At 42.4% G+C, this 54,456-nt stretch overlaps 3 protein-coding genes across 15 annotated transcripts; 1 reads left to right on the top strand and 2 right to left on the bottom strand.

Annotated features, from left to right (window-relative positions):
• Positions 1-4,120: 4,120 nt before the first annotated feature.
• Positions 4,121-21,221, bottom strand: LOC143015783 (uncharacterized). Of its 13 annotated transcripts, none has more exons than XM_076169850.1 (25): positions 20,849-21,220; positions 19,921-20,211; positions 19,445-19,717; positions 17,694-17,984; positions 13,263-13,535; positions 12,756-12,869; positions 12,442-12,489; positions 12,294-12,359; positions 11,572-11,865; positions 11,318-11,380; positions 10,750-11,043; positions 10,569-10,673; positions 9,986-10,042; positions 9,837-9,899; positions 9,260-9,553; positions 9,006-9,068; positions 8,438-8,731; positions 8,257-8,361; positions 7,674-7,730; positions 7,525-7,587; positions 6,948-7,241; positions 6,365-6,421; positions 6,216-6,278; positions 5,639-5,932; positions 4,121-4,934 (listed from the first exon to the last, which is right to left on the bottom strand). In XM_076169850.1, the coding sequence occupies exons 1-25, from the start codon at positions 20,898-20,900 to the stop codon at positions 4,522-4,524; spliced, it is 4,281 nt and encodes a 1,426-aa protein (XP_076025965.1). In that variant the 5' UTR covers positions 20,901-21,220; the 3' UTR covers positions 4,121-4,521. The 13 variants fall into 13 exon arrangements, with proteins under 13 accessions (XP_076025965.1, XP_076025966.1, XP_076025967.1 ...); XM_076169851.1 differs by having other exon boundaries at positions 8,257-8,358; XM_076169852.1 differs by having other exon boundaries at positions 10,569-10,670.
• A 9,998-nt stretch (positions 21,222-31,219) lies between these two features.
• klhl6 (kelch-like family member 6) lies at positions 31,220-36,851 on the bottom strand. The gene is made up of 7 exons (XM_076169792.1): positions 36,452-36,851; positions 36,203-36,368; positions 33,881-34,330; positions 33,467-33,698; positions 33,110-33,312; positions 32,783-32,996; positions 31,220-32,682 (listed from the first exon to the last, which is right to left on the bottom strand). Exons 1-7 carry the CDS (start codon positions 36,694-36,696, stop codon positions 32,381-32,383), a joined length of 1,812 nt encoding a protein of 603 aa, XP_076025907.1. The 5' UTR covers positions 36,697-36,851; the 3' UTR covers positions 31,220-32,380.
• Positions 36,852-37,528: 677 nt separating this feature from the next.
• LOC143015788 (immunoglobulin superfamily member 3-like) lies at positions 37,529-44,258 on the top strand. The gene is made up of 10 exons (XM_076169872.1): positions 37,529-38,142; positions 38,631-39,011; positions 39,150-39,566; positions 39,719-40,123; positions 40,210-40,599; positions 41,373-41,747; positions 41,837-42,229; positions 42,309-42,722; positions 43,034-43,426; positions 43,521-44,258. Exons 1-10 carry the CDS (start codon positions 38,076-38,078, stop codon positions 43,724-43,726), a joined length of 3,441 nt encoding a protein of 1,146 aa, XP_076025987.1. The 5' UTR covers positions 37,529-38,075; the 3' UTR covers positions 43,727-44,258.
• Positions 44,259-54,456: the final 10,198 nt, after the last annotated feature.

Raw genomic sequence — 54,456 nt, 5'->3', positions numbered from 1 at the left:
TTTAATTTATGCAGCTGGTGCGAACAGTCTCTCTTGATGTAAATAAAGACGCATCGGTGGGACCGAGTGACTGTGGCAGCACGCCACAGCATCTTCTAAGTGTGAAGACACAGCAGCCATAAATACACACACTGGTGACAATTACTGGGGCACCGCAAACTCATTTTTCCTGCAATTATCACAGCCTGTTAAATATTAGAGCCAAGAAAGGGCGATGGGTTGTTAGTCACAGTCCTGTTGTGCTATTAGGGATTTAATAAGTACGGCTCAGTAGCTATTACAGCCACCAAGAAGTCTTATTGATGAGATGGAAGGGAAAGAAATGAAATGAAAAGCACAGTGCAGAATCAGGAAGGCAATGACGGAGAGAGGAGGACACAGATCAATGATAATGTGATCTGATGACTGATCGGTGAGTGAGCTGTTCCCCTTGGCAGTCTCACCGTCCACAAAGTCAAAGTTGAAGAGAGTGAATTTAGTTTGGCTTTGGCTTTAATCTTCCCATCAGACAATATGAAGCAAGCGGGAAGCTGCGAGCGTTTTTCCATTTTGCCGCAAGAGAATTGTGTCAGGGTCTGTGTGAGTGCAGCAGTGCAGAGACTCCAGCATGGCACACTGGCAGGCAGCTTGTTCAAATAAAGAACTGACAAGGCTCCGAAGTGAGCAAGTTAGCTATTGAGAAATGTATTTACAGGAACACATGACAACAGCGAACCGAGTCACTCTGCACGCCGCGCTCAAAGATTACATTTCCAATTGTCGAAAAGCACAAAACAGGCTTTTCCCACTTCAATGTTAATTAGATAAAAGTTACGGCGTGGTTTAAAAATGTGAGTAAATTGAAAACACAAGGTTTTTCTGACAGCTCAGCCTGATCCATCACATAGTCAGAGTCCACTATAATCAACATGGCGTACTTATCTATGGCAAATACATCATATGGTGGATGTTATTTTAAGCAAAACAGTGTGAAACCAAACGATGATTGGTGCTGATCACAGGGGAATATGTGAGTCCAAAGCATGTCTGCAACATCATACTTCATATTTGGGGAGTATGGTTATGGTTATGTTTTCTTATGGCTCAAAACCATCAAACAAAGCTGTGACAAAAAAGGACTGTGCCTCATTTACACCGAGCGGAGTTTGGCTCCGACTCATGTTAAGCTGTTACTGTAGGGATGAAATGGTTCTGTGTCCCTCACACCCTCCCAACTGATCACAGAGATAGACACAAAGATGGAAAGCATCTGCCGAGCAAATGCCTGCGAGAAACCATAATGAAAACACGCAAACAGTCCAAGATTTTCTCTGGTTGCACAGAAGAAAACATTTACTCCTTATATTGTATTTCCAATAGTATATATAGTATACAGTATATATCAGAGGGAAACAGCTGCCAGGAGGTAGGATGACAGAGAGAGTGTATAGCACAAAAAGGGTGACCGACCGCTTCAGAGTCCAGCCAGACCACAGAGGGATGTTTGAGACTGTAATAAGGTCTAAGATGTCTTGACGTTAAGGGATCTACCAGGAGTCTCACGCTAAGCAGCTGCCGCCACCACCAGCACACCTTTACTCAGAGCCCAGAGCTCCAGCGTGCAGTGTTTACGCTGCGGTCATCAAATAGGAACACCGTCCCGCCGCTGCATCCCACTTTGCATCCTGATTACCAGGGGAGCGGTGGGAACGCTTTAACACAGCACCAAAAGGTCCAACGCTGGGTCTGCAGCCTCGTGCAGCGGTTTAACCTAACACACACGGGGCTTTACTCCATGGTGGTGGAAACAGGAGTGCACGGAGGAAACCCACAAAAACACAGGGGACGACGTGGAAACTCCACAAATGGAAAATGAATGTATCACAGCGTTATGATATCATTCTCAAATTCCTGTCTGAGCCTGAATCATGAGCTGCATCAGAATTAAAAGAAAGACAAAGAGTGAGAATCGGTTCAATTAGGTCAACACCCACATACATACAGTGCTTGTACTTAATTGGAATATGTGTAAGTACTAAGATCATGTTTGGTTCATGGAGTCAAACCCCCTGCGGTCCTGTTTGCTGCTTTATGTCCTTCCCGTTTGTAGCATGTCTGCAATTATACAAGTGTTATAATAACAGGCCTTTCCGCTGCGGGTGTAATAATGCCTCTGCCTTGGGCTCACTTGGTTTTTTACATGATGACTAAGAAAATAAGGCCTGGAGCTTGGTATGGATCCAAATGTACAATAATAAATGTCAATATCCAATAATAGAGTGCAGTAACAATGACAAACAAGGCTTTCTCAGTCAGTGGTGCGCTCATAAAAACCAGGTCGGAAGACAAATCAGGCGTTAATAGAGATAGAATAGGAGAGGGGACTTGTTTATTATTCCATTATGTTGTCTCGACCCAACTTAACGATTTATCCGCATATCGGTCACCAGGTTGCGCTGTCACGGTAACTTCTGCGACAAAGCGCCGGTCTAGCAAAAACTTTAATCGAGCTGGAATTAATTGATTTGTCCTGACCTACCCGGATCCGGGCCTCCCCGGGCTCGGCTTCCTCCGTGGAGCCGTGCCAAGGCTCCGTCCGGACTCTGCATAAAAATAAATGAGAAGCTATGGGGGCAAGTCTCTAAAGCCAGGGGATATTGTTCGATTTCACGTCAGCCCTCCAGGAGGCACTTTAAACAACCCAGCATGCTAATCAACCTGGTATAAAAGGCAGTCCTGGAGGGCGGCCCACTCTCACTCCCTCCATTCTCCTCTTTCTCCCTCTCCTATTGCAGCCAGGCCAAAGCGGACCAAAACAAGCTGGGGAGGAAAGTGTAATTGGGTCTCTGTTTGAAGGAACATTGCACTCCTGTGTCACATAACCGTACGACGCGGAGGAGGAAGCAGCCATTCTTATATTAAAGGGCAGGTCACATTTTGTTTTAGAATTCTGGAAACCGGCAAATTCCCTTTTGTCGTAACAGTTTTAAAGACGATACGTGATGTAGAAACAAAGCAGGACACCGGGAGCTCCACTGCTGCCGCAAACACACCAACAGTGTCTGGACGGAACCACGTCTTGAACCCTCGTCTGAGGAGGCAGAGCCACAATCCCCAGAAATAATTCAATACTCTAATATCCCCCTGGTATTTGTTGGGACCAGAGAAACATGATAGTCTTCATTCTCCACTTGTGCCCTGAACCCGCAGGTCAGGTGGTAGCAGATCACAGGCTTCTCTGTGACTCGGGGGTTAAACTAATCATGCATGACTTTCTCACACAGGTCCCTTTAGAAATCTACACCAGCTTGTCATCCACCTACGGGTGAACCTGCTCTCTGCCTCTGCGTCACCCGGGGACTCGGCTGATTTCAGTCCTGCGTCCTCGGCCGTCCATAGGCAGAATGTGACGTGCTCGCGTTTTGTGTCAATACACCGCTGAAGGAGGATTATCATGGACACCCTGAACCCACACACACTTGTACTTACATTCATACAACCCACAGCCAGTAAAGAATATAATCACAAAGGTCTAACATTTATCATTGCATTACTATTTATCTGCAACAATTCCATCAAAACCTCCTCTTAATGCAGTATTTAATAAGCTTTCCTTTATAGTTAATCATGTCCTTCACCCAGGAAAAACCAGACCATGCTTATAGAGAAGTGCTGATAAACACTGCCCCCTACTGACAGAAGAAGGATCTCACAGCTCCTACACATAAAAACAAATAATGCAATGCAGCAAATATATACATTTGTAACACACACACACACACACACACAGTTTTAAAGAGGTCCATTTATGTAATCATAAGTACATATAGAGCATCAATTCAATGCTAAAGCTCCAATGCTCAACATACATGTCAACACTACTGAAACATATCATCATCGTCATCATCGAAAGCTCTGTTTGTAGTTGTTTTGTGTACATTGCTATAAAAACAGGACAAAAAATATAAATACAGAATAAAAAAATGTTGGACATGCTCCCAAACTTAATGTCTAACTTGTTCTCAGTACATTATGAATTAAAAAAATAAGAAATCCTGTTCATTTCATTACAATCTAACACTTGGCCTCCCTCTCTGAGTGTTAAATGAAGAGTATATTTTGCTTATTTTTCATTCACACCTTTGCTCTGCGCGTTGTTTGTCTCACTCAGGCCGTTGCCATCTGCGTCTTTCCCTCCATCATTACTTACTTCACCCTGATCTTCAACTTTCTCTGCCTTGGCCGAACACAGATCTGCTTGTGAAGGCCCCCCAGACTCATCAAAGTCCTCCTCTCTCGTCGTCTTTACTTCCTTCTGGTCCACCCGACTTGTTTGGGTCGACGCCGTCTTTACGGGAGGCTTCTCCAGTGCTTGTATCTAGCAGCGGGTCTTAGTTGGTATTAGCTGTTAGATTTGTCTGATAGTGTTACAAATGAAAGACCAGACAAAATGCCACTTATATCTGAGTCACCTTCAGGTTCAGAACCCTCTTTTTGATCTTTCCGGGTGTTGGATTCCATCGTGTTCTGGCCTTTTGGTTCTTACTGTGATGGGTTTGATTCTGGCTCAGCTGGAGTGATTTGTGGCTCTGACTGTTCAGGGGCGGCTGAAAGCTGCAATTCCTCACCTGGCTCCGGTTCATTTGTCACCGAAATCCCTGATGAGTCAGATTCTGGGTGGCTTTCTTCTGGAAGCCTTGTGGCGACCTGGTCTGAGTCTGGATCTTCTTTGTGTTGTTTTGCATCAGCGTTGGGCGATTTATCATCCGATTCAGATTCAGATTCATCCTTCTTACCCGAGTCTGCTGAGCCAGATTCTGGGAGCTTTACCTCTGTAGGTTTTCCACCGAGCTGTTCCGGTTCGACACCTTCATTGGGTTCACTGGAGGTTTCTGCAGGCTCTGTGTACGGAGTGGAATGTGGCCGACCATCATCACCTGCCTTCTCCTCCGAGCCTAAAAGTTAAAAGGAAGGAAACAGTTCCCACAAATCAATGGCGCAATCACTCAGTGGAAGCCTTGGTGTAAAACTAGTACCTGCGAGGAATGTGCACCGTCAATATTGAGCCAATGGGCAATTTCAGACAATAAATCAAACTTTCAACACACGCGACTTGCAAATATAGTCCAAAACTCAAAACTCAAAACTGAGAGCCATTATCAGCTTTTTCCTGTGCAGGGCTTTGTTGGTACTTGTGGAGCCTGGTTCCATCTTATCAGCTGCATTCCGTAGAAGAGTAAACAGTCTGAGCAATATGAAACTGCTGCCACCTTTGTGCTGCCTAACAGGTATTGTAAATAAAACAGGCGTAATCCATATTTCATGTTTCATCGACTGCCACCGAACCTTCAATTTTATACATATTGAAAAAAAAGATAGTATATTAGAGTGGGATGATCTATTGTTCTGAATGCAAAGGTTGCAAATCAGGATTTACATTCCACTGGCAAAGCAGGAATGTTCCTTATCAGGTCTGACTCAGCTTCTTCATTGTGTGTGTTAGCAGGGTCCTCACGGTCTGTGTGAGGAGGACTCTGGTCCAGACCGCTGAGTGACTGAAGGCTGGGGAGTATGTTTATGAATATTCAAACTAAAACCCTTATAAATATGTAATATGTTGCCACGGCTTGTAGAAGAAATGATAGTGAAGTTTCCATACCTGGTTGTTCAGGAGTGGCAGGTGACTCTGGATCTGACTGTTGGTCCTTCACCTCTTCATCTGAGTCTGGTTCATTTCTCTCTCCTGCCTCAGACTCTGGGAGCTCTGGATCTGCAGGTGTTATGGTGTCCAGGTCTGACTCAGCTTCTTCATTGTGTGTGTTAGCAGGGTCCTCAGGGTGTGTGTGAGGAGGACTCTGGTCCAGACCGCTGAGCGACTGAAGGCTGGGGAGTGTGTTAGATCTGTCGAGAGGAGGCCGTTTTTCCTCACGCTGAGGAGTTTTCTTCTCAGGATCTGAAATATGTAACACCCCCAAAAAACAAAACAATCAGTATTTCAATGAAGTGGGCGTGACTTATTCTTTAACTATTACCCTGCTGTATATCATTAATGAATGAGTGAACTGTAACCAAACATGGTGGACATGTGCACTCAAGTGTTTTACATAGACCGACCTGATGGTGGCGCTATGACATCAACAGTTACATTTAATCAATAACTTTGCAAGCGGACACCTTAGAATCAAAAGTGTTTCATTGTTTTGATCAAATTATGCAGTGAGAAAAGCAATAATCACCTTCCTGTTTGTCAGCGTTTGTCACCATGTCGTCATAACGTTTTGCCTTTCCTTTTACACTCCCTGTAAAGAATGAAGAGCCATGAATTCAACTGCTGCGTCACTTCGATCCACATATCAGTTGTAATAATAAAGTCTGTGCACATAACCTTTATGTGAAACAATGACTGGTGAGTTCGTCTGGTTAGCAACCAATTCAAGAGTTTCTGTAAAGTCAAAGAAAATAAGAAAAAGGTAAAATAGGAAAACAAAAGGTGCTCAGGGTTCAGTGCCTAATAATTCACACACACATTCAGTGTTGTGTTATGATCCATGAGTACGGCCTTTGTTTGAACAAAGCTCCATCAAGCAGTCTGTGAGTGTGAGAAATATAGTGTTCGACCGAAGAGTTGCATAACTGACAGGACGTGCATATCAAATGTATGATAAGCACGTAGTGGATCGACTGTGGGCGTATTGACTTTGCATTGAGACTCAGGCGTGTTATCCAGATACTCAGAGCAGATCACATGACTTGCATGTGACCCTTGGACCAGCATGCGTCCTCCATATCTGGGTGCTGGCAGCATTGCCATTAGATTTCAGACTGCCAAGCAATTTAAGACGATCCCTGCAGATTTGTTCCCTCACCGTTTACTTGCTGTTCTACTTGGAAAATCTTGATGGTTACATTCTGTTGTCTGCTTCACTGTTTCTCCATGTACTGTGGTGCAGATAGTGAAGTTTCCTTACCTGGTTGTTCAGGAGTGGCAGAGGACTGTGGATCTGACTGTTGTTCCTTCACCTCTTCATCTGAGTCTGGTTCATTTCTCTCTCCTGCCTCGGACTCTGGGAGCTCTGGATCTGCAGGTGTTATGGTGTCCAGGTCTGACTCAGCTTCTTCATTGTGTGTGTTAGCAGGGTCCTCAGGGTGTGTGTGAGGAGGACTCTGGTCCAGACCGCTGAGCGACTGAAGGCTGGGGAGTGTGTTAGATCTGTCGAGAGGAGGCCGTTTTTCCTCACGCTGAGGAGTTTTCTTCTCAGGATCTGAAATATGTAACACCCCCAAAAAACAAAACAATCAGTATTTCAATGAAGTGGGCGTGACTTATTCTTTAACTATTACCCTGCTGTATATCATTAATGAATGAGTGAACTGTAACCAAACATGGTGGACATGTGCACTCAAGTGTTTTACATAGACCGACCTGATGGTGGCGCTATGACATCAACAGTTACATTTAATCAATAACTTTGCAAGCGGACACCTTAGAATCAAAAGTGTTTCATTGTTTTGATCAAATTATGCAGTGAGAAAAGCAATAATCACCTTCCTGTTTGTCAGCGTTTGTCACCATGTCGTCATAACGTTTTGCCTTTCCTTTTACACTCCCTGTAAAGAATGAAGAGCCATGAATTCAACTGCTGCGTCACTTCGATCCACATATCAGTTGTAATAATAAAGTCTGTGCACATAACCTTTATGTGAAACAATGACTGGTGAGTTCGTCTGGTTAGCAACCAATTCAAGAGTTTCTGTAAAGTCAAAGAAAATAAGAAAAAGGTAAAATAGGAGAACAAAAGGTGCTCAGGGTTCAGTGCCTAATAATTCACACACACATTCAGTGTTGTGTTATGATCCATGAGTACGGCCTTTGTTTGAACAAAGCTCCATCAAGCAGTCTGTGAGTGTGAGAAATATAGTGTTCGACCGAAGAGTTGCATAACTGACAGGACGTGCATATCAAATGTATGATAAGCACGTAGTGGATCGACTGTGGGCGTATTGACTTTGCATTGAGACTCAGGCGTGTTATCCAGATACTCAGAGCAGATCACATGACTTGCATGTGACCCTTGGACCAGCATGCGTCCTCCATATCTGGGTGCTGGCAGCATTGCCATTAGATTTCAGACTGCCAAGCAATTTAAGACGATCCCTGCAGATTTGTTCCCTCACCGTTTACTTGCTGTTCTACTTGGAAAATCTTGATGGTTACATTCTGTTGTCTGCTTCACTGTTTCTCCATGTACTGTGGTGCAGATAGTGAAGTTTCCTTACCTGGTTGTTCAGGAGTGGCAGAGGACTGTGGATCTGACTGTTGGTCCTCAGTGATGTCCTCCACATCTGGTTCATTTCTCTCTCCTGCCTCAAATGGAACTACTACTGGAACACGGATTACTTTCCGTTATGATTGATTTAGTTAACGCTTATATTTATGAATATTCAAACTAAAATATACCTGGTTGTTCAGGAGTGGCAGGTGATTTTGGATCTGACTGTTGGTCGTTCACTTCTCCATCTGAGTCTGGCTCATTTCCCTCTCCTGCCTCAGACTCTGGGAGCTCTGGATCTGTAGGGTTCACGGGGACCAGGTCTGACTCAGCTTCTTCATTGTGTGTGTTAGCAGGGTCCTTAGGGCCGGTGTGAGGATGACGCTGGTCCAGGCCGTGGAGCCGCTGAGGGCTGGGGAGTGTGTCAGATGTGTCAAGAAGACACTGTTTTTCCTGACGCAGAGGTGTTTTCTTCTGAGGAACTGAAATGTGTGAAACCCCCAAAAAACAAAACAATCTCTTTATAAATGAAGCCATCCAAGTCCACAATTTTGAGTAAAACACTTAATTCTAAAATCTCACTTTCTAACGCACTGTTTAATACAAATTGTTTTACATCAATCGATCTAATGGTGGCGCTATGACAACAACAGTTTCTGTCAATAGTTTAGCCAATTACTTTGCAGCTGGACATGTTAGAATCCAAATTGTTTCATTCTTGAGATCAAATGATGCAGTGAGAAATGAAATTATCACCTCCATGTTTGTTGGGGTTTGGCGTCAAGCTTTCAAAATGTTGTCTCTTTTCTGTTACATTCACTGTAAAAAAAAACAAAAAACAGACATGACCGGTACTGTGGATCTGACTGTTGGTCCTCAGTGATGTCCTCCACATCTGGTTCATTTCTCTCTCTTGCCTCAAATGGAACTACTACTGGAACATGGATTACTTTCCATTATGATTGATAAAGTTAACAATTATATTTATGAATATTCAAACTAAAACATACCTGGTTGTTCAGGAGTGGCAGGTGACTCTGGATCTGACTGTTGTTCCTTCACCTCTTCATCTGAGTCTGGTTCATTTCTCTCTCCTGCCTCAGACTCTGGGAGCTCTGGATCTGCAGGTGTTATGGTGTCCAGGTCTGACTCAGCTTCTTCATTGTGTGTGTTAGCAGGGTCCTCAGGGTGTGTGTGAGGAGGACTCTGGTCCAGACCGCTGAGCGACTGAAGGCTGGGGAGTGTGTTAGATCTGTCGAGAGGAGGCCGTTTTTCCTCACGCTGAGGAGTTTTCTTCTCAGGATCTGAAATATGTAACACCCCCAAAAAACAAAACAATCAGTATTTCAATGAAGTGGGCGTGACTTATTCTTTAACTATTACCCTGCTGTATATCATTAATGAATGAGTGAACTGTAACCAAACATGGTGGACATGTGCACTCAAGTGTTTTACATAGACCGACCTGATGGTGGCGCTATGACATCAACAGTTACATTTAATCAATAACTTTGCAAGCGGACACCTTAGAATCAAAAGTGTTTCATTGTTTTGATCAAATTATGCAGTGAGAAAAGCAATAATCACCTTCCTGTTTGTCAGCGTTTGTCACCATGTCGTCATAACGTTTTGCCTTTCCTTTTACACTCCCTGTAAAGAATGAAGAGCCATGAATTCAACTGCTGCGTCACTTCGATCCACATATCAGTTGTAATAATAAAGTCTGTGCACATAACCTTTATGTGAAACAATGACTGGTGAGTTCGTCTGGTTAGCAACCAATTCAAGAGTTTCTGTAAAGTCAAAGAAAATAAGAAAAAGGTAAAATAGGAAAACAAAAGGTGCTCAGGGTTCAGTGCCTAATAATTCACACACACATTCAGTGTTGTGTTATGATCCATGAGTACGGCCTTTGTTTGAACAAAGCTCCATCAAGCAGTCTGTGAGTGTGAGAAATATAGTGTTCGACCGAAGAGTTGCATAACTGACAGGACGTGCATATCAAATGTATGATAAGCACGTAGTGGATCGACTGTGGGCGTATTGACTTTGCATTGAGACTCAGGCGTGTTATCCAGATACTCAGAGCAGATCACATGACTTGCATGTGACCCTTGGACCAGCATGCGTCCTCCATATCTGGGTGCTGGCAGCATTGCCATTAGATTTCAGACTGCCAAGCAATTTAAGACGATCCCTGCAGATTTGTTCCCTCACCGTTTACTTGCTGTTCTACTTGGAAAATCTTGATGGTTACATTCTGTTGTCTGCTTCACTGTTTCTCCATGTACTGTGGTGCAGATAGTGAAGTTTCCTTACCTGGTTGTTCAGGAGTGGCAGAGGACTGTGGATCTGACTGTTGGTCCTCAGTGATGTCCTCCACATCTGGTTCATTTCTCTCTCCTGCCTCAAATGGAACTACTACTGGAACACGGATTACTTTCCGTTATGATTGATTTAGTTAACGCTTATATTTATGAATATTCAAACTAAAATATACCTGGTTGTTCAGGAGTGGCAGGTGATTTTGGATCTGACTGTTGGTCGTTCACTTCTCCATCTGAGTCTGGCTCATTTCCCTCTCCTGCCTCAGACTCTGGGAGCTCTGGATCTGTAGGGTTCACGGGGACCAGGTCTGACTCAGCTTCTTCATTGTGTGTGTTAGCAGGGTCCTTAGGGCCGGTGTGAGGATGACGCTGGTCCAGGCCGTGGAGCCGCTGAGGGCTGGGGAGTGTGTCAGATGTGTCAAGAAGACACTGTTTTTCCTGACGCAGAGGTGTTTTCTTCTGAGGAACTGAAATGTGTGAAACCCCCAAAAAACAAAACAATCTCTTTATAAATGAAGCCATCCAAGTCCACAATTTTGAGTAAAACACTTAATTCTAAAATCTCACTTTCTAACGCACTGTTTAATACAAATTGTTTTACATCAATCGATCTAATGGTGGCGCTATGACAACAACAGTTTCTGTCAATAGTTTAGCCAATTACTTTGCAGCTGGACATGTTAGAATCCAAATTGTTTCATTCTTGAGATCAAATGATGCAGTGAGAAATGAAATTATCACCTCCATGTTTGTTGGGGTTTGGCGTCAAGCTTTCAAAATGTTGTCTCTTTTCTGTTACATTCACTGTAAAAAAAAACAAAAAACAGACATGACCGGTACTGTGGATCTGACTGTTGGTCCTCAGTGATGTCCTCCACATCTGGTTCATTTCTCTCTCTTGCCTCAAATGGAACTACTACTGGAACATGGATTACTTTCCATTATGATTGATAAAGTTAACAATTATATTTATGAATATTCAAACTAAAACATACCTGGTTGTTCAGGAGTGGCAGGTGACTCTGGATCTGACTGTTGGTCGTTCACTTCTCCATCTGAGTCTGGCTCATTTCTCTCTCCTGCCTCAGACTCTGGGAGCTCTGGATCTGTAGGTGTCACAGTGATCAGGTCTGACTCAGCTTCTTCATTGTGTGTGTTAGCAGGGTCCTTAGGGTCGGTGTGAGGATGACGCTGGTCCAGGCCGTGGAGCCGCTGAGGGCTGGGGAGTGTGTCAGATCTGTCCAGAAGAGGCTGTTTTTCCTCATGCAGACGTGTTTTGTTCAGAAGAACTGAAATGTGTGAAACCGCCAAAAAACAAAACAATCTGTTTATAAATGAAGCCATCCAAGTCCACAATTTTGAGTGAAACACTTATTTCTTAAATCTCACTTTCTAATGCACTATCTAATACAAATGGTTTGATCGATTTGTTCAATCGATCTGATGGTGGCGCTATGACAACAGTTACTGTCAATAGTTTAGCCAATTACTTTGCAGCTGGACATGTTTAAATCAAAATTCTTTCACTCTTGAGATCAAATGATGCAGTGAGAAAAGATATTATCGTTTATACGTTTGGCGTCAAGCTTTCGTAACGTTCTTTCTTTTCTTTTACATTCCCTGTAAAAAAATGAACAGACATGACCGGTGAAATGAAACTGCTGCATCCTTTGACATTCCACATTTCAGTTGTAATAAATAAGTCAGTGCATGTAACCTTGTGGTATATCTTCAGGTGGCTTTTTTGTGTGGTTATCAACCAATCCTGGAGTTTCTGCAAAGTCTAGGAATAGAAAAGAAATGTTAAAAATTAAAGCTGATTCTGTATTCTTCTGCTTATTCTCTCATCTGACAATCTGTGGTACCTTCTGATCGTGTCTTTCTCCCGTCTCCCCTCTCTATGCATGGAAGACCTAGAGCACCACAAGGCAAAAGGAAATGAAGATAAGAAAATTATGAACTGAGCATGTGAAGGTAAATGTGTGTTCCAAACTACAGCACATCGTGGGTTAAAACAAACAAAACGATGGCAGTTGTGGAAAATTTTTTAAATCTCTGCAGGACCATTATCAATGTCCCGTACAGAGATTGTAGATTTTGTCAACAGATCCAAATGACTATCAAAATACACAAATCACTCACTTACAATTTATTCTGGAAAACAACATTTGAATCATACCTTTCTGGCTTCGTTTGAGGCGGAAGAACCAAAGGGCCGCACAGATGATAATTAAAAGGAGGAGGAGGCCAACGACTAAGCCAGCAATCAGTCCGACAGGTGAACTTTCATCTGCTGAGAACGATAAAAGCTCATTGTAATCCACATTCATATCTCATCTTTATTGGAGCTGCAGCCAGGAGAACTGCTTTGCTCCACCATATCGTTAAGAGACAAATTGCAGTCCTGTTATGTATATTTTACTACCATAAAGCGATTTGTAACTCTGGTCTGGAAAAGCTCTTATAAGTTTATACTATAATCTCTGAGTATGCAAACATCTGCTCTCAATGTACATCAATGCAAATAAATCAAAGGTTTAATGTCTCCAAAAAAAACCCAAAATGGAGACTTGGCTCACAAACATTTATGGGAATATAATATTAATATCCTGTTAGAGTTTATTTACGATCGGATTGTGGATAACACGATCTACAATATACATCAGATCATTCAGTGAAGCATTACCTTGGTAACAGTCCTTTGCGGTGAACGTGGCCGTCTTTGTACTCAGAGGGTTGCTCACCCTACATGTGTACACCGACTCATCCTGTCGTCCCGCCAGAGATATATTCAACTCTGGCCTAGCCTTCGTCGCTCCGTGTGATTCCCACTCAAACTTCATGACGGATGGACGCCGTCCGAGGTCGAAGGAGCACAGAAGCGTGGCGTTAGGTTTGGATCGGTTTGAATGGCTGACATCCATCATCGCACAGGAAATGGTTGGCTTGGAAACCTCATCTGAATAAATGAATAAATGCATTAGATGAGCGATATAGATACTGTACACGGGGGGTTCAAATGCTCCACGAAACGGGAGCATTTCACGAGACACAACCTGAAACTGTATAGATCATCAGGACTTCACTGTTGGTGAGCAGGAAAGTTTAATAGACTTGTCTTGTGATGAAACATTGAAGACTGCTTTCAGGAAGCAGCCACTGTTGGACTTTTGGATCAAGCAACACAGTGAGTACCCTGCACTTTCAGACAAGGCTGTTCGCTTTCTGCTTCCTTTTGTGACCACATATCTGTGAGAAAGGCTTCTCTTCACTTGCCGTCATAAAAACAAAATACAGAAGCAGGATGGATGCTGAGCCCAACCTGAGACTGAAACTTACCTCCATTGACCCAGACATCAAAGGACTGTGTGAACAGAGGCAGAGGCCTACGCTTCTGTATCTTAACATCGGCCATAGTGGTGGTACTTGGAGAGCCAAATATTTTCTGAGGTGGAACGCGATGTAAAAAGTTTGAGAAACACAAAGACAAAGGAATAAAATGCTGAGGCAAAGTAGCTCTGCTGAACCTCCAGGAGTCTGAATCATATTTGTTTGCCTCCCTTTTGTAGTCATTAGGCTGGGCAAACCTACTGGAGATAAGGAGTTGAACCCTGGCAACACTTCCTTTACCGCATGTACATTTTTATGCAATCCTCGACAATATTCCAGAGATAAGCTCAGTGTGACATGTCCTAGTAAGGGAAGGGAAGTAGGGACAGGAAAAGGAGCTTTCCATGCATGTGCACCCTGCTGTGACTCCAGGGTTCCTTTTTAGGGGAAGAGTTCAAGTTCAGTTGGCTTATCTGCTTCTATTCTTAAAGTTACGGGTGTGTCCTCCTGAGGTGACTGAAACCTGCTCAGCAGCTTGTAGAATCTGTCAAAACATGTGGGCCGGTAAATACAAAGCAGAAGCTACAGATAATGATCCTGCTTGTTTGCATCAGATGTATTAAATTCATAACTGTAATTTAATCTGAACAATTGGGTCTATTTAGGTGGTTATTTGTCTGGTCAATACTAAATGAGCCCAACTGTTTTCTTTAGCAATTTATCATAGTTATTCAGGTAATTCAGTTTGAATGTGAGTTTCACTTTTCATTTCATTGTTAATTTAATACATTTTGGGATTTCTATTGGGAATTGAAATAACTAAACAATTTTTAGATGTTGCTTTGGGTCACTTGTCAGATTTTCTACATTTGACACAATATGTAATCAATGAATAAAGCAATGATTGTTAATACATGTACAATAATGGCTGATTTACATTACGTTTAATACCACAGATAATTAAACCTACCTAGGACAACGACTTTGTGCTGCGCAGGAACCAACTTTTTGTTGATGATGGCTTCCAGTTCGTACTCCCCTGTGTCGTCGTGTTGGAGGTCTTTGATGGTGATCTCAGCAGAGTGCCAGTCCAGAGTGATCCTGTTCTTATAGGTGCTGTACACTTTCTCCTCACTGCCATCAAATTCTATCACTTTGTCACCCTCGTGTTTCCATAGAATTTGCTCAGGTGGTCCACTGATGGAGGGAGTCAGGGTGACATTCTGGCCCCGGAGCACGTACTGCGGAGTCAGACCGGCAACTGCAAACAGAGATGATAAACAGATAAGCAACAAGATGATTAAATAATGTGTAACAGAGTGAGTAGTACTTGATAGATGTTTAAGGGTGTGACAACTAGAGGCCAACCCAACAAAAAAAACAACATAACAAACTAATGATCAAAGTTTGATGTTTAGTGTAGTTTTCTCTGTGATCCGTCAATGCTCTTTATGGTTTTGTCCACTTTAATCAATCATCAACTTGAACTTAGAACTCTGACGAATGGCGACTACTGATTCTTGTCCACGGAAATATGTCAAATTAAACAATAAGACCACAAACAACAAAACTCACCGGGCCGGTGGGTGAAAATACAAAGAAAACACAAGAAGTAGCGTTGATCCATGGCAGAGAAAACTTCACATCCACTTTCACTCCGAGTTCCGTGCAGGTGTTGCACAGGTAACCTGCCCTCTGCCCAGGCGAACTGGCAGCTGTGGGAAAAGTAGTTGTTTTCGATTTCACATTTGTACGGAAACTACGGAAACACTCGGCGTGAAAGTGATCCCGAGAAGCTGCGCAGATAAAGACGAGGAAGAGCCTGTAGATACGTTAAGAGGGGAAATCTCCCCAACACGCAATCGCTAGAGAAGGAGTCAAAAAGAGTTCAACAGATTGACCGACCACGTCCGGTTAGTATATTCCCCTTCAAAATAAAAGTGTTCCTCGTCCTATATTTCTACACACAAATTACAACCTTTTGGTGCAACGTGTGTTAGACGCAGTGACGTGCGGTGACGTTCGTGGCTCGGGAGGCACTGACTCTTTCAAAGTAAGATTTACAAATATATGAATTCAGAAGAGTAGCATAAATTCACACCATTCAACTGGCTGCTTGCACATTGACTACTGGTTATGTTTCATATCCCATATCAGCATTCTTTACACACACACACAGGTACACATTTGGCCAGAGAAGAACAAACATTTATAGCTGCTCAGAGAGAGCGCATTTGCTCTGCTGAACCCTCCGTGTTCTTAATTTGCCATCAGAATTCCACAATTCATACTCATTCAAAACAAAAGTATATACAGTCCTCAACAAAAAGACACATTTAGTTTTATTCTTTGAAATAACTTCATTTTTCTGATCTTGTTTTACATAATAAGAGTCGATCAAATGGAAGCTTGTTCACTCTGTTGGCCCGTCTGTCATCACTTGTTCGAGTCTCCAGTAGGATTCTTATCATCTCACTCCAAATTGGAGCTTATTTCATTACACTCTCGCAATGTTTTCACACTGTTGGATGTTAAACGTATCGCATCGTTTCGGGGATCTCACTGTGCCTGAGCTCCATCAGTTCCTTGGGGACGTTTACACGCGCCACGGCAACCCCAAACGGATCGCAGTGCATTCTGGGATGTGTAGTGTGTACCAGTGTGGTGTGCGCGCGATCGAGCGGCGGGGCAGATCTGATAAACTTCAGATACGATCTCGTCAAGCCTCTGCCGTGCATTCTGCACGACGCATGCGCATTTGTGTCTCCGCTGAGGGCGTGTTTACAGTTTGGCGCCGTTGCACCGCTGACGACGATTACCTGTGTGGATTAAACCAAGACAGGTGTGGACTAAACCAAGTTCGGCACATTCACACACAAACATAAACCTCACCCCAGGAGATAAGTGTATGTAAATTGCAACTCTGATTTATGAATAATTTTGTTGTGGTTTGTCAGTATGAGCCCACCTTCGGAAAGAGACAAAACCTCTTCCAATTTACACATGTCCCCCGAACTCAATCAGTCATGGTCAACCCGGCTCAATAGCTTTCCATGCATGTGCACCCTGCTGTGACTCCAGGGTTCCTTTTTAGGGGAAGAGTTCAAGTTCAGTTGGCTTATCTGCTTCTATTCTTAAAGTTACGGGTGTGTCCTCCTGAGGTGACTGAAACCTGCTCAGCAGTAGCTCAGTGGGTAGAGCTTCCGCTTGGGAACCGGAGGGTCGCCGGTTCGAGTCCCTGCCGAGGTGCCCCTGAGCAAGGCGCCGAACCCACAATTGCTCCCCCCTCTGCGAAGGGTGGTAAATGTAATGTAAGTCGCTTTGGATAAAAGCGTCTGCCAAATGAACGTAATGTAATGTAACGTCAAAACATGTGGGCTGGTAAATACAAAGCAGAAGCTACAGATAATGCTCCTGCTTGTTTGCATCAGATGTATTAAATTCATAACTGTAATTTAATCTGAACAATTGGGTCTATTTAGGTGGTTATTTGTGTGGTCAATACTAAATGAGCCCAACTGTTTTCTTTAGCAATTTATCATAGTTATTCAGGTAATTCAGTTTGAATGTGAGTTTCACTTTTCATTTTATTGTTAATTTAATACATTTTGGGATTTCTATTGGGAATTGAGATAACTAAACAATTTTTAGATGTTGCTTTGGGTCACTTGTCAGATTTTCTACATTTGACACAATATGTAATCAATGAATAAAGCAATGATTGTTAATACATGTACAATAATGGCTGATTTACATTACGTTTAATACCACAGCTAATTAAACCTACCTAGGACAACGACTTTGTGCTGCGCATGAACCAACTTTTTGTTGATGATGGCTTCCAGTTCGTACTCCCCTGTGTCGTTGTGTTGGAGGTCTTTGATGATGATCTCAGCAGAGTGCCAGTCCAGAGTGATCCTGTTCTTATAGGTGCTGTACACTTTCTCCTCCCTGCCATCAAATTCTATCACTTTGTCACCCTCGTGTTTCCATAGAATTTGCTCAGGTGGTCCACTGATGGAGGGAGTCAGGGTGACATTCTGGCCCCGGAGCACGTACTGCGGAGTCAGACCGGCAACTGCAAACAGAGATGATGAACAGATAAGCAACAAGATGATTAAATAATGTGTAACAGAGTGAGTAGTACAGTATTGGCCAGATTTATGATGCTGCACATCGCAAACATGATAATGGCTCTGAATAACCCAGCATGAGTCAGACTCCTCGCCTTAGCACCAGGATTAAAAAACCAACATAACAAACTAATGATCAAAGTTTGATGTTTAGTGTAGTTTTCTCTGTGATCCGTCAATGCTCTTTATGGTTTTGTCCACTTTAATCAATCATCAACTTGAACTTAGAACTCTGACGAATGGCGACTACTGATTCTTGTCCACGGAAATATGTCAAATTAAACAATAAGACCACAAACAACAAAACTCACCGGGCCGGTGGGTGAAAATACAAAGAAAACACAAGAAGTAGCGTTGATCCATGGCAGAGAAAACTTCACATCCACTTTCACTCCGAGTTCCGTGTAGGTGTTGCACAGGTTTCCACAATTCATACTCATTCAAAACAAAAGTATATACAGTCCTCAACAAAAAGACACATTTAGTTTTATTCTTTGAAATAACTTCATTTTTCTGATCTTGTTTTACATAAGAGTCGATCAAATGGAAGCTTGTTCACTCTGTTGGCCCGTCTGTCATCACTTGTTCGAGTCTCCAGTAGGATTCTTATCATCTCACTCCAAATTGGAGCTTATTTCATTACACTCTCGCAATGTTTTCACACTGTTGGATGTTAAACGCATCGCATCGTTTCGGGGATCTCACTGTGCCTGAGCTCCATCAGCTCCTTGGGGACGTTTACACGCGCCACGGCAACCCCAAACGGATCGCAGTGCATTCTGGGATGTGTAGTGTGTACCAGTGTGGTGTGCGCGCGATCGAGCGGCGGGGCAGATCTGATAAACTTCAGATACGATCTCGTCAAGCCTCTGCCGTGCATTCTGCACGACGCATGCGCATTTGTGTCTCCGCTGAGGGCGTGTTTACAGTTTGGCGCCGTTGCACCGCTGACGACGATTACCTGTGTGGATTAAACCAAGACAGGTGTGGACTAAACCAAGTTCGGCACATTCACACACAAACATAAACCTCACCCCAGGAGATAAGTGTATGTAAATTGCAACTCTGATTTATGAATAATTTTGTTGTGGTTTGTCAGTATGAGCCCACCTTCGGAAAGAGACAAAACCTCTTCCAATTTACACATGTCCCCCGAACTCAATCAGTCATGGTTTAACCCGGCTCAATAAATTTCACCTGGACTGAGTATGCAAACATCTGCTCTCAATGTACATCAATGCAAATAAATCAAAGGTTTAATGTCTCCAAAAAAAACCCAAAATGGAGACTTGGCTCACAAACATTTAAGGGAATATAATATTAATATCCTGTTTGAGTTTATTTACGATCGGATTGTGGATAACACGATCTACAATATACATCAGATCATTCAGTGAAGCATTACCTTGGTAACAGTCCTTTGCGGTGAACGTGGCCGTCTTTGTACTCAGAGGGTTGCTCACCCTACATGTGTACACCGACTCATCCTGTCGTCCCTCCAGAGATATATTCAACTCTGGCCTAGCCTTCGTCGCTCCGTGTGATTCCCACTCAAACTTCATGACGGATGGACGCCGTCCGGGGTCGAAGGAGCACAGAAGCGTGGCGTCAGGTTTGGATCGGTTTGAATGGCTGACGTCCATCATCGCACAGGAAATGGTTGGCTCGGAAACCTCATCTGAATAAATGAATAAATGCATTAGATGAGCGATATAGATACTGTACACGGGGGGTTCAAATGCTCCACGAAACGGGAGCATTTCACGAGACAGAACCTGAAACTGTATAGATCATCAGGACTTCACTGTTGGTGAGCAGGAAAGTTTAATAGACGTGTCTTGTGATGAAACATTGAAGACTGCTTTCAGGAATTAAACCTACCTAGGACAACGACTTTGTGCTGCGCATGAACCAACTTTTTGTTGATGATGGCTTCCAGTTCGTACTCCCCTGTGTCGTTGTGTTGGAGGTCTTTGATGATGATCTCAGCAGAGTGCCAGTCCAGAGTGATCCTGTTCTTATAGGTGCTGTACACTTTCTCCTCCCTGCCATCAAATTCTATCACTTTGTCACCCTCGTGTTTCCATAGAATTTGCTCAGGTGGTCCACTGATGGAGGGAGTCAGGGTGACATTCTGGCCCCGGAGCACGTACTGCGGAGTCAGACCGGCAACTGCAAACAGAGATGATAAACAGATAAGCAACAAGATGATTAAATAATGTGTAACAGAGTGAGTAGTACTTGATAGATGTTTAAGGGTGTGACAACTAGAGGCCAACCCAAGTACAAACAGTATTGGCCAGATTTATGATGTTGCACATCGCAAACATGCAGAGAAGAAATGATTTACAGCCTACATCATTCCATCTCTCCATGTAGGTTATGTGTTTGTTTAGAATCAGTTTTGTGTTCAGTTATTAAGTCATTCAATTTGTGAATTTTACTTCTACTGGTATTTTTAATCATCACGTCACTCTGAGTTGAGAGATTTGAAAATAAGATTCCCGTTTGTCGCAACTCTCCAAATACTTCATCAGCTGTTTAAAATATTGATAATGGCTCTGAATAACCCAGCATGAGTCAGACTCCTCGCCTTAGCACCAGGATTAAAAAACCAACATAACAAACTAATGATCAAAGTTTGATGTTTAGTGTAGTTTTCTCTGTGATCCGTCAATGCTCTTTATGGTTTTGTCCACTTTAATCAATCATCAACTTGAACTTAGAACTCTGACGAATGGCGACTACTGATTCTTGTCCACGGAAATATGTCAAATTAAACAATAAGACCACAAACAACAAAACTCACCGGGCCGGTGGGTGAAAATACAAAGAAAACACAAGAAGTAGCGTTGATCCATGGCAGAGAAAACTTCACATCCACTTTCACTCCGAGTTCCGTGCAGGTGTTGCACAGGTAACCTGCCCTCTGCCCAGGCGAACTGGCAGCTGTGGGAAAAGTAGTTGTTTTCGATTTCACATTTGTACGGAAACTACGGAAACACTCGGCGTGAAAGTGATCCCGAGAAGCTGCGCAGATAAAGACGAGGAAGAGCCTGTAGATACGTTAAGAGGGGAAATCTCCCCAACACGCAATCGCTAGAGAAGGAGTCAAAAAGAGTTCAACAGATTGACCGACCACGTCCGGTTAGTATATTCCCCTTCAAAATAAAAGTGTTCCTCGTCCTATATTTCTACACACAAATTACAACCTTTTGGTGCAACGTGTGTTAGACGCAGTGACGTGCGGTGACGTTCGTGGCTCGGGAGGCACTGACTCTTTCAAAGTAAGATTTACAAATATATGAATTCAGAAGAGTAGCATAAATTCACACCATTCAACTGGCTGCTTGCACATTGACTACTGGTTATGTTTCATATCCACGTCCGGTTAGTATATTCCCCTTCAAAATAAAAGTGTTCCTCGTCCTATATTTCTACACACAAATTACAACCTTTTGGTGCAACGTGTGTTAGACGCAGTGACGTGCGGTGACGTTCGTGGCTCGGGAGGCACTGACTCTTTCAAAGTAAGATTTACAAATATATGAATTCAGAAGAGTAGCATAAATTCACACCATTCAACTGGCTGCTTGCACATTGACTACTGGTTATGTTTCATATCCCATATCAGCATTCTTTACACACACACACAGGTACACATTTGGCCAGAGAAGAACAAACATTTATAGCTGCTCAGAGAGAGCGCATTTGCTCTGCTGAACCCTCCGTGTTCTTAATTTGCCATCAGAATTCCACAATTCATACTCATTCAAAACAAAAGTATATACAGTCCTCAACAAAAAGACACATTTAGTTTTATTCTTTGAAATAACTTCATTTTTCTGATCTTGTTTTACATAATAAGAGTCGATCAAATGGAAGCTTGTTCACTCTGTTGGCCCGTCTGTCATCACGTGTTCGAGTCTCCAGTAGGATTCTTATCATCTCACTCCAAATTGGAGTTTATTTCATTACACTCTCGCAATGTTTTCACACTGTTGGATGTTAAACGCATCGCATCGTTTCGGGGATCTCACTGTGCCTGAGCTCCATCAGCTCCTTGGGGACGTTTACACGCGCCACGGCAACCCCAAACGGATCGCAGTGCATTCTGGGATGTGTAGTGTGTACCAGTGTGGTGTGCGCGCGATCGAGCGGCGGGGCAGATCTGATAAACTTCAGATACGATCTCGTCAAGCCTCTGCCGTGCATTCTGCACGACGCATGCGCATTTGTGTCTCCGCTGAGGGCGTGTTTACAGTTTGGCGCCGTTGCACCGCTGACGACGATTACCTGTGTGGATTAAACCAAGACAGGTGTGGACTAAACCAAGTTCGGCACATTCACACACAAACATAAACCTCACCCCAGGAGATAAGTGTATGTAAATTGCAACTCTGATTTATGAATAATTTTGTTGTGGTTTGTCAGTATGAGCCCACCTTCGGAAAGAGACAAAACCTCTTCCAATTTACACATGTCCCCCGAACTCAATCAGTCATGGTTTAACCCGGCTCAATAAATTTCACCTGGACTGAGCTGCTTTTGTTTCACTTAACAAGACAACAGCAAGAGACAAGAACAAAATGCTCATGAGCCCCCAACCAGACACAGCAACAGGTGAGTATAAACACTCCTGGTCCCACAACGAGATGACAGCAAAAGGTAAGAACAAACGCTGCTGATGGTGACACTTGGATGTATTTCAGTGTTTGCATATTTCAAGGTTTGCGTATTTCAAGGTTTTAAGGTTAAGGTTTTGCTGTTCAAGGTTTAAAGGTTGTGGTTTAAAAAGGTTGTGGTTTAAAAAAGGTTGGTTTTACAGGTTGTAGTTTAAAGAGGTTGGTTTTACAGGTTGTGGTTTAAAAAGGTCTTCCAGGTTGTGGCTTAAAAAGGTTGGTTTTACAGGTTGCGGTTTAAAAAGGTTGGTTTTACAGGTTGCGGTTTAAAAAGGTTGGTTTTACAGGTTGTGGTTTAAAAAGGTTTAAAAGGTTGTGGTTAAACAAGGTTTAAAAGTTTGTGGTTTAACAAGGTTTAAAAGGTTGTGGTTTAAAAAGGTTGTGGTTTAAAAAGGTTGTGGTTTAAAAAGGTTGTGGTTTAAAGAGGTTGTGGTTTAAAGAGGTTGGTTTTCCAGGTTGTGGTTTAAAAAGGTTTTCCAGGTTGTGGCTTAAAAAGGTTGCGATTCAAAAAGGTTTTACAGGTTGCGGTTTAAAAAGGTTTTACAGGTTGCGGTTTAAAAAGGTTGGTTTTACAGGTTGCGGTTTAAAAAGGTTTTACAGGTTGCGGTTTAAAAAGGTTGGTTTTACAGGTTGCGGTTTAAAAAGGTTGGTTTTACAGGTTGCGGTTTAAAAAGGTTGGTTTTACAGGTTGCGGTTTAAAAAGGTTGGTTTTACAGGTTGTGGTTTAAAAAAGTTTAAAAGGTTGTGGTTTATAAAGGTTGTGGTTTAAAAAGGTGTAAAGGTTGTGGTTTGAAAAGGTTGTGGTTTAAAAAGGTTGTGGTTTTACAGGTTGTGGTTTAAAGAGGTTGGTTTTCCAGGTTGCGGTTTAAAAAGGTTTTACAGGTTGCGCTTTAAAAAGGTTTTACAGGTTGCGGTTTAAAAAGGTTGGTTTTACAGGTTGCGGTTTAAAAAGGTTGGTTTTACAGGTTGCGGTTTAAAAAGGTTGGTTTTACAGGTTGCGGTTTAAAAAGGTTGGTTTTACAGGTTGCGGTTTAAAAAGGTTGGTTTTACAGGTTGCGGTTTAAAAAGGGTTTACAGGTTGCGGTTTAACAAGGTTTAAAAGGTTGCGGTTTAACAAGGTTTAAAAGGTTGTGGTTTAACAAGGTTTAAAAGGCTGTGGTTTAAAAATGTTTAAAAGGTTGTGGTTTACAAAGGTTTAAAAGGTTGTGGTTTAAAAGGTTGGTTTAAAAAGGGTTTACAGGTCGGTTTAAAAGGGTTTACAGATTTTGGTTTAAAAGGTTGTGGTTTTAAAAGGTTGTGGTTTAAAAAGGTTTAAAAGGTTGTGGTTTAAAAGGTTGTGGTTTTAAAAGGTTGTGGTTTAAAAAGGTTTGAAGGGTGTGGTTTAAATGTTGTGGTTAAAAGGGTTGTGGTTTTAAAAGGTTGTGGTTTAAAAAGGTTTAAAAGGTTGTGGTTTAAAAAGGTTTAAAAGGTTGTGGTATAAAAAGGTTGTGGTATAAAAAGGTTGTGGTTTAAAAAGGGTTTACAGGTTGGTTTAAAGGTTGTGGTTTAACAAGGTTCAAAAGGTTGTGGTTTAAAAAGGTTTGAAGGGTGTGGTATAAAAAGGGTGTGGTTTAAAAAGGGTTTACAGGTTGGTTTAAAGGTTGTGGTTTAACTAGGTTTAAAAGGTTGTGGTTTAAAAGGTGGTGGTTTAAAAAGGTTTAAAAGGTTGTGGTATAAAAACGTGTAAAAGGTTGTGGTTTAAAAATGGTTTACCGGTTGGTTTAAAAAGGGTTTACAGATTTAAAGGTTGTGGTTTAAAAAGGTTGTGGTTTAAAAAGGTTTAAAAGGTTGTGGTTTAAAAGGTTGTGGTTTAAAAGGGTTTGAAGGGTGTGGTTTTAAAAGGTTGTGGTTTAAAAAGGTTGTAGTTTTAAAAGGTTGTGGTTTTAAAAGGTTGTGGTTTAAACAGGTTGTGGTTAAAAGGTTGTGGTTTGAAAAGGTTGTGGTTTAAAAAGGTTTTCCAGGTTGTGGTTTTACAGGTTGTGGTTTAAAAAGGTTGGTTTTACAGGTTGCGGTTTAAAAAGGTTGGTTTTACAGGTTGTGGTTTAAAATGGTTGGTTTTACAGGTTGTGGTTTAAAATGGTTGGTTTTACAGGTTGTGGTTTAACAAGGTTTAAAAGGCTGTGGTTTAAAAAGGTTGTGGTTTAAAGAGGTTGGTTTTCAAAAGGTTTTCCAGGTTGTGGCTTAAAAAGGTTGCGATTCAAAAAGGTTTTACAGGTTGCGGTTTAAAAAGGTTTTACAGGTTGCGGTTTAAAAAGGTTGGTTTTACAGGTTGTGGTTTAAAAAGGTTGGTTTTACAGGTTGTGGTTTAAATGTTGTGGTTAAAAGGGTTGTGGTTTAAATGTTGTGGTTAAAAGGGTTGTGGTTTAAAAAGGTTTAAAGGTTGTGGTATAAAGTTTTAAAAGGTTGTGGTTTAAAGGTTGTGGTATAAAAAGGTTTAAAAGGTTGTGGTTTAAAAAGGGTTTACAGGTTGGTTTAAAGGTTGTGGTTTAACAAGGTTCAAAAGGTTGTGGTTTAAAAAGGTGGTGGTTTAAAAGGTGGTGGTTTTAAAAGGTTGTGGTTTAAAAGGTTGTGGTTTAAAGGTTTAAAAGGTTGTGGTTTAAAAGGTTGTGGTTTAAAAAGGTTTAAAAGGTTGTGGTTTAAAAAGGTTTGAAGGGTGTGGTATAAAAAGGTTGTGGTTTAAAAAGGTTGTGGTTTAAAAAGGGTTTAAAGGTTGTGGTTTAACAAGGTTCAAAAGGTTGTGGTTTAACAAGGTTTAAAAGGTTGTGGTTTAAAAAGGTTTGAAGGGTGTGGTATAAAAAGGTTGTGGTTTAAAAAGGTTTAAAAGGTTGTGGTTTAAAAAGGTTTAAAAGGTTGTGGTTTAAAAAGGTTTACAGGTTGGTTTAAAAAGGGTTTGCAGGTTGGTTTAAAGGTTGTGGTTTAACAAGGTTTAAAAGGTTGTGGTTTAAAAAGGTTTAAAGGTTGTGGTTTAAAAATGGTTGGTTTTACAGGTTGTGGTTTAAAATGGTTGGTTTTACAGGTTGTGGTTTAAATGTTGTGGTTAAAAGGATTGTGGTTTAAATGTTGTGGTTAAAAGGGTTGTGGTTTAAAAAGGTTTAAAGGTTGTGGTATAAAGTTTTAAAAGGTTGTGGTTTAAAGGTTGTGGTATAAAAAGGTTTAAAAGGTTGTGGTTTAAAAAGGGTTTACAGGTTGGTTTAAAGGTTGTGGTTTAACAAGGTTCAAAAGGTTGTGGTTTAAAAAGGTGGTGGTTTTAAAAGGTTGTGGTTTAAAAGGTTGTGGTTTAAAGGTTTAAAAGGTTGTGGTTTTAAAAGGTTGTGGTTTAAAAAGGGTTTACAGGTTGGTTTAAAGGTTGTGGTTTAACAAGGTTCAAAAGGTTGTGGTTTAAAAGGTTGTGGTTTAAAAAGGTTTGAAGGGTGTGGTATAAAAAGGTTGTGGTTTAAAAAGGTTGTGGTTTAAAAAGGGTTTAAAGGTTGTGGTTTAACAAGGTTCAAAAGGTTGTGGTTTAACAAGGTTTAAAAGGTTGTGGTTTAAAAAGGTTTGAAGGGTGTGGTATAAAAAGGTTGTGGTTTAAAAAGGTTTAAAAGGTTGTGGTTTAAAAAGGTTTACAGGTTGGTTTAAAAAGGGTTTGCAGGTTGGTTTAAAGGTTGTGGTTTAACAAGGTTTAAAAGGTTGTGGTTTAAAAGGTGTGGTTTAAAAAGGTTTAAAGGTTGTGGTTTAAAAAGGTTTAAAGGTTGTGGTTTAAAAAGGTTTAAAGGTTGTGGTTTAAAAATGGTTTACAGATTTAAAGGTTGTGGTTTAACAAGGTTTAAAAGGTTGTGGTTTAAAAAGGTTGTGGTATAAAAAGGTTGTGGTTTAAAAATGGTTTACAGATTTAAAGGTTGTGGTTTAACAAGGTTTAAAAAGGTTGTGGTTTAAAAAGGTTGTGGTATAAAAAGGTTGTGGTTTAAAAATGGTTTACCGGTTGGTTTAAAAAGGGTTTACAGATTTAAAGGTTGTGGTTTTAAAAGGTTGTGGTTTTAAAAGGTTGTGGTTTAAAAGGTTGTGGTTTAAAAGGGTTTGAAGGTTGTGGTTTTAAAAGGTTGTGGTTTTAAAGGTTGTGGTTAAAAGGTTGTGGTTTAAAAAGGTTTTCCAGGTTGTGGTTTTACAGGTTGTGGTTTAAAAAGGTTTTTACAGGTTGCGGTTTAAAAAGGTTGGTTTTACAGGTTGCGGTTTAAAAAGGTTGGTTTTACAGGTTGCGGTTTAAAATGGTTGGTTTTACAGGTTGTGGTTTAAAATGGTTGGTTTTACAGGTTGTGGTTTAAAATGGTTGGTTTACAGGTTGTGGTTTAAAAAGGTTTAAAGGTTGTGGTTTAAAAAAGTTTAAAAGGTTGTGGTTTAAAAAGGTTGTGGTTTAAAGGTTGTGGTTTAAAAAGGTGTAAAGGTGGTTTAAAAAGGTTGGTTTTACAGGTTGTGGTTTAAAGAGGTTGGTTTTCCAGGTTGCGGTTTAAAAAGGTTTTACAGGTTGCGGTTTAAAAAGGTTGGTTTTACAGGTTGTGGTTTAAAAAGGTTGGTTTTACAGGTTGTGGTTTAACAAGGTTTTACAGGTTGTGGTTTAACAAGGTTTAAAAAGGTTGTGGTTTAAAAAGGTTTGAAGGGTGTGGTTAAAAAGGTTGTGATTTAACAAGGTTGTGGTTTAAAAAGGTTGTGGTTTACAAAGGTTTAAAAGGTTGTGGTTTAAAAGGTTGGTTTAAAAAGGGTTTACAGGTCGGTTTAAAAAGGGTTTACAGATTTTGGTTTAAAAGGTTGTGGTTTAAAAAGGTTTTGGTTTTAAAAGGTTGTGGTTTAAAAAGGTGGTGGTTTAAAAGGTGGTGGTTTAAAAAGGTTTGAAGGGTGTGGTTTAAATGTTGTGGTTAAAGGTTGTGGTTTAAAAAGGTTTAAAAGGATGTGGTTTAAAAAGGTTGTGGTTTAAAGGTTTAAAAGGTTGTGGTTTAAAAAGGTTGTGGCTTAAAAGGGTTTAAAAGGTTGTGGTTTAAAGGTTGTGGTTTAAAAAGGTTTAAAGGTTGTGGTTTAAAAAGGTTTAAAGGCTGTGGTTTAAAGGTTGTGGTTAAAAGGGTTGTGGTTTAAAAAGGTTTAAAAGGTTGTGGTTTAAAAAGGTTTAAAAGGTTGTGGTTTAAAAAGGTTGTGGTTTAAAAGGGTTTGAAGGGTGTGGTTTAAAAAGGTTGTGGTTTAAAAAGGTTGTGGTATAAAAAGGTTGTGGTTTAAAAATGGTTTACCGGTTGGTTTAAAAAGGGTTTACAGATTTAAAGGTTGTGGTTTTAAAAGGTTGTGGTTTAAAAGGTTATGGTTTAAAAGGGTTTGAAGGTTGTGGTTTTAAAAGGTTGTGGTTTTAAAGGTTGTGGTTAAAAGGTTGTGGTTTAAAAAGGTTTTCCAGGTTGTGGTTTTACAGGTTGTGGTTTAAAAAGGTTTTTACAGGTTGCGGTTTAAAAAGGTTGGTTTTACAGGTTGCGGTTTAAAAAGGTTGGTTTTACAGGTTGCGGTTTAAAATGGTTGGTTTTACAGGTTGTGGTTTAAAATGGTTGGTTTTACAGGTTGTGGTTTAAAATGGTTGGTTTTACAGGTTGTGGTTTAAAATGGTTGGTTTTACAGGTTGTGGTTTAAAAAGGTTTAAAGGTTGTGGTTTAAAAAAGTTTAAAAGGTTGTGGTTTAAAAAGGTTGTGGTTTAAAGGTTGTGGTTTAAAAAGGTGTAAAGGTTGTGGTTTAAAAAGGTGTAAAGGTGGTTTAAAAAGGTTGGTTTTACAGGTTGTGGTTTAAAGAGGTTGGTTTTCCAGGTTGCGGTTTAAAAAGGTTTTACAGGTTGCGGTTTAAAAAGGTTGGTTTTACAGGTTGTGGTTTAAAAAGGTTGGTTTTACAGGTTGTGGTTTAACAAGGTTTTACAGGTTGTGGTTTAACAAGGTTTAAAAAGGTTGTGGTTTAAAAAGGTTTGAAGGGTGTGGTTAAAAAGGTTGTGATTTAACAAGGTTGTGGTTTAAAAAGGTTGTGGTTTACAAAGGTTTAAAAGGTTGTGGTTTAAAAGGTTGGTTTAAAAAGGGTTTACAGGTCGGTTTAAAAAGGGTTTACAGATTTTGGTTTAAAAGGTTGTGGTTTAAAAAGGTTTTGGTTTTAAAAGGTTGTGGTTTAAAAAGGGTTTAAAGGTTGTGGTTTAACAAGGTTCAAAAGGTTGTGGTTTAAAAAGGTGGTGGTTTAAAAGGTGGTGGTTTAAAAAGGTTTGAAGGGTGTGGTTTAAATGTTGTGGTTAAAGGTTGTGGTTTAAAAAGGTTTAAAAGGATGTGGTTTAAAAAGGTTGTGGTTTAAAGGTTTAAAAGGTTGTGGTTTAAAGGTTGTGGTTTAAAAAGGTTGTGGCTTAAAAGGGTTTAAAAGGTTGTGGTTTAAAGGTTGTGGTTTAAAAAGGTTTAAAGGTTGTGGTTTAAAAAGGTTTAAAGGCTGTGGTTTAAAGGTTGTGGTTAAAAGGGTTGTGGTTTAAAAAGGTTTAAAAGGTTGTGGTTTAAAAGGTTGTGGTTTAAAAAGGTTTAAAAGGTTGTGGTTTAAAAAGGTTGTGGTTTAAAAGGGTTTGAAGGGTGTGGTTTAAAAAGGTTGTGGTTTATAAAGGTTGGTTTTACAGGTTGTGGTTTGAAAAGGTTGGATTTACAGGTTGTGGTTTGAAAAGGTTGTGGTTTGAAAAGGTTGTGGTTTGAAAATGTTTTACAGGTTGTGGTTTAAAAAGGTTGGTTTAAAAAGGTTGGTTTGAAAAGGTTTAACGGTTGTGGTTTGAAAAGGTTTAACGGTTGTGGTTTGAAAAGGTTGGTTGAAAAAGGTTGGTTTTACAGGCTGTGGTTTGAAAAAGGTTGGTTTTACAGGCTGTGGTTTAAAAAGGTTGCAAAAAAAAAATGCAAGATTTTACATGGAACATGTACACTTGCTGGTCACTTAAAGGGGTAAAATTAGCATAGGTGCCTCCCAAAAATCCCAACCCCTCGTCCTCGCCGTGGGAGGTGGAAACAGGTCGAGTCCAGGTTTGAGTCCAGACAGGCTGTGTTTGCATAATGCTGGGTCGCTTTGCTGCATGGTTAAGAATCTGGACTCAAACCTGGAAACCTCCTGGCTAACGGGGCTCTGGTCAAAATGGTTACTATTGCACTTTTTAATGAGCATTGAAATTGCAACACTTTTGTGCACTGAACTGTTTGAGTGAACATTTAGAGTGGGTAGGCTCATCTTTAGCATTGACGCCTGCTGTAACAACCGCACAAACTCCTGTGGTGTATCACATTTTATATTTGCAAAACTTGTGTGTGTGACAGAACTGTGACCCACCCTCCCTCCATCTGGGCTCTCAGAGGGACCAGTTGGACGTCAGGTAAGGATCATGTTAACTTCATTACTTCCAAGAACTCCATGACACAGCAGTAACTTATTTTGATTTTACACTTAACTATATTTTTACATTAGTTAAGTGGTAATTGTCACAAGATTACAAATTATTTTTGACCATCAATGCTTCATATATAGTCATAGGTCAAAATGTTAAATATAAAATTTGGTGTCATAAATTGTAGATCTACTCTGCCTTGGTGTAGGTATGCGCTCTGTGCCCTCTGATTCTGTCCAGAACTCTTCTCTAGTGCAGCGAGCCCACAGCTCCCTCTGCATCTCGGCATCATCTCATCTCTCACCAGGCCTACAGCTCATTTCCTTGCAGCCTGTCATGTCTCCACTGCAGGGCGCTGTAGCAGCCTCTCAAACTCCTATGGTGTCATGTGGTAACACGTCCATCTCCCCAGATGGAAGTACCAGGTTCAACTCCTGGTGGGAGTAAAATGGTTTCTACTACAGCGTCTAGCAAACTCTCTGCGAGACTCAACAGGGACCAGCACAAGGCCCAAACTAATGTCATCTTCCTAGATGAAGTTATCTCTTGCCTTTTAAGGCTGCATGAGTCCTCCCTGTGAGTCACAGCCTCACTTTGAAACAGATTTCTGTCTTAAATTTTCAAATGCAACAATGTTTGTTCAAAATGTGTTTGTGAAATATAAAAATATTATAAGCTTCCTTTGCCCTTCGGAATCTCATTTTACATCTGTAAAACCTATGATTATGTGAATTCTAAGATTTGTCTCAAACTGAGTGCTTTCAGCTCAGCTCCATGGAGGTTTATGTCAACAACCACATTGATGCTTCAAGCAGCAAGAACTTATTTAGACTGTACACTTTAGGTTAAAGATTCAGGTGAAGTGTTCATGTCATTTGCTCACACACATGAATACATGCAGTTTGACATTACATGGAATGTAAAAAAGTATGAGATTACACATTTCTTCAAATGGAGTTCCATTTAACCCTGAACTCTTACAGTGAAAGTTGAAAAAACGGAAGACAATTTAGATGGTTAAGAGAATGTTTGTTTTGAAGTGCAGCTGTTCATAAAAAAAAAAGTCATTCCCACAGTTCTCTGGGCCTTAAGGCTGCATGAGTCCCCAAACACATTTGTATTTAGTAAAAGCTACAGAATTGTTTGTTCAAAATGTGGTATATGGTAAATTTCAAGCTTGCTTCACACATTTATAAGGCACATTTTATACTTGCCAAACTTATGTTTATTTGAATAATAGATTAACCCCCATGGTAAAATGTGTCTCACACTGAGTCTGACTGCTTTCAGCTCGGCTCCATGGCGGTTTAGGTCGAGACGGAGTGTATGATACATAACAGACGCTTAACACATGTCTATGCTCTTTAAATCTAGACTAGTCATGTAATCAGTCTAGATTTGCAATAAAGGCAATATATAGTTAAGTCATTTTATTTTTTAAATTTTAGATTTATTGCAGATATACTTTGCCCAGTCATCAATTGTAGATAATGCTTTTTGAATAGTGGCATTCAGGATTCAATTTCGAGTTGAACTTGAATTATATTTTCCACATAGTTTTAAGGGACATAGTTTCATACTTTCCTTTTCTCTAAAGTCGTCTATTACACAAATATGTTGAGTCTTAGTTTGAAGAATAGGCTGTGTACTGAAATCCCAAATAGTCTTAACAGAACAGCAATGAACCAAAGTTAAATTTATCACCTGACAGCAGTGTTTACAGGAAGATTAAGTTCTACTTGTGTGTAGATCTCTGCAGGGAATACAATTGTGTGCATGGGTGTAAATGTGTGAATCAAATGTTCCTGTTTTCTAACTAAGGCTCCAGCTGTCAGATCTTGTTTGGCTCTATATGTAAATACGTACAAATACAAACCCACACCTACTCTGCGTACCCATTTAAGGATGTGGTGTTTGATTTGATTCAAATATGACTCTATTCTGTCAGAAAGAAAAGATTACCTCCCTGTGCGATGTGATTCATTTTCTGCAGTATTTTGAGAAGTAGTAAAAAGAAATTGTAATGTATCACTAAAAACTTTTCATGTGAAATCAAGTTTCAATAATGGCTGAAACTGCAACAATCATGAAAGCAACAATTTAGTGAATGTGTTGGCTGACACAAGCAAAGACACACGTATCAAAAAGCATACAATCATATTTATTGCTCACTCTCTTCATGCGTCGTTTCACCTCTGCACTCTGGAGAACAATAACATCCAGGAGGCACATGCCTGTGTCATTCATGGGCTGAAGAAGACGTTTGGCTACTCTGCGTGTTTGTGTAGGACTTCATGAGTGTCACGCTACCATGATGCGACACACCCGATGACAAAACACACTCCTCCGTCAGCACCGCCTGAGCCACATCCCAGCACAACACCGTATCAACCACCTGGTGTTGAGCATTCCTACCCCCACTTATGAAGAGTTTGTTGTTACAGGCAGCGATAGCACAGCTCGCTCTCTCGCCCAGGCGGGTCACACACGTCCAGGAGTCTGACAGAGGCGAGTAGCAGTACATAGCATTCATGCAGCCACCTGGGGAAAGACAACATTAGAGAGAAACGGTTGTATGTGAGTTTGTTCTATCCACTGAGTTTTTTTAAATCAAATGAAAACCAAAAATCCACTAACTCACCAACTACATAGATGCTGTTTTTGAATGTGACTGCGTTGGTGCATTTGGACTTGATGGGAATGGGTGCTCGTAGATTCCAGCACTGCGTTCCAGGTTCCCAGCATTGAACCTTATTGGTGGCCAGTGTTTCATTGGGCCCACCCCCAATCACGTAGATCCACCTGTCAAAGGTTGCAGCAGCAAAGGAGCTCACGCCTATTGCAAGAGGTGTCACCTGTAATAAGCACAACAGGAATAGAAATAAAGATATGAAAGATGTACTGTTGAATTATCATTGTTATGGAATGATCTCATGCCATAAATGTAGATTTTATGTACAATATTTACCTGTGTCCAGTGATTATGAAAGGGATCGTAGGCCTCTACACTAGTTAATTTCGTAACACCATCAAATCCCCCAAGAGCGTAGACCTTCCCTCCATGAGCTGCCATCTTATGCCTCCAGCGGCCCGTTGACATGGGCTCCACCTGGATCCACTTGTTCAGGGCCCCGTCATACTTCCAAACCTCATGCCTCGTCTCTCTACCTCCTACAGAAACCAAAATATAAGAACCATCTGTCACAAAATCATCATTTGACAGACTTCTAATCCGCAAATGGCGAATGCTGGGAATGTGAATCACCACTGACTCATAACAGACTTATGTATGTAAATATGATGATGCATTGGGTCGCGTTCTCACCAGATATGTACACTTCATTGCGGAAGGTGATGCAAGCAAACTCAATCCATTTCTTGTTTTTGGACTGCAGCTCTGTCAGCGGCATCTTTGCGACCTCCAGCCTGTTGCGTCTAAGGGGGTCCAAACAGGCGACAGTGGGAGTGAAGTGTACATCTTTAGTGCAGCCGCCGATAATGAGAAACACCTCAGACATTAAGTGCAGCAGGCGTGGTTTGGTTCGTTCAGACACCACCTAAGAACACGGCAACATACCTGATACATGTTATGAACAAATCAGAGCCATTATTTAACAGAGCAGGTGTATATTTATAGCTTTTGCCACTGTTACACCTTCATATTTGCCTCTTTGTACGTCTGAAATATTATCTTACAGACAGTATTTCAGAGAACTATTTGCGTCCTCCCCTGACTGACCTCAATTCCAGACAGGTGATAGATGCGAGCCTCCTGTAACAGAGGAAAAACCTCGCTGCATCGGCGAATCAGTTCATCAGATTCCACTTTCTCAACAAAGTAGGCTGGCTCCAACAATGGCAGTCGCACGTGTGAGAGCAGTCTGGGCAGTAAGGGGAATCGCTCAGCCTCTTGGGCTCTGACCCATCGCATCAGCGCCTCAAAAGCCTGCTCCTCGCACGTCACATCGAGGTCATCCCGCTTCAGGAGACTCTCCAGAGCCTCGGCTGGTAACTCCACAAACTCCTGCAGTTGAAGGACCTGGGAGAACTGGGACTTGATGTAGTCTTCAGCCCGAGACCTTAGAGCTGGCAGGGCGTGGCATTCCGTCAGGTTCAGAATCCCAATGCAATTATCTAGATCCAGACACTTGGCCAGAAAGCCGGTGCACGCATCCACCACACGCAGGAACTACACAGGATGATGTCAGCACAGCCATTAGTATAATAACATTAGTATAAGGAATTAAACTGAATTCTAAGCATATGAAACAGCAAGTGAAACATCAAACACAAAGTCACACTTGTGCTATCATGAGAACGCTCCACACCAAGGACACACTCTCAAGAGGAATCACTTCACAGACATGGTTGTGGGATATTTGTAAGACTGATACACTCATATTTCTTAGTTATTAAAGTATTTAAAATATATTTTAAATCTACAATAACCTCTACATAATTGATCACATATTTACGTAATTGACATGACAACAGGGAATCTCTTTAAGCGGCAAACCTGACCTACATCCAACTGAGCCTAAACTTAGCCCGATCCTAACAATGACCGAAAATCTAAATCTGTGCGTGTCTTCACTTTGCAATTTAACACTAAGGTCAAATTGATCCTCACAAAAACACAAGTACAGAGACACACATACACACACACAAACACCTTGACTTCCCCCCCCACCCCTAACCGCTTTGTGGCCCAGCTGCACAGTTAATTTGAGCCTGTATGGAAAACTGATCCTTATTGTAAACAACTGGGCAACTTTCAGTTCCCTCTTACAGAACCTCAGCTCTGACCCCGTGAGATGTTTGCGCCTCTGTTTAGGGGGAAACAGAAGGTCTGAATGTGGTTCTTGTCTCAGCACAGCACAGCAGCGATATACTAATTTAATTTATTTATAATTTAAGGGCATTCAATGAAAATACAACAAATAAGATTGACGATATATAAACAACACCATGCTTCTGCTTGGTAATATTATCACTGCGATGCCGATGACACACAGCTCTACATTCCAGCCTCTCCGCACACTGTTTGCATGTTTGATGCAGCAGAAACGTAAACATGCTTTTATTCTGGCCTTGAGTCACTCTTTACCAACCTGCCTACGAACACTTTAACTCAAAACCTCATCTCATCCTAAGATAAGATCTGATCGCCCTACTGCTCTCTACTCTACTCTGCACTGGTTATCTGTGTCTTATAGAATTGATTCTCAAGTCCTTTTACTTACTTATAAAGCCTTAAATCACCTCACTATGTTAAACATCAAAGGTGACCTTTCTCTTTATACTCCTGCCACAGCAGCACGGCCTCGGACTGATTTTCTCTTAGATGTCCCGCATGTTCTACAGAAGAACACTCATGAGGCCGCCTTCTGTTTCTATGCCCCCAAAGTGCCACTGGACATTAGAGCTGCAGCCGCCAGTGCCATTTTTGCAAAGAAGTTAAAGACCCATATACTTTTAATCTTGCTTTTAATTTGGAATAATTGGCTTTATATTGTTCAAGCATTCTTAATATTATATATTATGTACATATATATAAATTGTTATTGTGGCTCTCTCACTGCTATATTGTCTCTGTAATTGAATATGTATGTGTGTGTGTATAAATGTGTGGGTGTGTGTATGTATCTATTTAAAATGATCTCTCTGATTTAATGTTTATTGTTTGAGTTAGCCAGTGTGTTATATGTTCTCTTTGTAAACTCATGCACTTTTATTGTTCTTTGCGTTTGTTGCATTTGCTTATTCAGAAGTCTTTTCATGTCTAGTGACTGGTGGTGCTATAAAGATAAAGGTCATTATTAATATCAACATAGAGTTCTTGGTAGGTTTGAGTCACTAGAGACACCAGAAAATCCCATTTGGGGATTTTTGTGTTTCTATTTCAACGGAATAAACCTTCATGTGATCGCACCTTGACAGGATGAGGACATTTTACAAAACACGAAAAACCGTTTCAGAACCAACTGGTGAAGTTGTAAAGTCATAAAAGGACAGACAACAAGCAGCATGTGATGTTTGTGAGTATTTTAGTCTACTTCACCTGGAATTGACGAGCGGCCTGTAGTATCTTCTGGACGTTTGAGTGTGTGAGGAGAACTCTACTGGTGTAGGTATAGTCCAGAAGAACGCGCATAGTCTCACTGTCTACTCCCTTTATTTTGACACACTCTTCATAACTCTCCTTCATGCCGCTGCAGAACATGGCCCTGGACAGAGGACAGCCATTCAGTAGCACCAACAACCACCCGAAAGAGGTCTAGAGTGTGTGACAGTGCTGAATTATTCTTACCTGAAGTAGTGACTGGCAGCAGCAAGTATGGCTCTGTGGCAAGGGAAGTCCTGTCCTTGAACACACAGGATCACATCAGTCAGTTCTCCATTCACTCGTAGGAGCTCCATCCCTCTCTGGAGCTCCACTGGGAGAGACGCATCTTCCCAAAGTAGCTCACTCGCACCACCCAGGCTCCCGTTCTCCTCCTCTGGGTTGGAGTCAGGCAAAGGACAGTCTGTGGCTCTCTCCAACAACTCGCACATCTTTACTATCTAAAATGTGTCACTCTCCACAGATAAACACGTGCAGCATTCAGTTACTCCAGGTGAACTCGCAGTAGTGACAAAGAAAGAGAAAATACTCCCACGTCATGTTCATATGCAGATCTATGGCTTTGTGCTGTGTCCCTCTCACGTCATATTCTCGATCTGTGAGGAGTTTACGTAGTTTCTAGCCACTTCCTCTTCTTATGCAATGTGAATGTCCCTTAAGCAATTCAGTGGCAACGTTATAATGCAAGTATGAATAGTACCAAGTGAACCACAACAAATATTGAACACTACAAGAAAAACTTAATGTCCAGATTACAATATCAGTAGGTTTGTTTTTTAAATCTCAGTTTGGATCTGTGATAGTTTTCTTACATGGCAAACTCCATTCTGACTCTTGAACATACGTTACCAATCAATGCATGTATTCAAATGATCATCTTCTTGCTTTGTTTAATCAATAATAACATTTAATCATCAACATTGTCCTCATTGGTATTTATCCTGAAACAAGTTTTCATTGTTTATCACACTCAGCGTCTCAGTTACTACAGAAACAAAGCAGCAGCAAATGTTGTTTTCACTTTTGACCACTGCGGGGCGCTGTTGTCTCATTTATCAAACACAAAAGACATAAGGGAAGTCAGCCCTCTTTCCTCTTCCAAGTCTTTGCTCTTCTGGCATTAATGTTTCAAAACTACATGTTTGTGTCTGTTAGGAGTGATTACGACAGCTGCTGAGTAGAATAGATTTCGATAACATCTACTCTTCCTCCTCTTCCTCATTTTGGCAAACGCATGCGCACTCTATCTTGACAGCCTGCAGTGACGCCCCGTACACCGCAGTGACAATGGAATAAACAATAGATTAAGTTTCCTTATTATTATTATTATTATTATTATCATTATTATTATTATTATTATCATTACTTCTTAATATCATTATAGCGATCCTAATGGATTGTTTTTTTTATTGGGAGATTAGTGTTTCGATTGTGTGTGATGCTCGGAAAACTATTCTTACTTTTACAACGATTGTAGTTGGCGTGTACTTAGTTATGACACTGCTGTAAAATGTCATAATAATGTCAACTGTTATTATTGGATATCTGTGCAAGTACTTGAAATGCAATAACCGGCAGTTTTAGTACAATAGACTCAAGTGATGGTGGCTTTAAAATCAAAAGAAGTGTAGTGTCGTGATGTTATTTGTTCTCTGGGAGGAAACCTTTCAAACAGGCGTGTTAAACCCTCCAGGATAAAGATATTTATCAGCACATTGGACAGACGCGGAATGACGTTAGTCAGTCACAAGTGTGTGCGTGTTGAGGTGTGAGCGTGTGTGTAGACTGTGTGAGTGAAAGAGTTGAGAGGATGGGGAGTTCACTGAAGTCACGGGGGGGCACTGCGCTCCTCTTCCTCAGTCTTCTTCTTCACTGCGGTAAGTAGCCAGTTGGCACATTAAATTAACTTTCTAATTTGAACGCGTCTTGGTGTTCATGCTGAGTGATACTATACTACATCAAATGTGTCAAATATGTGTTGTCGGGGAAAAATCTTTGCCTTTCTAACCAGTAAACAGAAGGAGATGATGAAGAGGAGCAGAGGTTTGCTCCTTCTGTCTTCAGCCTTTTAAGTGTAACATAATTATTGTTCCCTTTCACTTTTGCTTCTTGCTTTTCTCTTGGCAGAATTCTTCATTCTTATATTGTCACATAATTGCATTTCCCTACCTTAAAGGCTTTGATGTATAACATTTGAATGCAGCTGTCATAAATAAGTTACAGTGAATAATTAAATGCTGTTAGAATCTAAGCGTTGTTGTCGCGGATAAATGCGTCTGACAAGGTATCTCTGTCAAACACAACACCTTCAGTTCCAATACATTAAGCCGACGTGACTAACATCTGGATTGTGTGTGTGCCTCAGGATGGGCGTATAATGGAGTGTATACAGAGGTGCAGTCTGGCCCTCTGTATCGTGTGATGGACTCCACGCTCTACCTCTCCTGCACTGTGGGTGGCTTCAAAGATGTCAACGCCACAAAGGAATTTCAGTTCCGTATGTTCAGGCCTGAGAAGCCTTCCAGTGAAATCAACATTATCAGCACTCGCGACGAACTCTTTACATATGCTATGTACAGTCGCCGTGTAATGAAGAAGGAAATCACCCTGGAACACGTGACGCCAAACTCCGTCCTCTTTACCATACGGAAACTACAGAAAGACGATGAAGGGGACTACGAGTGCTCGGTGGTGAACTCAGAAGTTGATTATCTAGGAGACTATTCTGCTAAGACCACAGTCAGAGGTCGGCTCAATCAATCATCTCTGGAGTTCTAAGCTCTCCTTTAACATCTCGTTATGCATATATAGTAAATATACAGTAAAAGCTAAATAATGCACATATTAATGATGTCGTCTCTTTTTCCAACATGGTGCCGTACAGTCATCGACAACTCCCTCAGCATTTCATCTCCCGTCTCCTCCTCCCTGAGCCATTACCAAGGCGACTCTCTCAGTATAACATGCCAAGCTTCCAGCAACACCGTCCAGCACACCCATCTGTCTTTCGCCTGGTATCACTACGAAAGCGACCCGGCCAGCGCCAAGCCTATCATATCCCTGGACAGGGATTTCACACTGAACGCCGGGAAGGGGTTTGAGGCGCGTTACCAAGCTGGCCTCATCGGGTTAGATAAGATGGGAGAGGCCACGTACAAGCTAAAGATGGATCTGCTGGAGCTTTCCGATCAAGGCAAGATCTACTGTGAGGCTCAGGAATGGATCCAGGACCCTGACCGCTCCTGGTACTCTATCTCACAGAAAGAAGCGGAGGCATCTATGCTGAATGTCCGAGCCAAAGGTCAGCAGCAGCCCGTCGTTTGCTTTCCTTTGACTGTTGCATTTTATTCTCCACGGTGGTTTTTGTGCTTCTGCTTAACAGGATGTGTGCAAGTGTGTGGTGTGTTTTTTTCTTCTCAACTCGCTGTGCTTTTTGTATTTTGCCTTGGGTAGAAGTGGCGCCAGATAAGTCATCTCTGGCGGCGAGAATCTCTGTACAAGAAACGACTCTGCAGGAGGGCCAGGAGCTGAGTGTAACCTGCTCTGTAGACGCACACAACCTCGTGGAAAAGTTCTTCTCCGTTGCTTGGCTCCGGGAAAATGTAGAACTGGCACGAATGGGCCCTACAGGGGTTCTGAGTGTGGGCCCGCAGTACAGCAGCCGAGAGAAGCAAGGAGAACTCAGGGCGGCGCGGACCGGGGACAGAGATTACCATCTCGTCTTGCAGCCGGTCAGGACCCAGGATGGAGGGCAGTATGTCTGCAGGGCGTGGCCTCAGGACAGAGCCACAGACGGGTCCTTCACTCAGGGGGCAGCACAGGACTCTCCCTCCCAGCTGGTCACCATTTCAGCTACAGGTCAGTCAGCACCTCAGCTCATGTTCAATACACTCACAGTTATGACTTCAGTGCACTGAAGCTTCCCTTGTCTTGTCTCATTACAGAAAGTGGGCTCTCGGTGGAAATGGAACAGAGCCTTGTTAAGGTTGACGAAGGTAAGAAGCTGCAGCTCACCTGTAAAGTGCAGGGGATCAAAGGTCAGCTGTCCGTCATCTGGCAACGCAAAACCTCATCTACATCAGTGAGCGCTGTCACCGACGTGGTCAGTGTAAACCAGGGGGGAGTAATGGAGATGGGAGGAGAGTTTACAGAGCGCAACGTAAAGGCAACACGCCCGGCAGCTGACACCTTCACCCTGGAGATGGATGAGGTCACGCCTTCTGATTCGGGTGTGTACCAGTGTGACGTGTCGGAGTGGACCATCAAAAGCAAGACTGACATTCAGAAGACCAGCAGCCAATCACAGACGGCCTCTGTGACAGTTACTCCACTCGGTAAGACATGGCTCCACACAAAACTCTATACTAACACTGCAGGATGGAGAAAAGGATGACGTTGGTGATGACCTGATGTGTATTTTGGTCTTTAGTGCCAAATCAGCTCAGACTTCCCTCTAAACTAATGTCTTGGCATGATTGATGCTCTGATTTCCATGAAATCTGGCATGCACGTATCCCACAGGATGATTCCAAAAGTTTGAAGTGATTCCTTTCCCCCCGTACTGCCTGTCAACACGAGCTCCCCAGAGGATGCACCCTCTGCATTAGGAGCGTCCCGTGAGCTTTCCTCTTCTGTCTCCTCAGGCCAGAATTTAAACATTGCACAAAATATCTTTCATCATTTATTTGGCAGATTGTCATGAAAATTGCCAACCACATTCACACTCCCAGGGGGATGAACCATTTTGTTCACACACACACAAATATCTTGCTGTAAAGTAGCGGTTAAACGGACAAAAAGTTAAAATAAATATGCAGGCATGGATCTGCATATTAATGTGAAGTCATAAACCCTGTAACCCTTTTATCTTTATATCATAATGTTTATTAGGCATTAGGCAGATTGATTGGTTGAGGAACAATGATGCAGATAGAGTTTGTGTAAGTGCGAGACAGACGCAATAAAGCAGACGCTACAAACCCACATCTCCTTTTTTTTTTCCACTTTGCTCATGTCTCGCTCACGTCTACACAGTAAGACGATTGTATGATCATCAGCTTCTCCTTTTTTGGTCATAGCTGCTGACTTTATTATTTCTATGTCCCAGAGTCCTTTGTGACAGTGAAACTATGGAGCCGCACCACACAAGTGACTGTGGGCCAAAACGTGGCGCTGATGTGCTCGCTCAAAGGGTCCGACCTGCCGATGACGGTGACGTGGAGCCTGCAGCGTGAGAATACCTCATCCCTGGATAACATCTTGACATGGTACGCTAATGGTGACATCAGTTGGTCTGGAGAACACCGGCGCTACCAGTTGGAAAGAAAGAGCGGGCAGAATGGAGTCCATCACAGTCTGCTTATTAATGGTGTGAGCCTGAGGGAGGCAGGACGCTACCAATGTGAACCGTCTGTCTTTCTGGAGAACAGACACAAGAGGCTGCAGTCGCCCGGTCTGCTGGCTGTGATGGTGAAGAATCCAGGTAATATCCACAAGACCACCTGCCGTCTTGTATGTGTTTAGACTGAAGCACTGGAATGACCTCTGAACCGTGTTGTCTCTTTCTCTAAGTGAGCACGCTCTACCTGACCCCCACCCCGGCTCTGACAACAAACATCAACACCGACGTAGGCTTGAAATGCTCAGTTAACGATCCAATCTCCTCCTCGTCTTACTTTGCCGTGACCTGGCTGGTCCAGCAGCAGGGCGGGAACAGGACGGTGGTGAGCGCCGATCGTGACGGTGGGGTGACGTTCGGACCCCGGGTAGAGCCGAGCCTCGAGCAGCGGATCACTATGAGGCGCGGCAAGGGCCCGAGCTTTGAGTTGAATATTCGGCAAGCGAGAGTGTCAGACAGCGGCCTGTACCTCTGTCGGGTGGTGGAGTGGCTGCAGGACCCCCGGGGTGAATGGTTCGCTCTGCCACCGGTCCAGACCAAAACAGAGCTGATCATCATTGAGCCACGTAAGTTGCGTTGTGATGGAACAGAATACCGGTTCCTCCCTTGGCTTTGGTTTCTAACTTTTGCCGTCTCGTTCTGCAGCCAACGACCTGGGGTTGAGTAAGAACGAGCTGCATCTGAGTACCAGGGAAGGAGAAGAGGTGGAGCTGGAGTGTAGCCTCATCTCAGGCGCAGCCAACCCTTCGCTCTTCTACACCATCGCTTGGCTGTATACCGGCTCTGACCCTGCTGTCGTAAAGGCCCCGCTGGTGAAACTTGATCACACAGGTCTGCTGAGGTACCCAGAGAACCAGGACCTAAGGGGGCTGCAGGCAAGGCTCCGTCTCTCCAGGCCGACGCATAGCAGCTTTCGTCTTGGAATTCAGCGAGCCCACGACGGGGATAGTGGGACTTATGAGTGCCAAGTGGAACAATACCAGCTGGATCATCAAGGCGACTGGCAGCTGAAGGCCTCCGATGGATCCGGTCCCATCATGCTGAGTGTAAATGTTACAGGTATGATTGCATCATGTTGAGCCAATACTAACAGCTTTGGGTGTGTGTCTCTGTGTGTGTCTCTGTGAGTGTCTGAGTATCCGTCTATCCATCTCAGGAATGCCCTAGTTTCATTTTCACTCTTACAGATTTAGCTGATCCTGCTTCTTGTCCTTGTCCTCGTCTCGTTTCCCCCCGTTTGTCCTTAGTTGTCAATGCAAATTAGATTATTGATAATAAGATCATTTGAATCTGTTCATTCATTCCCTGGTGATTTCATAAAGGGGAAACCATTCAACTATATCTTCTAAACACTCCCCCTCTTTTCACAGAGCACAACCTCTCCATTGCAAATGAAGACATGGAGCTAAACCTGACCCGACCCCAGGAGGTCACCATCCCCTGTCTCATCACGGCAGGATCCAGCCGGGAGTCTCAGTTCCAGGTCTCTTGGTTTTGGCAGAAGGAGGCAGAGAGCGAGCGACACACCTTGTTTGTAGCTTACCGTAACTCTACCCTACAGAACAGGTTTGGGAAGAGTGATCGGTTGAGATTTACTCACCCTAATCCCCACAGCTTCAACCTCACTATCATTGAGCCCGTCCCTGCTGACGGAGGCCTGTACTCCTGTGAGGTGGAGGAGTGGGTCCCGTCTGTGTCTCAGGGCTGGAGGAAGGTGGCAGTGGAAATGTCCGGCTACTCCACCCTCATAGTTAATACAGAAGGTAATGATCTTTACATATATCTGCCAATTTGGTCCGATGTCTGTTTAGGAATGATATAACCGGACATTTGTGCTTGTTTCCCTGCCGTTTGCAGGTGTTGCTAAAGCCGTCTCTGAGCTAGGATGCACCTCAGGCGTCTGGCTCGGCATTGTTGCATGTATTGCCATCTGCCTGCTGTTGGTCGTCGTCGTGCTGGCGTTTAAGTTGCACCGGGGACACGTTCCTGGAACAAAGAAGCAAAAAAAATCTCTCTGGGAGGAGGGACACGCTCTGAACTTAAAACCAAGCACAGAGGAATGAGAGTGAGGAGAGGAGAGGAGAGGGGAGGAAAGGAAAGGAGAGTCATTATATTTATGGAATGATTCTGCTGTGTATTGATATGCAGTAAATTCATTCATTCAATTCATCATTCATATACATATATTGTATATATTTGTAATAATGAAGTGGTTGATTTACCGAAAGCTCAACAACGATGATGTTTTATTAAATATGTGATTGTGTTTTACACCAACAGGGAACAAAATTGTACACACACACACACACACACACACACACACATACACACACACAGGCATGTGGCATTAACCAGCACACAGTGGGCTTGATGTAACTGTGCAGGGGTGGAATCAACGTAGCACATCTGTAGAACAAGCCAGATGCAGGATGAGGTCACCTCAGCGTGTAAAATGACGAGGAACCTTTGCGGTTCTGCACAGAGGAACAGGATGACTGTGGTCGGAAAATCTAGAGAATGTGCACAGACAAGCTTTTTTGCTGTCATGCTTACTAGTTTGATCGCTTGTTCGTAATGAAACACGTCCCATTTCTATAGGTACTGTACCTATATATCTCTATGTCAGCACACCTGCAGATCACACACACCTGATATCTTGATTCTGTCATAATGCGGTACCTCAAACAGATGTTCCTACTTAAAAATAGGGTGATGCAAGGTAAACAATTAATTTTCCTTCAACAGACAAAAAAGTTAAGTAATGCTCTCTCTTCCCCCGCCTCTCTCTCTCCCCCCCCCCCCCCTCTCTCTCTCTCTCTCTCTCTCTCTCTGTCTCTCCACACATCAGCTCTATCAATGTTTAACACCCCATCTGTGTGAGAGACGAGAATAGAAGTCATTTCTCCTCCTTTTGAGGAAACACACCTAGGCAGCAGATGATAGCTCTCGTCAGTTGAGAGTAGACCGGCTCTTTAGACTGCAAAATCCAACCGCAGCTTCCTAAAGGATGTGAGGATCTAAAGTCATGTTTAAGGCAGAAAGTCGTCCTTTCATCCCCACAGACAGACGTCGTCCTGTCTTTGGTCTTGAATCATTGCAGCCCTTCACAGTCGGGTGGTCTGGCTTCCTCAGAAGAGACTCCTCTCTCACAGCTTTCCTTCGTACCCTTACTGTAATTCCATTCCCTCACGTTTCCATGGCAATGGCTGTTACGGCAAAAGAATAAAAAAAAACTAGACATTGAATTTGCGAGGGAAATCGATGCTTGTGTCAATGCAGCAAATATTGCAGATAAAAGCGGGAGGCTGGAGTGTGAAATGGCAACCGTGCACCAACTTCCTCATCGTGAAGCAAAAAATGAAAAGCAGTCATACATATTTTGACTTATTGCTTTTTATGTTTGCAGCTGCCGGATGTAGAGCAGGCAGCGGAAAGTTTTTCATCTCTAATCCGTCTTTAATCTTGTTCGTTTCAAACACCATAGCTATTCATACGTGTGAGGAGATATTTGGCTCCCAGTCTGCCGCTCTGTGCTAGTTATCTCTGCTGCTTTCATCTCATTCCAAGTATGATTTGGCCTCAGCTTGATGGTTTGTCCTTCACATGCCACAGGCGTGCTGGATTTATGAAAATTGTGTGTCTGCTATAACATGTAAGAGCTGTTAAAGGACACACACCACTAGAAATGTAAAGTATGAGACATTTACATTTAGTTCACTACACACTCTGACCTCTCATTCACTTATTATACGGATCAGCCCCTATAGATCAGTATGGAACTCAAACTGCATGGTGTATGTCTGTGTACATGTGTGTGTGTTTGTGTCTGTGTGTGTGAATGAGTGACTCAGTGAGGAAAAGGAAGAAAGACCTTTGCTTCCTCATACACAAATTACAAACATAAAAACTAGCAATCATAGAGAGGAAGTGCGCCCTCTCCTGAGTGACACTTGACATTACATTTGCATGGATTGCATAATGCTTCCCCCTGAAATCTGACAGCTTTCTTTGAAACACTCTTTCTCCTCAACTCACCTCAACTCAGTGAATCTCTTTGCCGGCACTCTCATCTCTTATTGGCTCTCCCACGGTCACTCTTACCTTTGATATTTCCTTCTGGGGGGAAACAGACTCGGGCCTGACAGAACTGCCTTCTTGTTCTTTGACTCAGTGAAAGGCTTACATGGCTTCACGCTCCGTTGTTCTCTTTCTCTCTCTCTCTCCCCTCATTTGTCAGCCCATCATCCGTCAGCTGTAGAGGGAGCTGTTGTTACTGAGTGTGTAAAGATCGTCTGTATGCGTGTCAGCGGCTCACTATGACCTCTGCTACTGTAGTGTTCTCTCTGCTCCTCCACCAGCTGATATCAGAGGCGGAGGCAGAGATATGGGGGGAGCGGGGGGTTGTGTGAGGATGTGAACGTGTGATAGTGACATCCCACATCTCCTTGTTACCTAGAGTAAGCACACAATCGAAGCGATACTGTAGATTTGATGCCCAATTCCACCCCTACACACTCACAAACAAACACATTACAGCACACACCTCTCTCTAAAGGAGTGTGGAGAGCTACTTGCCTCTTCCTGTTGAGACTCCACGCTTATCCCTAGAGAACGTGCCGGCTGCTAGACGAAGCTGGAGAGTCCAAAATAATAAGAAAAAGCCCTTAAATGCTGCAATATGAAGTAATAGCCTCTTCTGCACTCTGTCAAGGGAGCTTTCAACAAACCCAGAGCTCACAGTTTTCTTTCTTCTTCTGTGTTTTCAAGCGATGCAGTCGAAAGGATGAACACAGTGACACAATGCTGATTTATCCACAGGCTCGCCGCTGTCTGCTGTGTGTTCTTCTTCTTCTTCCTCTTCTTCTTCCTCTGTGCACGTGATGCTACCAGTGATATGATGTTTGCAGTATGCTGTGTGTTTCATCAGACAAACGCTGTATGAGGCATTTTCATCTGAATTAACTTGTTTTAAGAACGCACTGAGTTGTAAGAGAGCTTATTTCTCCTCTCTGCACCTCACAGACGGCTCAATTTATCAGGACAATGAAGACATTTCCATCCCTATGACAACCAAGCACTCCGGGAATAAAACAGGGCAAATTACCAGGGCTGATAAAAAGATAAATAAACACTCGTTTGCAGTCGATGTGAGTAAAAGGTGGAAAAGGAGTAAAAGAACTGACCTCTATGGGGGAGTATTGATTTATATTTATCAGGTAATTGGGTATCCAGCTGCAGCAGTAGTTCAAGCCAACTGGAGTGAGGTGATGTGACTCTAACCGCCCCAATGACTCACACCGCTGCCATCTTTGCCTTTAAGTTACACTTTATTGTCCCCGTAGGGAAATATGCTCTCTGCATTTAACCCATGGTGAGTGTAAGGAGCCCAGCACAGCCCGGGGAGCCACTGCACATCTACAGCCTAGTTAAATGCTCAATAACAGCATTCCCTCCCCTCCTCATGTTTGATCATCCACACCTGCACACAGCCTCTGAATCCCACCGGTCCCACAGGTACAGAGCAGATTGAAGGCTTTTGACATTAGCAGTCGCTCATCCAACCGGCAGTTCAACCAAAATGCCAAGACCCAGTCAGTTGGTTGTCATTTGTTGCTCTGTGGAGGAGCGCAGACAGCTGCTAGATCAGAAAGGGGGACGCCTGTTATCTTTCCACACAATTACAGATCACTGCTAATGCTTGTTTGTTAGACTGCAGGGGCCTTTCCACAGAATCATCATGACTGAAACTGCTGCCTTCCCATGGGGCCGGTGTTTGCAGCTCCTCGCGCACCAACTGTTACTATTCAGAACAAAATCATTGGGAATGACTCTTAAATAAACCAGTGGATATTCTTACAAAACAAACAGAAGTGACAGCAACATGTGACTCGTGTATTAATAACTGATGAGGCGACAAGATGACTCGCGCGCTGGGATTTGACATACATTTGGCTGTGGCAGACAGGATGAACAGATGAGGAGGACACAGGCGGAACAACCTGAAACAAGGAGGCGGGGAAGCCAAACGAGGCTCGACATGCCGGCTAGGAGCGTTACTTTTTTAATTTGGCACGACTGTGATTCTTGGCCGAGGCTGTCAGTGAGGAAAATGGGAAAACAACAGTTCGGGCTGGTTCAAGACCGCTCGTGTGCAGCTTGGTTCTTATCTGATCTTGATAGTGACAGGGCTGCTGGTGGAAAGAGGGCTCTTAGCTGAAGGATGAGGGGAGAGGGAAATGTCAGCAGCTTCCAAAATATTCACCCGTCTGTATCTCTGTGCTGCAGAACAAATATAGCCGTGCACCTATTTGGAGGTAAGCTGATAATCAGCCCGTATATCAGCCGGCTGCACCTTAGGACCTCCTCGCTTCCGGCTGCTCATCAGAGCCCGGCCCCCCCGTAATTCCCCATTTCTTTCCTGAGAGGTAGAGAAAGGAGAAATGTCACGGTCAATGTGACATGACTCACACTGCAGCTTGTTCTTACATCATTGTTTATGAGGAGGCACGGGCGAGTGCATGAAATACATCCTGTTCTTGGCAGAAATTAATTGGCAAATCCAGCCTGAGACTCTCCATCGTCTTTCTTTTCATCTTCTTGGACACTTTATTAAAAGTCTGCGCCTGTGTAACTTTGCTTTCACTCACACTAATAACCAGCCTACATTCATCTCTATGTTTTGCTATAATACTGTATTTTTATCTCATCAAATATTACCAATATGCCAGTCTGACATTCTTTCTATTCCGCCTTTCATAAGCCTCAGTAACTCTCTCTCTCTCCTTAATAGATTATCTTCCTCCATCACCACTAAAACACTGTCTTGCACCTTTAAGCATTGTTTATTCTTTTCAACATCTACCCATCAAGTTGTCATGGCAACTTCAAAAGGACACCAAGGTTTTAATCTGGAGAGGAAAATCGATTAACCCTGTTGCACCACTTGATTCCAGCAGTTACAGAGCAGTGATGGCTTGCGTCTTTACCTCCACTGCTTTTACTCATTAGATTCAATTTATTGGTCTTAGGGAGGAGAGGGAGTCGAACTTATGGATGTGAACTGGGTGAGGACTTTTGTGGCTGTAAAGGGTGCCGTCCACAGTTGGAGGAAACTGATCTTTATGACCCACAGCGCCCTCTACAGCCAGAAGTGCCATTATACACTTGTTTTCACAGGTTGGATAGTGCTTCTCTATGACCAATAAAGGGAATTTAATGTGCAGAGCTGAAAGAGAGCTGAAATCTAAATAGATCCAGGAGGCAACAAAGTCAATATGATGGAATTTATTGTTTTCTATATTTCAGCTCTGCACATTTGCTGAGCTGTATTAAACTATCTGAATGGCTCCATCATGAGCAGAGTGAAGGTTGTGGTTTCTCACACACTGTCACCTATGCTGCCAGGGCCATTCACTCACACACACACACACACACACACAGCTTAATGGCACTTTTGAAGGGCTATAAGGCGGCTATGAGAGTGAGCCCATGTCTTCATTAGCATGGCTTTAGATACTGTCATCCCTCCTCTCCCCGTCACCAGCGAGGACGCTCTGCTGTGCCCATCAGCTCCCATCAGCCGCTCTCTGCGTGGGAGGCGCTCCCTCAACCGCTGTCGCTCTAACTCATGTCCCTAATTAGCTGACAAACGTGCTATAGTTCTCTATCGTAGACAACTGGAGAAGTGGCCCATTCATGTGTGTATGCATATCCACACCAGCACACACAAACATGCATTAGAGGCTTTAAGAGGCTTTCCAATGACACAGTGACTTTGTGCATAAACCCTTAAATTAACTCAATCCTAAACCTCACTTTACCCTGAAACCAAATCATTGTTTTGCAAGTAACAGGTAAATCAAGTCTTGCCTCTTATATGTCACAAGTCAAGATCCAAGGCAAGTCACAAGTCCTAAACTCTTACAAAAGAACTCTAAGTAAGTAACTCTAAGCCTAAGTAGCTGTTTGTATGATAAAGTGCTGATTCATCCAGAAACTGTATCATTAGATTATACATGGACACATATAGAGAATTTAATGTTTTAGTGTAACAAATTGAGATGAAATGCCAGCTGATTCACTGTTTTATTTACGATAAACAAAATTGGGATCAGACTCACTAATTAACATTATAAAGTCACTGTTTCTATAATTTTGCTTTAGTTTTCACCTGTTGTTTGTAATTGGAGACAAAGTGTTTGATCTCAGTTCCATTCTAATATTTTGCCCCAATCACTTACACAACAAATACTATTTCTTTAAAAATAAGAATAAAAAATTATTTTGGATTTTTTTTTTTTGCTTGTTGCTCGCTGTTTACTTGGATGTTTGTTGTTTTTGAAGATTTTGGGTTTTTTTTATTGCTGCCATAGTGATTTGTTCTGTTTGGAGACTTTTTGTTTTGACATTGTTGTTTGAAAGAATTCACCTTATTCTTTTTATTCATATTATTCACACTGCTGTTGATTTCATAATTTCATTCCACGCTTGTCATCAGCACATTCTTTGACACCACATTATTTGACACCACTGCATGTGTGTGTGTGTGTGTGTGTGTGTGTATGTGTATGTGTGTATTTGTCCCTGGTGAGATCCGAGCCCACGGCGGTCTGTCAGATGCTGGTGTGTGTTGCCACTCGACGATCACGCACAACCGCAGAGATTAAGAAGTAACAACTAAAAGGCAAAATCTGCAAAAAATGTAACTTTAAAAGAAAACACAGTAGAATAAAGATACATTGTGCAACGGTTTCCTGTTGCTTGGAGGGCCAAAGTTCACCAAATCAAATAGAACTTGTCAGATTGTCTCAACAATAATGTTACCCACCTATAATTCATTCAAGTCCTGCTGCAGCCTTACATACACAGACTTGCATACACAACACACAATAACAAATTCTTTGCCCATTGAGGCTCATCAGAGTTGAACTATGAATCTTCTCAAACTTACTTTCCTGATTGCTGCATTTCCAGAGAAATAAACTGAAATGTATCTCTTACTCACAGTATGCGCCAGTAAAAATGTTGCTGTTGGAGTCTTTTGAAAGAAAACGGTTTAGTCTGTGCAGAGATACACTGTATATCTCAGCATGCTTTGAGTTTGGTCACTCAAGTCCCTCAACAGCTGGAAAGAGTTCCAGCCGGGAATGGATGGAAAGTTATTTACACTGCGAGCTACAGTCTCTAACTTTGACGAAAAAAACTATAAACTCCAAACTATAACTTAATCGGCCTTAAATTTGTTCACTCTACACAGTAATTTGATAGATCTGTCTGTGATGTTGGATGTGCAGATGCTTATTAAAGCCCTTTCATGAATGCCAGCTTTCTCATTGAAAACTATTCATCTCTAATTCCAAACTGACTGCGCTGATCAACTATTGTTTCCATTCCATTATGAGGCGCTGACTCACTCGCACACTTGTTAGTTTGGTATTTTACTGGTGAAGGGACAGGAAGGGGTGGAGTCTCTCTTGGTCAACCGGCTCACGTCCAAGCGAAGTCTCAAGACAAGAAGAAGGTGTCAAAGAGGAGTTATGAGGATTTATCGATGATGACACGTCGAGCCTTAAGTCAGCAAATTTTGAGTCTGAGTCTTAGTCTTGCGTGATTCCACACCACTGATTTTGGGTCCCATAGCACAAACACACACACTCACAGGTAAGCACTTCCTTCACACACATGGACACTCACATTCACGTGGTCAGAACCTTTATTTCTGCACTTACTTACAGAAACAATCCAGAGGAGGAATCAGGTTTAAAAGCATTATTATTTGCAGAAACATTCTCTGAGCAGCAGATTCTTGCAGAGAGATTTTCCATCGCATTTGCCACATTAATACAGACTTTGATGTTCATGTTAATGTGTTGCAAAAAGGAGGATATGGAAAAGATGATCTTCAAATCATCCCCTGGCTGCCATGGTAACCAACTCCTTAAGAGTATTACAGTATAAAAGAGGAGAACATTTTCCTTGTGTCAGTGCAGCAGCTCTAACTGACATGTTACATCTCATTTATTATCTTTGTGAGTGTGTATTCTGCTATTCTGCTCCATCATGGCTCGCTGGTCAAGTAAGATGAAGAAATATGGATCCAAAGGCCTTTAAGTCTATGTCTCCCTCTGTCTGTCTGTCTCTGGGTCCGTCTGTCTTGTGCTTCTGTGTGTCTGAGCAGCTGGTTGATGTGACAGCGCGGCAGGCAGACCTGTCACACATCATCAGGGTCTTATTGCCGCAGCGGGCACCCAGGGAAGGGAAGCGGTCCGGTCTACATCGAGGTACATCATATTCTCCTTTCCAATCGAGCCGCACAGTCAGAGCCGGGGCGTAAAACAGAAGTAATGTGAGGTCACTCCACACTGAAAAGCAATGTTCTCTTTTTATTCATCGCCTATCACCCTCTGACAAATCATCCACGAGTTCAGACATGACAAATGCTGCTCTGTTTAAACTTCATTTAAGGTTTGAACCTGAATCGGCTTCTTTCATTGTGTTTTATACGCTGTTTCAGCACTAATGGGGCGACCGCTGTAATACTATTGTTTCTACTGTATAGGCATCTTTCATCTTTCTATCTATGTATTTAGAGGATCAATCTCACACTGTTGCCCACATGGCAGAATTCATCAGTATTGCAACCTTGCGAGCCGAACTGGAGGAGGGAGCGTTTGTCCTTGTGACAGCAAATGGAAAACAGTATTTGTCACGTCCCTGGTTTGGGATGTGGCCAAAAGTACAACGTGCTTGAAAGTGTCATCTTACAGCGAGAGGCAGGAAATGAGAGGCTTAGCTCTTTCTGGAATGGTACAAACACTATCCTGCCTTAATTCCCTGCTTTTAGCTTTTAGTCATTGCACTATTTGACACTGTGCCTGCGACTCGCATTACATCACCGTGTCCTACAATATAATACAAAACTACGCAAGGTTGAATATGGACGGAAGGTTTTGCCCAGACGTTAAGCTGTTGGAAACTTTTTTTTTTTGCTTTCATGTCACAAATAATTCCTTGAGATGTTCTAATCTGTTTACAGCGTGATGGCCAAATGTATCAGTGTAGAGGCTTATGGGAGTTTTAGTGTTACGGCTAGTTGACACAACCCAGACACTGCGCTCTCAATAAACCATACATCTATCTGACAACATCCACCACTGAGAGGAGAGAAGTGGCAGCATTGGAGGCAGCATTGTGAGTTCTTTATAGTTGATAGCCGCAGAAATGAGCTGCAGTGGCTGATTTAGAACTTTTATTCCATCATCATGAGTGACATTCTGCCTCAGCAGGACCATCAGCCTCATAATGCTGTATACAGTAATTGGTATTTCTGTTTGGTAAGCAGCTGCTTCATCCCTGCGAGAGGAGGCTGAGGCTCACGCTGTGCAGGAGAATGTCTGATTCCACCGCTGCAGGGAAAACGTCAAGACCGAACCTGTACGCCGAGCAACACATCACTCCAATAAACACGTCTGACGATCAATAAATTCCAATATTTCAAAGACAGAAACAGGCAGCCGTTGACCTTTCTGAACATAATGAGCAGCGGAGAGCGAAGGGCTGAAATGCAGCTGACACGTATTCATAAGAGGAACTCATAAACTAGCTTTTTTTAAATGCTGTGTATCATCAAAATTGTACGAATGGCAAGAGGGCGCTTGCCCCTTTGATGTGGTAATGAGCCTTTTTGATTTCTGAGTGGCAAGCATGTTTTTATGGTAAGAGGCATTCCCAACAGCTACATCAAAATCAATTAAAACCAGTTTGCTAACAGCCCTGCCAGGTTCAACAGCACAGAGACTAATTCCATTTCCCATTTCAGCCTCCGTCTCTCAAATAGACATGCAGTCATTTGAGGAATGTGGATGATGAAGAGCTTTGTCCTGAGGGAGTGTGGAGCTGCCCTGCGTTCAGACCTTCATTTGACGTGCTCTGCTCGTTGCACACTTGAAACATGTGGGCAAAGGCCAAAATAAAGTGCGTGGTGCAGTGGTGGAGGTTTTTATTCGCAGGCATGAGACATAACACATCCATGAGCGGCTGTGGATGCATGAGTTTCTGTGTTATTGTGGGAGTGGGATTGCATGTAGGCCTATGACTCGTGTTTGTTGCCACAGAGATAGGAGATGCATCTACTGCACTTAGAGAAGTGCTACGCCCGCGCCACTGCCTCACTTCCTGTTTAGTATCTTTGCCAGAAGCTTCCATTACACACTTCAAACCTGAACTTTTTGGTGCTTTTTTTGTAATCTCAGGGCTACAGCCAAAAGATTGCATACTATGACGTTTCATTTCACAAGCCTTACTGAGCCACAGCTTCATTTCCTGTTTGATATATTTGCTGTCTGTTTAGGGTGCGGAGCAGGACTTGAGCAATCAGTGAGGAGTTCTTTCCTTGGCCTACTCAGCCCATTTGACTGAACCAAACAGAACACAGTCTAATAAGGTCTTGTAGGTCCTGTGAGCGACTCAAGCATAATAGACCTAATGTTAACAGTATTGAAGTGTTGGTTGATTGTATATACAGACTGAGACATACAAAACACTGTGCAAGCATCTGGAAGCAACTGATTGCGCAAGAGGGCTCATGCAGCATCTGTGCTCACTGCTGCAGCTCACAACTCGCACTGTGGAAAATAAAGCAACAACAAGAGGGAGAATAACACATCATGGAAGTTTGACAGTGTTTACAGCAGTGGGTCTCTGCTCTGCCCCACAGCAGAAGGTGCTCCCGGAAAAACAACCACAGAATTTCCAACAGTAGGCTCAAGGCTCAAAGGTTATGATCAGAAACGTA

The sequence above is a fragment of the Genypterus blacodes genome, unplaced genomic scaffold (genome assembly GCF_046128005.1).
Source record: "Genypterus blacodes isolate CSIRO-AG114 ecotype Tasmania unplaced genomic scaffold, CSIRO-AGI_Gbla_v1 ptg000214l_1, whole genome shotgun sequence".
Taxonomy (NCBI): domain Eukaryota; kingdom Metazoa; phylum Chordata; class Actinopteri; order Ophidiiformes; family Ophidiidae; genus Genypterus; species Genypterus blacodes.
Note: the sequence above shows the minus strand (reverse complement) of the source record. Positions and strands in the feature narration are given on the sequence as shown.

Excerpts from the sequence above, each read along its gene's own strand:
- LOC143015783 (XM_076169850.1), bottom strand. The coding sequence starts at position 20,900 with ATGGATCAACGCTACTTCTTGTGTTTTCTTTGTATTTTCACCCACCGG. Across the intron at positions 9,069-9,259 it reads TGCCACTCCTGAACAACCAG|TGAATGTAACAGAAAAGAGA; the intron begins GTATGTTTTAGT and ends TTTTTTTTACAG. Across the intron at positions 7,731-8,256 it reads TGCCACTCCTGAACAACCAG|AAACTCTTGAATTGGTTGCT; the intron begins GTAAGGAAACTT and ends TTGACTTTACAG.
- klhl6 (XM_076169792.1), bottom strand. The coding sequence starts at position 36,696 with ATGTGCGAGTTGTTGGAGAGAGCCACAGACTGTCCTTTGCCTGACTCC. Across the intron at positions 34,331-36,202 it reads AGGCCGCTCGTCAATTCCAG|TTCCTGCGTGTGGTGGATGC; the intron begins GTGAAGTAGACT and ends CATCCTGTGTAG. Across the intron at positions 32,683-32,782 it reads AAACAGCATCTATGTAGTTG|GTGGCTGCATGAATGCTATG; the intron begins GTGAGTTAGTGG and ends GTCTTTCCCCAG.
- LOC143015788 (XM_076169872.1), top strand. The coding sequence starts at position 38,076 with ATGGGGAGTTCACTGAAGTCACGGGGGGGCACTGCGCTCCTCTTCCTC. Across the intron at positions 40,600-41,372 it reads TGTGACAGTTACTCCACTCG|AGTCCTTTGTGACAGTGAAA; the intron begins GTAAGACATGGC and ends TCTATGTCCCAG. Across the intron at positions 41,748-41,836 it reads TGTGATGGTGAAGAATCCAG|TGAGCACGCTCTACCTGACC; the intron begins GTAATATCCACA and ends TCTTTCTCTAAG.